The sequence below is a fragment of the Sesamum indicum genome, linkage group LG12 (genome assembly GCF_026168435.1).
Source record: "Sesamum indicum cultivar Baizhima isolate 11 linkage group LG12, ASM2616843v1, whole genome shotgun sequence".
Lineage (NCBI taxonomy): Eukaryota > Viridiplantae > Streptophyta > Magnoliopsida > Lamiales > Pedaliaceae > Sesamum > Sesamum indicum.
The window spans coordinates 2631517-2703605 of NC_142668.1; the positions used below are offsets into that span (position 1 = coordinate 2631517).

Genomic DNA, 72089 nt, shown 5'->3' on the forward strand with positions numbered 1-72089 from the left:
TTTGAATTTGTTTGCCTACACTGTCGACCTCAACCCTTGAGATCACAGGATCGCGTCTCTTACCTCCACCCTGAGCGCTCGATCCGACCTCGGATGAAGCAGCTACACGCCTCATTTCTAAGGCCCTCCTACTTACTCCTTCGGATACCCTCTCAATTTCTCTCTCTCTTATCACCCTTCTCCTCAAAGTCTCATTTTCTGTCGGTACAACGGTTCTACATTCATATGCTATGATAGCGTTTCTTCCTGCCTCTTCCATCATCCTTTGTAATTCACTTTGTGTTAATTGTATTGTTTTCTCGACTCCCCTTAGTGCTCCCTCGATTACAGGAACGTTTTCCTCCGAATGTTCCTCTATGTATAGGGTTTTGTTTTATCCTCAAATGTTTCCCACAGACGGCGCCAATCTGATCCGGTTCATTTCATGCGATCACGTACTACGATCGTGATCTTCCCACGTCACTTCCCCGAATCCGATAACCTGATGATAAGACAAAAAGGTAGTCGAGTTTGTCCCGACAACGATACTCCGATGCCTAAATCAGTTGAGGTCGAAGGAAAACCTGGCGATCTATTGCGATTAAAATGGTAAAGTATGAAGTACATTTTTCTTCTGCAGGTTGGAGTATTTAGGAGAGATTTTAGGTCCATCACTTGACATGTGTTGCTTCTAGGATCATTCATGCAATGATTAAGCATCTTCTTAGGGTGATACCTGTCCGAGTCGGACCCAGGTAATCCTAACCCGTTTAACATGGCCTTGACACATGGCGACTAAGGACCAGTGTCGCGACCTTACTAATTTGCATCCAAGATCTTCACACCTCACTCCCTTATTATTTTGCGACCTCAATATTCCAGTAGAATTCCCAACATTACTGAATCTGCCACCTTCTATGAGAATCCTTAGTTGGAACTGTAGGGGGACAGGACGCCCTGAATTTCTCACTACTTTGCGTACTTGATTCATAGGACTACAGAGTGTATCAATTTTTGTAATTTACTTCATCTTGGTTACAATCTAATGCATGGAAATCGAAACACCCACAACTGTTAGATTTTGACTTGAGGAGGAATTATTTCAAATTTGTATCAGAGGCAATTAAATGGAAAAAGGATTTTATTGGGCATATTGATAATAAGATCTCTGAACTTACTAATAAATTAGAGGATGTAAATATGCAAATTTTAACCCCAATAATTTATTACTTGAAATTGAATCTAATATTCATACTGAACTTAATAAAATTATACTATACAAAGTTAACTATTGGAAACAAAGACAACACTTAATTGACAAAAATATGGTGATCTTACCTCTAGATTTTTCCATAAATATGCTAGTTATTGGAAAAGAGAAAAATAATATTATGGGGCTCAAGAATAACTTAAATGAATGGATTATTTATCCAATTTGTATTAATAATTTAAAATTCAAGTTAATGAATCCACTGATCCAAATAATTTCGCTTTTTTCGATTCTAATTTACCATCACTGACAGTAGCCCAACAAGAAACTCTTCTTCTACCAATTTCAGATTTAGAAAACTGGACAACACTTAAACGCATTGGCCCATTAAAAGCCCCAGACCCCAATGAACTTAACTCACATTTTTATATTAAGTATTAGGCTTCTGTAAAGAAGACTACTGCAAAGATTGTCTTATCTTACTAGAATATATTAATAATGGGCGAATAACGATTTATCCTCTCTGATATTGAAAATAAGTATGTTATCTCTTTATGGAAAAAATATAGCAATTTATCCTCATATACTTTTTAAAATGAAGCAATTTACCTCACTATATAAGGAGGTAAATTGCTTCATTTTAAAAATCATAGGGGGGTAAATTGTTGTATTTTAAAAATTACAAGGAGGTAAATTACTATTTATTTTTTCATAAGGGGGTAATTTGCTCATTTTTAATATCACAAGAGAATTGTTCGTATTTTTTCCTATTAATAATACTAATATTATTCTTATACCTAAGAAAGATAATCCTACAATTCCTGGCCATTTTTGCCTAAAATCCTACACTTCCTGGCCATTTTTGCCTAATTAGTTTATGCAACGTAGTATATAAAATTATATCTAATATTTTGGTTAACAGAATTAGACCTTTGCTTAATTCACTTATATCTCCTTATCAAAATGCCTTTGTTCCGAAGAAATTAATATCTGATAATTTAATACTAGCACATGAAATACTCTTTACTTTACAGCAAAAGATAAGTTAGATCTCTTGCCAAAGCATATGATAAACTTAAATGGAATTACATTAGATTAACACTTTCTAAATCTAAGTTCCCACGTATGGTAATTGATCGAATTATGAAATGTGTAACCTCAATATGTTATTGTCTGTTTAGTAATTCTACCAAATCGTCACCTTGGCACCCTAATAGGGGTATTTGTCAGGAGATCTGTTATCTCTATACTTGTTCATACTTTGCGTACAACTATTTATAAAATAAATTATACATAAAACATTTGAAAATAAATTAGTTGTATGAAACCTTCTGCTAATAGCCCTCCATTACCAATCCTTACGTTTGCAGATGATTGTCTCATGTTCCGCAAAGGTCATAATAAAACTACCTCATGAATTAAATTTATTTTTGAGGAATTTGTAAAATCTCGGGACAAACTATTAGCTGAGAAAAATCTACTGATCTGTTTTCACCGTACACTCCAAGTCGTGCTCAACGTATTATTTCACAACAACTCAATTTGCTTTCTCAAAACCATAACAACAAATACTTAGGCCTTCCATTTTACTCGTCTAGAATTTCCAAGAAAATGTTTTATGTTATCGTTAATAAAACTGAAAATAAGATTTTAGTAAAATAAATGTTGATGAGGGCAGAATTACGAAAAGACTGATATACCCTTAGTAAGGGGTAAAAGTGACATCTTGCGCCACAACGGTCAACTTAATTCTATACAAGGCAAAGGAGAAATCATATGACGTGATTAACGGGCCGAATCGCGGATCTTTAGCCGTCAGAGCGATCCAGGCGCATGATTTGCGGTATATTGCCTGATTGGAGGCCCACAAGGCCTATGATCTTGACACGTGGCAACCTCATATAGAAAGTTCAGACAATATAAACACAAGGAAATCAACCGGTAAAGGTAATTGATATCTTTTCATAACCATTCCAGTTTTTAGTTATTACACATTTTTCGATCCAATTCTATCTTGAGCGTCCGAGTATCTTCGTCGGGCTCCGACCCGACTAGCTTGACGTATTTTCTGATCCACAGGAGTTCCTCAAGATCGGGAGAAAAAAGTGGACGCATCGCGTATCCCTTCCACCTATTTCGAGCCCGATCAAATGTCTTTCATATGCAAGAAGAAAAATTCTTAACATGTCGCTCTTCAAAATCCCTAAGCCTATATTACTCACAACAGATAATCTATTGAAATTTTTTTTATGAAATGCTAAACTGGATCAAAGAAAATTTAGCTTAGTTAAGTTGGAAACTGTCTGCTCATCCAAAGATTAAGGAGGACTAGATATTAAACAATCCAAAATTCTTAACATAGGCCTTTCTCCTTAAACAAGGTTGGAAATTTCATATTGAACAAAACTCCCTTTGCTATCACATCCTTAAATCAGAATACTTTCCTAACTACAATTTTGTGAATTCCAAGAGTAAAACTCATAAGAGTTGGATTTGAAAAACTTACGCCAAACCGTTTCTTTGATCAAAGAATCCACTCAATGGCTTCTTGGAAATGGGAACAATATCAATGTGAAAGATAAGTGGATTGGTCAAGTCACTCTTGACTTGATGATGACGAAGATTCCATCACATCTGAGTAATATAAAAATCAACCATCTAATAATAATTTAAGGAGACAAAATTGTTGCATTTTAAAAAATACAAAAAAATAAATTACTATATTTTTTTCTATATGAAAATAATTTCTTTATTTGCATACCATAAGGGGATTGTTTGCATTTTTTCCAACAATTAAGAGATCCCTTGAATTTCACCATTTTATGTAAGTTAAATTTTCTTTCTTTTTTGTGTTAAAAAAATAAGATAAAATCTTTCATTCTTTTTCCGAAATTCTTATTTCATAAATACTAATTTGATTGTTGAAGGATTCGTGTTAGTGTTAATATCCTCATTATTTTTGATTTTGTATTTTCATCGTGCACTTGAATTAAGAGAATCTCTTGATGTGGTAGTTCAATTAATTTGATTCATAATTCATGACCTACGTCAATATGGAATTTGTTCACACTACTGAGGGAAAAATGCAATTTATACCACTGTGTTATAAAAAATTAGTAATTTACCCCATGTAAAAAGAACAACAACGATTTACCCCTCCTTCTCCCGTGTCATCTAAAATAGAGTAAAATATCTCGCTCACCCCAGCAGTCAATTACACGCACCCCGTGTGCATCTACATATATTTTTTAATAAATATATATTATTTTATTTATATATAATTTAATATATTAATACATATATACATTTATATGAATAATATTTAATATATTAATACATATAAAAATAATATTCATATATAATATAAATATTTCCTTTCTTCTTCGTCTTCAAATCACCGACCATTCATCGCCGCCGCAATCGCCCAGACCCCCACCATCTACCTCCCCTCTCATCGCCGCTGACCCCAGCCCCCTCCCCTCACCGCCCACGCCGCCTTCCCCTTCCTCCTCCCCCTTCCCTCGTCCTCGCGCCACTGCCGCTGTTGTCGCCTCCTCCCTCCCATGGCCGCAGCCTCCTCCCCCTCCCTCGCCCAAATCCGCCCTCTCCTCTCCGTCGCCTCCTCCTCCTCCTCCCTCTCCCTCCCCCTTGCCTCCTCCTGCTTCTCCTACCCGTGCCGAGTCCGCCTCCGCCCAAATCCTCTCTGCCCTTGGCCGCCACCTCCTCCTCCTCCTCCTGTCTCCCCCTCCGTCAGCATCTCACTCTCTATATATATAGACTATATCATTTAATTATATAAATATATATAAGTATAAATATAATATATATATTCAAATTTCATTATATATAATATATCATTTTTAATTTTATTTACTTAAATTTAATCGTAAATTTATTAGTTAAATTTTAACCTTAAATTGATCAAGATCCAAAGAACATAGATATTATTTTTAATTTTAAATTAAAAACTAAAAAAATAAAAAAAGGCGTGTCTGATACTCAAAACACGTCAAGTGGGTATTTTGCTCATTACTAATAACATAGGGGGCAAAATTACTTTTTTTTTCACAAGGGGATAGATTGCTCATTTCCTATAATACAGGAGGGTAAATTATATTTTTCCTCCTACCAATGCGTGAAACCACTTTATGTTGTAAATGAGTAAATTATTCTCTTATTAAAATAATAATAATTTATTTTATGTATTTTTTAAAATATAATAACTTACTTCTTTATATATTTTTTCAAATAAAGTAATTTATCGCACTAGACAGTCAGATAAGTTATTCATTTGAAATTAAGAATCAATACCTAAGCCCCTCTCCAAAAATTAAAGCGGCTGCACTCTTTCCTTCTCTATAAATATGTGTTCAACGTGTTCTTTAAGGGGTATCAAAATATTATTTGATTTATTATATATTTCTCAAAATTCATATAACCATCGTCGTCATCGATGAAATCAGTGTAGAAAAATATTATTATTTTTAAAAATAAAAATATTTGACTCTAACATCAACTTTATTGATACTCGAATACGACATATATTCAAATTGGAAAAAAAAAATAAAATTTACCCCCTTGATTTGAAAAATAAATAAAATGAATTTTTATAAAAAATAAAATAACAAATTACTCCATGTATTTTGAAAAAAATAAGTAAATTATCTCCTATTTAAACCATAAATAGATGGGTAATTTGCTTTATTTTTTGAAACAAAAGGGAGTAATTTGCTGATTTTTTTTTCATAAAAGGGTATATGTTCATTTCACATATCACAGGGGTTAAATTGCATTTAACCCATTCATTTTGTACTAACAAAAAGTTAGAAAAATAAGGTTGGAGACTGGAATATTGGGCCACCTTAATCCCCAATACTTGGAAAACAGCTAGAAATATTGGTGATGTGAGTGTGACTAGGAAAAGAAGAACACGACTATAAAAAGGTGAAGTCAAGAAGTGAAAGACCTGCCAAAAAACATACAACAAAGGAGCTTGTCTATTTTTGAAGTTTGGGCTGGACTTTCATATGCAACCACTAAAATCAGCGCATTTTGATTTTTTATTTATTTTTTACTCTAATTAACGTATTAAAATTATATTATTATTTTTATTTAGAATATGATTTTAAATACATAATATAACTATAATATATTAAATAAAATAAAAAATTATAATTTGAAGAAGAAAATTCAATTTAAAAAAAAAATAAAAATGAAGCACATCAGGAAATGAAGGAAGTATGCATTTCATGGGTTGAATCAAACTTTGAAACTTGTATTACCTGAATGTGAATGGTTTACTGACTTGGTCTGCCTATAAGAGCTGTCAAAGTCAACTTTCTACCTCTCTCTCTCTATATATATCGTTTCATACAATTTTCCTATTTTATTTAATTTATATAATATCTACATGTATGAAGTAAATATTACTTTTTTTGTCAAAATTTTAGATTTGTAAAGAGAGTATTAGAAAAGAAAAAGAAAGAAAATTACATGGTTTGATCATATTGCCTACATCTTATAAATTATGCATACGTATTGACTTTGCTTTTTTTTTTTTTGTTTTTTAAGTTTTAATTATATGATTATATCAAAATTTATAGCTTTTCTTAAGGTTTTAAAGAAAAGTAAGATGTTTTCGCCGTATTTCGAGATAAAAGGACTGAGGGTTGCCTCCTTTTTAGTCAATCGTTGTATTTTATTAATGTTGGTGGGAGCCTTCATGCTTAGGATGACTTTAATTTTGAGGGAGTTTGCCTCGATGCCTCTTTCGATCACCATGAAGTCCAAGAACCGTTCTCCTGAACCCCAAATGCGCATTTGGCTAGATTAAGCTTTAATCCATACTTCCTCAAAATTTCAAATATTTCCTCCAAGTCTGCTATGTATCCTTAGCTTTATTGATTTTTACTAGCATATCATCCACATAAACCTCAATGTTTCGTCCTAACTGGAAGCGGGATATTTTATCCACCAGGCACTGATAAGTGACTCCTACATTTTTTAGGCCAAAATGCAGAAGGTGCCAGCATGATATCCCTGATAGGCATCCATCATACTCAACAACTCACATCCAGATGTGGAATTAGGGGTGCTCACGGTGTTGTTTTGATTTTTTTCAAGTTATTTTCAATTCAAATTGTCATTGGCAGTTTTATAAAATATTTTTCTAAATTACCACTTTTAAAATCAAAATCAAGGGTGCGGATTTATGCAGTTTAGGGCAGTTTGACGGTTTTAATACTTATAACAAAATAAGACATTAAGACTAACAAAAATTAAGAAATGAAAAAAGTGCTTGTATGTAGCAAGTAAGAAAAAATCCAACATTATGCACCATAAATCACCAATAGTCGCCACAACTTTAAGTATATTAAAATATAAGATCATATATATTAATCCAACAAGGAAACACCTCCAACAAAGTCCAAAGATCGATTTTAGAGAAACAAAAATAAAAAGCATAAAGACATAACAAAAAAAAGCGGTAAGAGAGAAAGAGAAAAGAGGAAATAGGGGAGAAAAAAAAAAGGGAGATAAAATGAATGAAAAATTGGGGCGATCATCAAGTATCCTTAAAATTTGAATAAGCTTAAGAAACTAAATATATTTTTTTGTATAAAGTCAAATATAAATTTTACAAAAATGGGTTTTCCATGTGGATTTATGATAACATATGAACTTTTGGATTATACATTCAAATGTGAAATTCTTCTAAAAAAAAATAATTATTTTATCAAATTACTATATAATTTAAAATTTTAATTACATATATAGCGGTGTGGTATGGTTTTTGACGATTTTTTTAAGTTTTAAATTAAAACCAAATCAATAGTACAGTGGAACTTTACTCTAAATTTAGAATTGCAATTTAAAAATAAATCATGAAAAATAATTCGATTCGATTTGATTCATACATTTTTTGGCGGTTTTATTTTTCTATCACCCAAAACTGCAATTTTGGTCGATTCATGGCAATGGATAGAAATCTTGGGATAGGCTTTGTTGAGGTCCTAGAAATCTACACACATCCTCCACTTGCCTCCAGGTTTGGGGACTAACACAACGTTAGACAACCACTATGGGAATTGTATCTCCTTGATGTGTCCGTCTTCCAAGAGTTTTTCAACCTCTACTTGGATGATTTTGTCCTTCTCGGGCTCGAAATGCCTCTCTTTATTTTTACTGGCTTCATGCTATGGTTTATATTCAGGTGATGGGTGATGACGCTGGGGTCTATCCCCTACAAATCTTGAGAAGTCCATGCGAAAACATCTACATTTCATCGAAGGTATTTAACTAATTCCTCCTTATTCTGTTCTTCCAATCGAGACCTATACGGGTAATCTTTTTAGGATTCCCAGGTGATAATTCCACAGTGTGTAATCCTTTGGCTGGCTAGACTTTAACTAGCTTGTCCTCGTCGGTATTTTCCTTTTTCGAGAGCATAAGGTCTTTTCCTTGATTTTTATGGGACTCTTCTTTTTGTAGGTTTTCTAAACCTCGCTTTTGCCCTTTCCGAATGGCCTCTACAAAGCATTTGCGAGATTGTAGTTGGTCTCCATGTACCTCGCCTAGGAATTTCAGGAGGCATATTATCCTAAATGGCTCTGTTCCCATAGATAGCGGTAGTGAGATTATGCCTCGAGAACATACCGTTTCTCCCAAAAAAGCCATATCATGAAGTGTCCACAACTTCCAAGGCCGCATCCCCTAATTGTATTTGGTTATAAGCTTCTTCAAATGGGATAGCCATAGAACTTTCTGAATTTGTAAAGATTTGCCCTACTTCATAGTTAGCCAGAGTGGCTGGGATAATCAAGGTGTCATTGTGGGGGATTGTCAGGCCGAGCCTCTCGGCATACCCAAATTGGATGATGGGAGCATTGATGATGGTCTCCATATCTAGGATTTCTTCGGAAGCCATTTTGTTGACTTCTTGTATTTGGGCTTTCTTACCTTATGGGAGTCTACTCCCACAGGTCATCCGGCAATCATGTGGATCACCCCCTTACATGCGGGAGTGGTGTTTTCGGTATGCCCGACTGTAGATGACTTAGGAACTTCTTTCATAAGGGGCTCTGGGCTAGATTCTTTCGTGGTTTTCTCTTTGTCCTGCTCACGCTTTTGGTAATGGCCCGTACCACTGGCCTTCTCTATGCATACAAATTTTTGTAATATCCGTTTTGCACAAGTCGTTCTATTTCACTCTTCAAATGCCGACACTCTTTGGTGGTATGTCCACAATAATTATGGAAACAGCAATATTTATCATATTTGGGTGAGTGGGCCATCCTTAGCCATTCTAGGCCAAACTAGCAAGACATTGCCTTCCACGACCATGAGTGTTTGAGTAATAGAAGCGTTCAAGGGGTATATACAGGATTTGTCCTTTAGACTGTGGGTTTTTTGTCTTGGAACATCGGCCTCAATTTTTTGGAGACAGTTTCCTCCTTGTACTCTTTCCTCTTCTCTTTAGATCCTTCTCTCTTGAAAGCTTGGACATCCTCCATGTTGATATACTTTGTGGGCCTAGTTAAGAGAGCATCATATCTTGAGGTAGGTTTCTTGGCCAATGATTTTAAGAAATCCTTGTCCTGAGACCCCTAGGAGAAGGCGATACCCTTGACCTCTTGAGTGGTTTAAGGTACCTCCAAAGCAGTTGGTAGTCCTTCAAAGATTCCTCATCCTTCTAGCGGATTGCAAAAGGGCTAAACTCTATCTTCCTATGCTTCTGCTACTAGCTAATTGATGCAGAAATAAGGATTAAAATTCTTGGAAGCTCCCAATTGCTCTTGTCAGTAGTTAGTTAAACCATTGTTAGGCTGTGCCGGAAAAAGGTAGTAACAAAGACGTAACACTTGATCCCATCGGTGTAACGATACAAGAGAGCCACCTTTTCAAAATGAGATATGTTTTCTTGGGGGTTGTCCCATCCTATTCCTTAATAGATGGAGTCCTGCAATTCATAGGGAGTTCATCCATCATGACTCCTTCAGTGAAGGGGACGCTGTGTTGCTCCTCCAATGGCGCTCCCATAACTTGGGATTGAACATCCTGGAGGCCCTTCTAAAGGCACTCCTTCAAGGGGCTGGTGAGGCTGGCCTTGTCCTCCCAAGGTCAATGGCCTCCGAGCTGGGGGCATCTCCCCCTCTTTTGGTATGTCTTCAGTCATCGGGACCATCAGGTGTACCGTGCCACAGCTAACATCTATTCCCCCAAAGCTAAAGCAATCATGCGTTGTATGGTCTCCAACAATCCAAGGGTAATCCTCCTAATGAAGTGTCTGAGAAAGTGCTATTTCACGGGGGTTCCGCAAAGGGTCAGCTAGCTGGAGGATCTGACAATGGTTGGTCCCGCATTAGGGGCTAGGGGTAGCTTGCCAACAGTTAGAGAGCATGAGTGTTTTCATAGATCTCTGTGGCCTTCTGCTCGAAGTGCTACTAAGTGTTCAATTGCTCCTCACGTCTTAGTTTTGTGTTTTCACATATGGTACTAATTGATGCTTGCCAAAAACACACGGGTCAATAAAGCATGGACCAAAGCTCTTTGGTTGGGCTGAAAAGCTTACAAACCTTTAGGTGACGGACTTGGAAATACAATACATTCCAAAATTACAGGACTAAATGTGTTTTTTAGAAAGATAAAGGATGAAAAGTGCAATCACCCTATAGTAATAGGATGAAATTTGAAATTTTTCCAAAAGTGCAACCATCCTATAATTACAGGATGAAATTTGAAATTTTGCCTAAATTTTGGGTCTTTGAAAACATAAACTTGGTAGTTGCAGCTATAAAGAATATTGGGTTCGAGTCCACTGATGTGGGTTATACAACCAACTACTTTTAATAGTAGTTTGTTGTTTCTTTGTCTTTTAAGAATATGTATGAGGATTTGAAACTATCAATGTATTGAATTAATTTTTAAATTTAAATGTATTGAACTATATAACGATAAATCAAAGTTTATATTAAAAATAACCAAAAGAAAAAAAAAGAAAAAAGAGTGGTGAAGAGAGAGGGGATGGCCTACATTTCATTTAAGTGGTGAAAGTACGCATGCATGAGAACTACACTTACATTGAAATTTAGCACTTCATAATTAAAGTGCCCCCCGCGCGCGCACACACACTTATAATAATATATAATAAGCATATGCATGCGCATTTTGAGCACTTCAAAATGGGGATATAAATAGAAAAAGACAAAAACAAAGAATTATAATTAATTAATAGGATAAGATTATGCCAATGAAGAAACGAAACCAAAAGACAGAAAACAAGAAAGAAGATATTATTTGTCGCTCATGCAATTCTTGATTATTATTTATTAATGTTTTATTGTTAAATTAAAAAAATAGTGTGAATTAATTAATAATATGCAGACAATAACACGTTCATCTCTCACTATTTTACATGTGTACGTCACATGATCAAATTTTAATAATTTTATGATCGAAAAAATAATCGATATTAGGCTATACGTCCAAAATTTAAATTTCAGAAATTAAAAAATAAAATAATGAACTAAAGTGATTTTAAATACAAATATAAATGATTATTTAATTAATGATCAACCCTCAACTTCTCCACCACTTACAATAGATGTCGACATTGGATTATTGCAAAATAATTTTATTTTAAAATAAATACTTTTTATTATAATATGTTGCAACTATCCATTTAAATAATAAGCAACCGTACGATAGGAGCATGCATTCAAAAAAAAAATTTAATTAATGTTTTGAAAAGAAAATGAAGATAAACATGAAGCGATTAAAAAAAAAAAGTAAAATTACGTGGAGCTTTTGAAAATTATGAAATCATGAGTCATCACTTTTCTTTGGTCCTCTCTATCTTTCACAATATATTATTTAAATTAGATATTAATTGAGGTGTAATGAATAATAAATAAATTAAAGAACCCTTTTTTATTTAATTAAGCAATCGAATAATAAATTTGAGTGGGAAAAGGAAATATGTGGGACATAATTAGTGGTAGAATAGGAGACAAAGGGGGCAGCAGCCTTCCCTTTTTCTCACCCTTTGTTTCCTTTCCTTTCATTTCATCCCCATTGCCATATTTCTTGGGAATTTCATTCTCTTGTTTTTTCCCTTTATTTTAAAAATAAAGAGTGGGTTTAAAATATTGGAGTGTTTGCAAAATCTTATGCTTTTTAAAAGTTGTGAGTGTTTACGTCATAACACATTTTCGGTTGCAAATTGAAGAAGGCAGACCAAAAAATTACCTTCGATGTCCTTTAAAATGGTTAGAGATGATTGCCATTAGGTGCACTTTTTCAATGTTTTAAAAGTATTGTTTATCACACCAATTGTTTGAAAAAGTTGATGGGTAATTAAGATGGAAAATTACCAACATTTGAAAGTAGTAATAATTATTTTCTGTTTTAAACCATTCGGGTGAGAAATTTTTTAAAGTCTCCATCTCCGACCCTTCTTTATTAAGATTAGAAAGCGAGCAAATTTACAATGGGGAGTACTGACTCCCTATCATTTATAAGAAGTTATAAAAAATGAGTACTACTCCTTTACAAATAGTCACTAAAAGCATAAACAAGAAGTACTACTCCCTTACAGGAAATCACAAAGGCATAAAGAATGAGTACTAGTCCCTTACAAAAAGTGCTAAAATGAAAGACAAAGTTGGGGACGATGATCCAGTGTGCCAAAAAAATTTTGCCACTACACTCGAATCATCGGTTCCAACTAGTACCCCCAAATCAAGCTATACAAGCAATCCAACAATTGTCACAAAAAGTTGCACCACCAATAATTGAGTACGACAAAATGAGAGAGGAACTAACTATACATTAGCCACATGAGATCTCAACTCTCTCTTAAATTATGAGATTTCAGCCTATAAAAGAGTCCAGAGATTAGCGAACAACAACACGAAATAAGCTATAACAGACCGCAATTTTCAGCAGCAGGCAGACAACAAAGCAGCAATAGAAACAACTAAAGTAGAGAAGAAGACAAAAATCAGTAAAGCAGCCTAACCAACATTCACGTGAAGCTATGTCAACGGGTATCAAGTAAACAACTCAGGGGGGATCAACAACAATTTTAAATCGAACATGTGGGAGGCCGTAAGAGTCAAGGTTGACCATACCTTTCGCTTTATCCGTGAGATCTTACTTAGGAAGGATGCTAAGTTGTTGAGATGAACATGCTTGATTAGCTAGAAAATGAGCCACTTGGTTGCCTTCTCTAAAAATGTGAGATTTTGTATTCTATTTGCCTTAGGAGCTTCCGGATGCTTTGGAGGATAGTCTGATGGTTCCATGCCCCTTGTCGTGCTGTGGAGATGAGTTTGATAGTAACCATTGCATCAGTTTCAATCCAAATATTATGAAATTCCTTTTCAATACAAAGTTTTAGTCCTTTGTGTATGGCTCAAAGTTCAGCCTGGGTGTTAGAGGTAGTGCCCAGGGGTTCTTGAAAGGCAAAAATGACTTGACCGAGATGATCTTTAAGGATGCCACCCGAGCTAGAAATGCCAGGGTTACTTTTAGACGCTCCATCTGTATTCAATTTGTCCATCCTTCTTGAGGCTTTTTCTAATGAGCAATAGTAGTTTTTTGTTGCTTAGTCTTCGGTTGGAAGGTATATTGAGAGTGTTAACAGCAAAAAAATCTCCTTGCACGTGTATGGGTTTCGACAAGTCACTTTTATAGAGGTTATGCAGGTACACCCGAGTTTTATGAATGATGGTGTTGGCCTTGAATGCGACCCCCCTGTGCTTAGCATCATTCCAGAGCTTCCATATGTTCCAGAGGATCAGGATGGGGATAATATCTCTGATGTGTGGTTTAGCACAGAGTCTGTTTTTCCAAGACTGGATGAGAATAGTGATGTTATTGGTTTAGGGGATATAAATTTGAAATTTAGCGGCGAAGTGGCCCCAGATTTCCAAAGATTTATTGTTGTTTAAGAAAAGATGCGGCATGGTTTCCTTTGCTTCACAACAATAGTATTTGGAGGCCATTGTTATCCCCTTCTGTTTAAGCCTCTCATCAACAGGTACCTAGTTATGAATTAACCTCCGAATAAACACTGAGATGTATGGGATAATCAATTTAGACCAGAGAGTACGGTAGAGATGCTGAGGAGATTGATGGCTTCTAATTTCATTCCAAGCTTATATAGTAGTAAACGCTCCATTCTTGGACAATTTCGACTGTAGAAAGTCAATTTCGTATTAGAAACTTCCATGATCAATTCGATCATGTGCTGTGGCACAGCTTGTGAGTTTGTTGACATCCCACTGAGAGTTGTTCCAGAACTAGTTAATAGGGACATGGAGATTGTAGTGAGTACCCAAAATATTCGCTAGTGTGTCTTTCAGTAGCTACCAGTCACGCCAGAAAGAGATAGTACTAGCCCCAAACTCCAAAAGATATTTGCTTGTGCTTTTGTTCGAGTTTTACTAAGTCTTTTCCAGATACTCAAGCCGGTCATCAAGATTTTGGAAAGCGTGAGAAAGTATCCTCCACAATATTTACTTATGAAGAATTTTGACCATAGAGAATTATTGATCCTCAATCTCTACCAAAGTTTGTATGAGAATGCTGCGAACATCTCTCAAAGGTTTCTAATCCTAAGTCCACCTTGTTTGATAGGATAGCAAATGTTTTGCCACTTTGTCTACTGGATTTTCCTTTGTTTCGTTGTGCTACCCTAGAAATATTTTGCAAAAACTTGTTCAAGTTTCTGTATGGTTCCCACAGGGGGGTTGAGAACTTGGAGGAGGTAGATTGGTATAGAATAGAGCACAGTCTTGATTAATTGAAGTGTACCACCGTAAGAGAGGTGACAGTGTTCCCATCCAACAATTTTTCCTCTGACTTTATCGATCAGATTTTCAAAGAGAATTTTCTTCTTGTTTCCCTTGTAGAGAGGAGCACCAAGGTAGGTAATGGGGAGCGTCTTCCTTGAGAATCCAGTTATATATTTGATCCGATGTGCCATCCGATTAGCTTTTTTTCCGGGAATGAATGCACTTTTTTCATGATTGATTTTCTGCCCATAAGACTCCTCGAATTTTTTCAGGAATTGCATTAGCTTGATCAAACTATCCTCCTTGCAGTTTGTGAACAAGATAACATTATCGGCATATGAGAGGTGTAATATCTTGACCTCACAGTAAGTCTGGTAGAACATATTTGGGTTCTCGTTAAAGAGGGGTTCGAGACCTCTTGAGAATGCTTCTGCTGCGAGGATAAAGAGAGCTGGGGAAAGTGGATCTCCTTGTGTCAATCCCTGGTATGATTTAAAGAATCCTGTCGCTTTTCCATTGACAAGAACAGTGAACCAACAATTTTGGATGGCATGCTTGATGAGTGTGATGAATCTGTGAGGGAAGCCCATTTTCTGCAAAACTGTGAGGAGGAAATTCCAGTTGACTCTGTCGTACGCTTTAGACATGTCGAGTTTGATTACAAGATTGCCTTTGTTATATCTGAGGTCAAGATGGTGAATCATCTCTTGAACCATGAGAATGTTGTCCCCAATTAATCTTCCTGGAACGAAGCCGCTTTGCTAAAGGGAAATAAGATCTGGAAGTGTGTGGGAAAGCTTATTGTTGATCAGCTTGGACAAAATTTTATTGGTGACATTGCACAAGGAGATGGGTCTGAAGTCATTCCAGGTATGAGGGGAATCTACTTTAGGGATAAGCACAATTGTTGTAGCTGTGAAGCTACTTGGCATTAAGGTGCCACAAAAGAAGTCCTTGACAGCCTCGCATACATCTATTGCAATAAACTCCCAGCAAACTTGATAGAAAGCTAATGAAAACCCATTTGGGCCTGCAACACTATCCTTATCAATACTGAAAACTATATCTTTGATTTCCTCGTCTGTTGGTAGACTGTCAAAACTGCGAGTGCATTCTTCTGAGACTTGGGGGAATTGAAATGTGAATTTTGGGACATTGTTTCTGGCGGGATTACAAGAGATTAGGTTTTAGAAGTATATAGTAGCAGATTCCTTGATAAGGTCCGAATTAGTCACTACTTGGTTCTCTTCACTAATGAGTAAAAGTATTTTGTGTTCCTTTTCCCTGCCTCGAGCCACTTACAGTTGCTCTTTTGCTTCCAGTATTCAGATTCTAATGTGAGTCCGTCGACTAGAGCCGCATTACTTCTTTGGAGGCGAATGAGGTTGGCCTCAGAGGGGTCTCTATCGAATCTTTTCTCCGCTTCAGTGGCATTTTCTTTAGCCTATTCGACTGTTGTGAAAATGTTCCAAAGGTATCCTTGTTCCATTGTTTGAGAAACTACTTAATTTTCTGGTGAAGATTATACATCCCATATTCTTCTCTTGGGAAACACCATGATTGTTTGACTGTATCTAAGAAGGTATGGTGTTTCAGCCACATGTTTTGAAATCTAAAGGAGGAGGGCATTTTTTCCTCAGTTTTAGCAGCATTAATAAGGAGTGGGTGATGGTCCGAGAGTCTTCTGGGGAGATGTGAAACTTTAGTGGTATTGAAGATTTCAGTCTACTCCTTGGAATAGAGAACCCTATCCAATCTCCTCCAAACTCTATTGTTTGCCCAGGTGAATGGTTCCCATTCAAAGCCAGCGTCGATTAGGCCGGTGTCAAATATCATCTCGTTAAAGTCGTCCATAGATCCAGTTCTTCTGATATCTCCACCTTGATTTTCATTTGGATGTAAGATAGCATTAAAATCCCCTCCTACGAGCCATGGTATGTTTTGGTCTGAGATTCGTGTCAATATCCCAAAGAGTTCTTCTCAGAGTTCTATAACACTTAGCATAGATAAAAGTGCAAAAGATGTCCTCTGGAATAGCTCCTGAGTTGACCTTAACATGCAAGAATTATGTGTGATCCTGGATAATCTGGATGTCACCATCATGCTTAGAAAAACACCAGATCTTACTATTAGAGTTAGAGAACACAAAATGGAAGCCAAATTTGCGAGTAAAGTAAGCAACATCTAGCTCTACAAAAGGTTTTAGTAGAATTAACATATCAAGTTTGTTTTGAAGAAGTATATCTGAGAGAATTTTTTGTTTTTCCAACTTACCTATACCTCGAACATTCCAAATAATGAGTTTAATCATTAAAATTGTAGGGAGGAAGAAGAGGCGGGCCTTGTTTTGTGTATTATGGATGGCTTATGAGTGATATTACCTTTGGTTTTTTTACCTTTCCCTGCAGTTCCTTCTAGCGACTTGTTCCTTTTGTGCTTGTTTGAAGCTCTGGAATCTATGAAAATGATTTCTTGTTGTACTTCCTGTCCTTCTTGATTATGATCCTCCATATTGCTCCTGATCTCGAAGGTGTGGGTGATGTTGGTCGCTCCATTCCCTCATTCTGATTCAGTAGCCTTTACGGGAGGTATGAGGGGCTGCATGCTTTGGATATGCAAAGTGTCCTCCATTTCCAGGTCCTCCAAACTTTGGAATCGATTGGATATGGGTGTGGGTTCATCTTCTCCTCACTTTCCAAGGGAGTTGTTTGTACCTCATAGGATGTTTGTTTTTGTGAATGCTCCCTCCTACTCTTTTGTCTGCTAGTTTCTCCACTAACAACCCTTTTGGCTGAGCAAGATGCCTGTGGTGTTATTGCCTTGGATTGGGAGTCTGGGACCTCAGTGACGTGTGCATGTTAAGGTTGTCTACTGATTGCATATTGTTCACTCAAGTTGTTGATAGCCTCCACATCATCAATGTTTATGGAAAGGATCTTATTTCCGCTTGTTTATCAACATCTCAATCTTTATCAAGTAGTTCAACAATCAGGGGATCTTCATAGCTGAACTCATCGGGGCTAGCCACCACAATGTTACCCAGTAGATTGTTCTCGAATGTGGCAAGTGATTCAAGTCAAGTACATGCGAGATAGGAAATTCAACTGCATTAGCATTGATATCAATATCATCCGCAGGTAATCTCCTTATGTTTTCAGTGAGTTGCTAGTCACCATTTTGATTAATTTTCTCAATAAAAGTTGTAGCAGGTACATTAGCAATTACCACATTCTTACCTTTTCTTTTATTATTAATTATTTCTCTAAGATCCCTAGTCTCCTTATTGTGGTTCGATAATTTACCTGGGGCCTTTGGTTCGCATTCATCTTGACTTTTGTCATTATTGTGTTTAGAAATGCAAGTAGCAATGTCATGTCCAAGGTGATTACATGATGAACAATAAGTTGGGCAGTTTTCATAGAGAACTTATTGTCTATAAGTTTTCCCCTCAATATTAAGATAAATGGCTTGAACTTTAGGGGCTGTAAGGTCCAGTTCAACACAGACACGGACTAAATTTGGCCTAGAGAGGTCTACGGTAGGTTCTTCCATTCTTAGAGGTTTTTCAATTTTAGAAGCAAGGGTGAACAAAGCATTTTTCTCAAACAGATGAACTGGAAGCTCTAGTAATCTAATCCAGACCAGTGCAATAGATGATTCAATTTGAGGATCAAAATTAGGTGTCCATTTGAACACTCTCATATGAAAGCTATCAAATATCCATTCACCTCTTAGCCAAATTCTAGCAAAATCTTCTTCATTAGATAATCGAATCAAGACATGCTTAAAATTAAGTCTACCCATAGTCATATTACCTTTCAATCTAAGTCTGATAATTCTAATACGTAGGAAGTTAAGATTCGGGAGGCCGTGAGAGAACTTACCCACAATAGTAAATTTCAACCTGGAAGCTAGTTGAGCCCTTTCCTCAGATGAGTAGATAATACCTTGTTCACCCTTATAGCTGGAATCAGATCTGATCGTGTGGATTTCATCGTCCTTGAAGGTTTTCTTGGTGGCTCGTACTGGGTCATGCTGAAAATGCGCCGCCAATGAATTCTAACGATCTTGGCATAAGTTATCCTGGTGGGTTGCTCTTTAACGGGGGGTGCAATTTGTGATGTGGTGGGAATGAAATTCGGTGGAGCTGCATTTTGGGAGTCATCCATTTTTAGAAAAGGCAGTTCAAGCATCCATCAGAAATTGAAATTTGCAGCTAGGGAAGTGAGAAGAAGTTCGACAGTGCCGGTGTCGTCAGGGCGGGTGGGGGTATGAAGTGACGGTCGGGGAGGAGAGGTGAAACTGGGTTCAGAGTTGACCCATTTGGGAACGGTGATGAGTGCTGGTGGTAGAGGGGCTGAAGGAGTGTCGGCGCCAGCGGTAGTTGTAGCAAATGAAGGAAGAAAGTAGAAAAAAAAAAGGGTAGCAAAAGAAAAAGGAACGACCGCTGGCGGAAGGTGTGGTTAGGTGCGAAAAAATGAGTTGGTTCCAATGCCGGCACCGGCGGCGAACGACAACGATCTTGAGCAAAATCTATGAGTTAGAGAGAGAAGGACGAGGTGGAGCTGTGTGGCGCGTGAAAGTGCGTGAGGGGGTGGGTGGTGGAGCTGATCGAAGACGTGAGGTCGCCGATCAGAAGGGGATTAGTTGCCGGGGAAGGGTGTCGGCGACTGCAATAGAGGGTGGTGGTCGGCAGGAATGTGTGAGGCTAAAGGTGAGAAATGAGGGTCTGGTTCTTTCTCTCTCTTCATTTCTAGGTTTACTGTTTGAAAGTAGTAATTATAAGTTGTCAAAAGTTAGTATATTATCAGTTTATTTGTGAAATTGCTAATTACATTGGTAAATAGATTGATTGCAGCCATTATTTAAATGAAATATTTTTAAAATACATGAAAAATTAGTTAGGTAAATAAATTCAATTTATTTACAAATTGCCTTGAACTGGAAAAAACATTCTTGGTAACTTACAACTTTTACCTTATTTTAACTTGATATAAGAGGGGCATAAGCATAAATTGCATGTCCAATACCTTCATTTAGCTTACTTTAATCTATAATTTAAAATCACTTAATTTAAATTTTTTTGCAAACACTCCCATTAGTATAGTCTAAGTACTTGGTGTTTGCAATTATTTTTATTTGTTTAATTGTGTTAAAAGTTGGGCAGGTTTAAAAATAATTGTCAAAAGTTGAAAAAAGAAATTGAAATTCAAATGTTCTTTTCTTTGGGGGGGGGGGGTGATGGGGGTGGCGGAGTTTAATATGGATATTCTTACTAAAAAAGAAAATATAAAAATTGGTCAGTAAAAGTTTATAACATTTGACTTGAATGAAATTTAATTTAAGTAGTGTTAAAAAACATGAGTGATAATATAAAAATAATTTATTTGTAATAAACACATTAATATAAAATAAAAACTTATTATTTATACATGTATATATAAATGCACACACATCTTGATATTCATTTTTAATATCCATTATGTTATACCCTTTTGTATTCTCATGATGGTTTGTAATTATAATAGTTATGGTGTATTTTGTACCCATAATTTTGGTGATCTATAAACCATGTATTTCATTTGTAAAAATAAGCTTTTGAGATAATAAGAAAGTGATTTGGAAGAGAATACATATATTGCTTTCTTTATATTCTATTAGAGGTGATAGGCCAATAAACTCCAATAAACTTAGAATTTCTCTAAGTTTATAACGCGTTATCAGCACGATGCTACGCTCGATCAAGGTAGAATGTTAATTTTTTCTAGTATAATTTTTATTCTTTGTTTGTTTACCTCTACAATGTCATAGTTACTTTTATTTTTTATTATTTATAATAAACTATGAGTAATTATATTCTATATATTTCAATGTCTCCTGAAGTGGACATATATATATATATATAAATTCTATTATATTTGATATTGCCTCCAGAAGTAGGCATACAAAATTTTTGATTTCATCCCCTGAAGTGGATGTGATATTACCTCCAGAAGTAGGCATACAATTCTTGATTTCATCTCTTGAAGTGGATGTGTTCTATAAAATTTCATGGCTTCCTGAAGTAAGTAATGAGTTAAAATCATCTCCAGTAGTACGTGAAATATTTTGTACCAATTATGTGCAATGTCATATCTAAAGTGATGATAAGTATAATGTTTGATTTTCTCACCACTTGAAGTGTTTTGAGATAATGGCTTGATCAAGAAGCCTGACGCTTCTTTGTTTATTTAATTGATTCGTTATAATTTTATTTGATATCATAGTATAGCTATTGTTATTACAATATGACTAACTTGAAGTTAATTTAATTAACTTACTTTATCGATATAGTTTTCTTTCATATGTCCATGTATGTATTTTGCATGTTATGCTAGTATATTTATATGCAGCAAAACTTATTTATTAAGAAAATAACCTTGACATGAATCCCATTTAATTGCGATTTGTAATTATAAGATTTAAGCCAAACTTTAAATATATTTAATTCCATGTATGCATGCATGCTATTATGATTCAAATTAATTACATGGTAACTTATATGTTACTTAATCTTAGTAGTATTTTATGTCATTTTTACTTTATATCATGTGTAATATATTTATTTTACATATATGTATATATTGAATATTATGCTAAAAGTGCATATTAACTTGTTGTAGCTTGATGGCCAATCTCACAAAATTGAATTTCGTTCCTCTTGATGTTTCTGGAAAAAACTATCTGTCATGGGTTCTTGATGTCGAACTGCATTGGCAAGTAGTAAATCGAGAGAAACAATAAAAGAAAATACTAGTGCTTCTGAGCAAGACTGTGCTAAAGCGATGATTTTGCTTCGTCATCATCTCATGAGAGTTGAAGTCTCAATATTTAACAGTTAAAAGTCCTTTTCAACTCTTGAATAAATTAAAGGATCGGTTTAACCATCAAAAGACTGTAATCTTACCACGTGCAAGATATGAGTGGATATAATTGCGATTACAAGATTTTAAAACAATTGCCGAATATAATTTTGAGATGTTTCGAATTGTATCAAAATTAAGGTTATGTGGAGAAGATGTGACCAATAAACAAATGTTGAAAAAAAAATATTTTCTACTTTTCATGCATCCAACCTTGTACTCCAACAGCAATACAGTGAACGTGGGTTCAAAATTTAATCAGAGTTGATTTCATGATTGCTTGTTACAGAAGAAAATAATCACATTTTGTTGAATAACCATCACACCCGACCCACTGGTTCCAAACCACTTTCTGAAAATTCAGCTGCATTGCCTGAAGCAAATGCTACTTGTTCACGAAAAGGCCGTGGTGGATACCATGCCTCACCATGGGGCCATTCTTATGGACGTGGTCGTGGCGGTCGTGATCGTGGTAATGGTCGTGGAAATCATCATAATACATGGACTAATCCCAATATTCAGAAGAACAATGGAAGCAACGCAAAGAATCAACAAGAGAAAATTATAAATGGAGATTTTTTTCATAGATGTGAGATGTCTGGATATTGGTCCCGTACTTGTCGTACGGCACAACATCCAATCAAATTATACTGGGCTTTTGTGAAAGCAAAGGGTAAAGAAATTGAGACTAATTTTGTTAAGGCTGGAATCTCAGATAATACCCACATGGATGCATCAGATTTTTTTCAGTCTATTGAAAATGATGATAAAGATCTCGCTGAGCTGCCCTCACAATTTGGTGATATTATTGAGGATTTCAACATGCTTGTTGATTAGATTTATCTCATATGTTATTAGTATGTTTCTATTAGTAAGTTATGTTTACTTTCATTTGTACGGTATTTCTTTAAATATTGTAATTTGTTTTATATTTTATGAATGAAGTTTTTCTTTTACATATTATATGTCTATTTTATTTATATAGAATGGATCAAGCCATTACAAATCTCAATGACAAGGAGCATTGTCTTGTTGATAGTGCCACTGCACATACAATTTTGAGAAGCAAATTTTTTTTCCCAAACTTGTTAATGACAAGAATCAATGCGGGTACTATTTCAGGAGTTAGTAATCTTATTGAAAGCTCTAGAAGAGCTACTATCTTGTTACCTGAAGGAACAAGATTACATATCAATGATGCCTTATATTCTAGTAAATCACAAAGAAACTTATTGAGTTTTAAGGATATTCGATAAAATAATTTTCATATTTAAACCATGAATGAAAATGGTATCGATTATTTGTACCTTACAACATATAAAACTGGCCAGAAGCAAGTTTTAGAATTGATAAGCTCCGTTGAAACACATAGTATCACTAACCGAAAGTAGTTGATCAAAGTATTTTTACTTTGTGGCATGATAGACTTGGCCACTCAGGTAAAATAATGATGTATAGAATCACTGAAAATTCATATAAACACCCACTAAAGGTGATTTTATATGTTTAGCTTGTTTTCTTGAAAAATTAATTACAAAGCCATCTATAAAAAAAAATGAATATAGAATCTCCAATGTTTATTGAACGAATTCAAGGAGACATTTGCGGGCCAATAACACTGTCATGTGGGCCATTTAAATATTTCATGGTGTTGATTGACACATCAACACGATGGTCACATGTTTACTTGTTGTTAACACGAAATGTTGCTTTTGCAAGATGTTATCCCAAATTGTTAAATTGAGAACTCATTTTCCTGATTATCCTATTAAAAAGATAATGTTAGATAAAGCGGGAGAATTTAAATCCTTCAATGATTATTGTCAATCTAATAGGATAGATGTGGAGCATCCAGTTGCTCATGTACATACTCAAAATGGCCTGGCAGAGTCGTTAATTAAGCGGTTACAATTAATAGCTAGACCCTTATTAATCAGATCAAAATTGCCTTCATCGGCATGGGGACATGCAATTTTGCATACAATAGCTCTAATTCGTCTTAGACCTACCGCTTTACCATAAATTTTTTTCATTACAATTGGTCTCCGGAAGAGAACCAAATATTTCTCATTTACCCCCTCCTCAATGAACTAAAATGGGGCCACAAAGAAGACTGGGAATTTAATCTCCCTCAATTATTACGTACCTTGAACCAATGACGGGTAATCAATTCACTACTAGGTACTTGGACTGTCAATTTGATGGGACAATATTCCCGACATTAGGGGGAGTAGATAAGGAGTTTAAAAGGAAAGATACTGCATAGAATGCAACATCTATGTTTTTTATGGATCCACGAACAAATGATAGTGAACTTGAAGTTCAACAGATCATACAATTGCAAAGTATTGCAAATAGACTACCAGAAATGTTGATAGATACCAAAAAGGTCACAAAATCACATATTCAGGCTAAAAATGATCGAGCTTGTTTAGAAGTCCTTGAAGATTCTTACTTAATCAAAGGCATCTGAGTCACATATACGCCGGAAGCGTGGTAGACCACTTGGCTCTAAAGATGTAAATTCTCGAATGAGAAAGGAACATATTGTCTCAATTAATCACGATGCAAATGTAACCACTAGTATTATCTCTAAGGATAAAATCTCTGAAGCAGCTTTATCCAAAGACTCTAAAAGTAATGATCAAGATCTTGAGGACAGTTACGAATGTCAATTAATTATGCTTATAACAATTTAGGTTGGTATCGAAAAGAAATTAAAATGAATGATATTTTTGCATATTCTGTAACTGTCAAAATCATGGATGAAGATGAAAATGATCCTCAAACTATGGAGAAATGTCGACATCGAAATGATTGAAAAAATTGAAAAAAAGCTATACAAGATGAGCTAGACTCACTAAATAAGCGAGAAGTATATGGGCCTATAACTCCAACACTGAAAGGTGTCAAGGCAGTTGGCTATAAGTGGGTGTTTATACGAAAGAGAAATGAACAAAATGAAGTTGTAAGGTACAAAGCTAGACTTGTGGCCGAAGTTGATTATACTGAAACATATTCACCTGTAGTGGATGCAACCACACTTAGATTTTTAATCAGTTTATCAGTAATTGAATAACTGTAAATGCAGCGCATGGATGTGGTAACTACATATCTGTATGGGTCATTGGATAGAGATATCTACATGAAAATCCCAGAAGGATTAAAAATGTCTGAAGCATTGCAGTCAAAGCCTCTTTATATGTACTCTATCAAATTGATAAGGTACTTGTACGGACTTAAACAGTGAGTACTTAATAAAGAAAGAATTTTACCATAATCATATAAATCCACGTTTATTCATAAAGAGGATAGAGTCGGGATTTGTAATAATAGCTGTGTATGTTGATGATTTGAATATTATTGGATCTCCTGTAGAGATTCGACAAGCAACTGATTACTTAAAAAGTGAGTTTGAGATGAAAGATTTAGGTACTACAAAGTATTATCTAGGCCTGCAGTTCGAACATACAAAGGATGAAATTTTCATTCATCAATCGAACTATAGAAAAAGTCTTTAAGCGTTTTGATATGGACAAAGCTCATCGATTGATGTATCTTGCTAATAATACCCGACCAGATATAACTTTTTCAGTTAATCTACTAGCAAGATATAGTTTAACACCAACAAAGAGACACTGGAATGATTTTAAACACATTCTATGTTATTTACGTAGAACAAGTGACATGGGACTATATTTTGAATGGCATGATGATGCCAGAACAACCAAATTAGTTGGTTATTCAGATGCGGGGTATTGTCTGATCCACATACTGGATATGTATTCATGTATGGTGGAACTGCTATTTCATGGAGTTCAATCAAACATACCGTGGTAGCCACCTCATCAAATCATGCAGAATTAATTACATTATATGATGCTGGGCGTGAATGTATATAGCTTAGATCACTAATACATTATGTTCGTGAATCATGTGGACTTGAATCAATCGAGGAAAGTCCCACAGTAATATATAAAGATAATGCGGCGTGCATCACCCAAATCAATGATGGTTATATTAAAGGCGACAGAACCAAGCACATATCACCTAAAATTTTCTCCATTCACGAGCTTTAAATGAAAGGCAAAGTTGATGTTAAACAGATTCCATCAAGTCAGAACTTAGCAGATTTATTTACAAAAATATTACTAACAAAGGTATTCAAACAACTAGTACATGATATTGGCATGCGACACCTGAAAGATATCTGCTTAAATTAAGAGGGAGATTATACAATTGTATTCTTTTCCTTAGCCTTGGTTTTATTCTATTGAGTTTTTTTCAGGCAAGTTTTTAACGAGACAGGATGTATATGATAAGAGGTATGCATTCAAGGCAGAGTATTATATATATACATGTATGTATGAATGCATACACCTGTTGATATTCATTTTTAATGTCTATTATGTTATACCCTTTTGTATCCCCCATGGTGCTTTGTGATTATAATAGTTATGGTGTATTTTGTAACCATAATTTTGGTAATCTATAAATACCACCATGTATTTCGTTTGATAAATAAACTTTTGAGATAATAAGAAAGTGATTTAGGAGAATATATATATATTACTTTTTTTATATTTTATTAGGGATAATAGACCAATAAACTTAAGATTTCTTCAAATTTATAAGAAAACTGAAAAAAAGAAAGAATATAGGGCATAGGAATAACTATAAGCATAGGTAGTTTAAACAAAGGGAAAGAGTAATAGTATGTTTTGATGAGTGGAGTGGTGAAGTGGAAGCCACTTCTTCTTCTTATTCTTACATCATTATCATCTCTCTGTCCTTTACCTATAAATTAATACCTTCTGCCTCAATACGCGTGTGGGTCCCCATTAAAAAAGACAAAAAACAAAGAACATCTCTACTTTACCCCTCTCCTGATTTATTCATAAATTATTTATATAAATATAAGATAAATTACAGTTATTTTTTTTAAATTTGATATAATTATAAATATCTTTTTATGTTTGAAAAATTATAAATATTACCTTCAAATAAAAAATAATTATATGACCCTTATTGAAATTTTTAAAAAACAAAGTATTTGAAAGAATGTAAAAACGAATAGAGTGGATAAAATAAATATTTCATAGTGAATATCAGTTCACAAAATATTTTAATTTTTTTGAAAAATATATAAAATTTTAATTTATAATGCAAAAGGGTATTTTGGATAGATCAACAAAAAAATTGAGTGGAAACCTGACGGAACGATCTCGTTTTTAGACGGATCTCAAAATTAAGGGGGTATTTGTAATTTCTCAAACAACAAGTAGGTATTTGTAATTATGTAAAACCTCAGAAAAAGTGATTCTAATTTACCCTATAATATATAAATCTGAATTATTATGAAAATGCTAGGCTGTTTGATTTTTTTTCTTTTTTCTTTTTTTAAAATAATGCACTATAAGCATATATACTAAGAAAAATAACTATTTAGTAGTAATATTATTATTATTTAAAATATTCAAATTGTTCAAACACTTCAAACTGAGTTAGATTTCATTGCCGTAATATCACTCTCTTAAGCTTAGCAAAATGAAGCACCATATATTCCAGTAAGTGAGTATATAACTACAACCCACTTGTGTAGATGTAGTCATTCACTCTCATTTTTCACTTTTTTCTTACAATAATTGATTACATTAGCATGCAACATAAAGGTGCAGTAAAAATTCATGATTGACTGTGCATGTTGCTACCATGGATTCCAATCCCATTAAATATGTGGGTGTTTATATATTTGACTTTATATTAAATTTATTTCATAATTTTTTTGTCATAATAATATATTTATCAAATCAATATATCATTTAATTGTTTAATTTATTAAAATAATAATGTAATTATTAAATATTAGGGCGTTTGTATATTTTACTTATTATTAATTTATTTTATAATTTCTTGTTATGTTAGTGTATTTTTATTGAAGTTTAATTGTCCGATTTATTAAAATATTAATATAATTATATAATTATTATTTTTAATAATAATAAAAGAAAAAAGAATATGCGTGTCGTAACAAGAGAGGGCAAACTCTTACATGGCCCACAGGCCACAACACCGTATACATAGGGATTAATTTTTTTTTTATATGTAATATATATAACATATTAGATAGTACAAATTAAATTATTAAAATAAAATGTATGTTTCAATGTTTGGAAAAGAAATATATGTTTCAGTTCTAAGCATAGTTAATTTTTTTTTATAAATTAGTAATTTTTGGATAGAATCATAGTCGTATTATTAGATCAAGACGTCAATTAATTAGAAATTCATTCTTCACTCAACAATAATTATTTTTAGACTAAGGTATGAAAAAATATAAAGTTACAAGTTCAAATACCACTAAACACTAAACGTGTGAATATTATATTTTCTAGTTAGTTTGTTGTTGAGAAATATATATTAATATATCGATCCAAGCAAAGAATTTTTTATTTTCTAGTTAGCTCTGCTTGCAAGGCGTCGTGAGGTTGATCATAAACTTGAGCTTTAAGGTGCTCTGCTACTTGTTTTGCAATTTGAGAAACCAATTTCTCCACCGGAGGAAATTTGTTTTCATGAAGAGCTGAATTTCTGGCAGACCAAATTGCTTCAAGATTAATGACAACAAAGAGAAGAAATTCTTGATATTCTGTTTTTTGATGAAAGAGGGTGTTTTCATTGGTCCAAGATTTGTTCAATCCATTGAGCCACTAAGAGGTTGCCAATGTGATTAATCTTAATCCAACGACTATGATTGAGTAGCAAAAGGGCAATGGAGGAAGAGATGATCACTTGTTTCCTCTTCAAACCCAGAAAGAGGGCAAGACAATGATACCAAGAAGTAAAATCTTGCAAGAACTTCATCATTGTTATGTAATCATTAAATTGTAAAAAAATAATAAGTTTATGTAAATAATTATACATTGAATAAAATATAAATGCATAACACATTCTTTAACGAAATCTCAACTTGAATGGTTTGAAGTCAAGATTTCATTTAGTAACCGATTAATATTTGGATGTTGGATACGTATAAAATTCTGTATACGTGTATGCCCACTTACCTGTGGTGGCATTCACGTTAATATTTTCAATCCACAGGCCTTCTTTCTCTTCTCATCCTTTTTATAATAAGAAAAATGAAAAAGCAATTTCCAGCCCTCCATGTAAAATTTTCCGTCTTACACACACAGACACCTCTGCACTCTTGTCTCTGCTCTCTCTCTCTTGACAAAAAAAAAAAAAAAAAAAAAAAGGAAGAAACAAAACTGTTTCTTGAGAGCGTAATAACACAGCTCAAAAGATAACTCTGAAACTTGGCTTGGATTCTTCAGTTTTAAGGTTGGTGTGGTAAAATTAGCTGATTGAGTTATAGCGAGTTCTTGGGTTTTTGAGCTGCTCTGTTATTTCTTTGAATAGTGAAGAATCGATGGGTGTGGTCAAGTGTATGGAATTTTTGAGGATCAAATGCTGATATTCTGATTTTTAATCAACTGAAATGAGGTGGGTGGTAGATCTTCCTGAGGTGGGATTTCTTTCATGGGTTTGCTTGTACAATGGTTTTGGTCTGTTGGGACATTCCAAATTTAAGCACTTATGGGTAATTCATACGTGGGTTGCATTTGAAATTTGGGATTTCAGTATTTTCTTTTGAGTTTCAGTGTAGAAACCTGAAGAAAAACGAAAAGTGTTGTTGTCAATAGGATTAGTTCATCATAAAGATTGCATTTTTTTGTTTTTTTCTCGTTTTTTTTTTTTTGGGGGGGGGGGGTTGGGTGGTTTTAATAAAAGTTTATGCATTACTGCTAGCGCAATTGATTCTTGTTTTCTTGGTTTCGTTTTACAGTGTGGAGAGGCGAATGATATGATAATTGATGTTGTCTGCATTAGTTTGCTTGCTGTGAAGTGTTATTGATTGGAATTCTTATGTTATGCTTGAGAAAATTGTTAGCTGTTATTGCTGCAAGAATGGGGGACTTGAATAGTGGATTCTTTGACCCTAAGTTAATTTATTGGATTCTAGAAAGAAAAAGAAGTCTTCATTTGACCCTACTCAATTCTCAACCAACTTTTGGCTTTTCGAAGTTACGATGAGATTTAATGACTTTTATTCTTAATGTTTAGATCATAATGGGAATGTGCGACCTTACTGGCTTTATGGTATCTCTTGAAGTCAGTTCTATTGTTGTTGGAGTCTAAGGAAAATTGTTGTAGACTAGTTTTGTAGAGGGAGATATGTAGTAGTCTCTTTGGTTCGGAACTGTCGATATTGTTTTGAATTAGATAAGTTTATTGGTGGATGATGATAATGAACATCTCCGGTTATGGTGCTCGAGCAGTTTGTTTTCTTCTTTCTACTGTGGAGAAGCTCCTTATTAATTTGCTGATTGTCTAGTTCGTTCTCTTGATTTGCTAATCTTCCAGCTAGAAGGGTACTTGTGAGGCAAGAAAAGACTATATTTGATGCAAGCGTGCCAATATCATAGCAGATCCGGAATGACGAATACACTGTGCTGCCGGCCCATTGGAAAGTTAGAGAACTGCTCTTTGCAACCGTGTCAGCCTATAAATCCCCACCACTTGAGCTACAATAATGGTAGTAACGGGAGCAACTACCCAGTTCATATTTCTCAAGATCGATATTGTACGCTGGAGTCGTCGTCGTTGAGCGTCAATTACACAGGACATGACTCACCTTCGACTGTCAGTTTCTCGGCTAACGAGAGCTCATTGTCCCAGCAAGAATCTATGTCACTCTGTATGGACCCGCACCACTCCCCGGACACTAACTATGGCTCGCCTATTACTGGGCCACGGGTAACCGAAGACGTGAATGAATTAAAGCACAAGCTGAAAGAACTCGAGACGGTGATGTTGGGCCCTGATCTCGACTCTCTTGAATATTTTGATGATACCTTACCTAGCAGCATAGCCTCGGCTGAAATAGAGAGCTGGAGAGATATGATGGTTGTCATACCCAAAGGGGACTTGAAACGGGTACTTAGTGCCTGTGCAATGGCAGTATCAAATGGTGATTTGTTGACGGCACAATGGCTGATTTCTGAGTTACGTCAAATAGTGTCGGTTTCTGGTGAACCGGTACAGCGTCTGGGAGCATACATGCTCGAAGGGCTCGTTGCCCGGCTGAGTGCTTCAGGAAGTTCAATATACAAATCTTTGAAATTCCAAGAACCTGCAAGTTTCGAACTTCTATCTTATATGCACATACTTTATGAGGTCTGCCCTTATTTCAAGTTCGGACACATGTCAGCAAATGGGGCCATTGCAGAAGCTATGAAGGACGAAGAACGTGTTCATATTATCGATTTCCAGATAGGTCAGGGGAGCCAATGGATACCTCTAATCCTGGCTTTTGCTGCGCGACCAGGAGGGCCGCCCCATATTCGGATAACAGGAATCGATGACTTTAGATCGATCGTTGCACGTGGAGGAGGATTGAGCATTGTGGGACGGAGGTTATCTAAGCTTGCTGAAGCCTTCAAAGTCCCTTTCCAATTCCATGGTGCAGCCATGTCGGGCTGTGAGGTTCAAGTAAAAAATCTAGGAATTCGACCCGGTGAAGCACTAGCGGTGAATTTTGCATTCATGCTACAGCACATGCCTGATGAAAGTGTGAGCACCGAAAATCATCGGGACAGGCTGTTGAGGATGGTCAAAGGCCTTAATCCGAAGGTGGTGACTTTAGTTGAGCAAGAATTCAATACAAACACTGCCGCATTTTATCCTCGATTCTTGGAAGCATTGGATTATTACACGGCTATGTTTGATTCCATTGATGCGACACTCCCAAGAGAACACAAGGAACGAATAAATGTCGAGCAGCAATGCTTGGCAAGAGAGGTCGTTAACATAATAGCTTGTGAGGGAAAGGAGAGAGTGGAGAGGCATGAGCCTCTTGGGAAGTGGAGATCACGGCTAAAAATGGCTGGTTTTAGTCCATATCCGTTGAGTTCTCTGGTCAATGCTACAATCAAAACTTTGCTTGAAAACTACTGCAGTAAGTACCGGGTTGAGGAAAGAGATGGCGCTTTATATCTTGGTTGGATGAACAGAGATTTGGTTGCTTCTTGTGCCTGGAAGTGAGCATTTGCTGCAGGATTAGAGGCATGGGTTCAGTTTGAACTCACAATTGCCCTGATTCTCCTTTTCTTTCCAGCAATCAGTTACTCCTTCACAAGTCTACTCCATTACCGAAAAAAAAACCCAAATAGTTACACAGTCATCTATACTACTGTTTAAGATCAAGTGTTTGCTTTTAGCATAAAAGCAATAGCCAGAACTCGATGCGCAAGTTTACTTTTTTATATACTTGGCTGCTTTTAGCATAAAAGCAATAGCCAGAACTCGATGCGCAAGTTTACTTTTTTATATACTTGGCTGAGCAAAGCACTGTATTACACAACGACCCGTATGAAATGGTTGTCCTGCAAGCCAGCATAATTTGGGAAGTTGGTTTTCGGCCAATTACATTCCATTGGTAAAGCAGTGTTAGGCAATGGTAGCTTAAGATGGTCGTTCCCCAATGCCATAAAACTGGGAGGTTAGTTCTCAGTCAAGTACGTACTTCTGATCAAAATAGATGATGATGTCCATTCCATGCAAAATCGGGCCCCAAACAGAACAAATCCTTGAAAACAAACTCCTTTATGAAGGATGGACTAGTCAGATTATCTAAATACGAATTAAATCTTAATCCTCAAAGCAAATAAAGGCAACATGTATTCAAATATAAGCTCAGATTAAAAGGCAACATCATCTAAGCAAAGAATATTTACAATAGGGAAGACCTACACTGTATTTATCATCTCATTTGAGTAATTTATACAATCAATACAGTTATTCCACTCCCTGCAAAGATTTAATAAGTTATCCAATAGCTAGTCTCCATTGTAAAAGCAGAAAAATCTCACTGCCCCAAGATACAATGATAAAGAACGAGAAGATAACAGAAGCGAATCATGCTGATAATAATTTGACTGATGTCCTGCATCAGCATCTAACTTGAGGACACTACTGGAAATCCTGCATAAGAATTTCTTGTTCAGTTTGCACTAACATGAACAACCATTTCAAGGGAAACGGGATTGTTCTCTTCAGGTTTGGATCTGGACTCACCGATTGCGGTCATCATATTAGCATCATCCCTAGCTATACTTTGGGTTACAGTCCTAGAAGGGGGCATGTCGTGGTCATGTTGTCCTTCATATGTTGTAATAACTACTTTTGAATCATGAGAAGCTCTTTCCACATGTTTCTTAACTGGGCAACCAGCATTAGAACACCTGTAGTAACTCCTACGCAAAATAAAGAGCTCAGATTACGTGACTGGGGTAACCTAGCTCTTTTATACGTAATATGCCCAAACATGTAGATTAGGCGCCAAAGATAATGACTGATATACCAAAATACTACAGTAGCTTCCTTTAAGCATAAGTAAAATCTCAAATACTCCTTAATAAACATACAGGTACCTATAGGTTCACTTCATAGAAATGTAGCACAACTTTCCAAAGGCGACTTTGCAATGGATGAGCCATTATAACAGGACTTCTTTCTCCATTCGTCAATGGCAGGTAAGTGACACTCAATTATGGTTATTGCTTAGAAGAGGGTTTATGTATTCCCAAAGCATCCTACTTGCATGTCCAATCTATTTCCATACTATCAACACCGATAGCAAGTTTTGGGTAAAAATCAAAGCCAAAGTTCATATGAAAGGAGAAAATTTTATGTTCATGAAGTTGAGCAACAGTTGACTTGTAATATTCTGGTTATTTAGATCATGACAATTTAGCAGATAAAGTAATGTTATTGCAAAAAAAATTAATGCTGCAGAACTGAAAGTTTAGTTACCGTGGGTTTGGATTGCCTTTAACCAATTTCTGCCCGTATTTACGCCAGCGGTATCCATCATTAACTATATCAACCTCACTCAAAGTTTGGACCACATGCCGTGAATCACTATTAGGTCTATTCAGCCCATTGTCATCTGCAGAAGTAATTTCTTTCTTCCTGTTGCAAAAGCATTAGCAGATTATCACATAGTTAGCCTGAATAGAAGATAAAAGAAGCTTCTAGATGAACATACTGTCGTTTAGAGTCAGGCTGATCATCTTTATCATTACTATCATTGTTTGAACAGGGAGCACTTCTGGCCACACTATCAGCACTTCTTGCAACAGTAGATTGACCTGAGGTTTCAGTTGGGGCCGTATGTTGATTCGAAATGTGATGGTCAATGATGGGCTCAGCATCAGCTAAGAGGTAACCTTTAGAGTCAAAAAATGTTTTGAAGGTCTAAGATACACAAAGTCAAAATTCATGAAGTTATTGTACACTTACCTTTAGATGCAGTCGCAGTTGGTGTCTCTGGTACTCGTACTTGAAAAGCAGAGGTTACTTGGGGACTATGTTGTGGTTTTTGATGATGATGCTGCCCAAGGTAATTAATGTCTGTCTTACAGCCATCATGCGATTTCTCAACTTGCTTTTTAGCCTGGCAATTGGGGTAAGTACACTTATAATAGCTTCGAATAAACTCATTTCCTTTTATTAGCTTCTGCCCGTATTTTCTCCAGTTATAGCCATCATCTGATCCTTTTTCTAGTACTTTAGAGGGAGTGCTTTCAGCATCAGACTGAGAGCCCGGAACTACAGGGTCGGGGTTTCTCCTAGGCTGCAATTTCTCCACTTTCTCAGACTTCGTAGAATATGTGAACTTTTCTTGATCATACTGTGGCACAGCCACCCCAACGCTTACACTTGACATTTTTACCAAATTCTTTGAGACCGCCTCCGTTTTCACATGAGTACATTTTTCTTCTTTGCTCACTACTTCATGATTTCTAGCATCTAAACACTGTCTAGGCTGCAAACTATTAGGTGCTTGTTCTTCTTTCGGTATAGTGGACAATTTTTTGGATGTACTCAAAGGAACGCCCACTTGATAAGACTGTGAATTACAAACTCCAGTTTCTGGGTTTCGCCTGGGCTGCAGTTTCTCCACAGCTTTTTCAGCTCTGGTGGAAGAAGTCAGCTCCTGTTTCTCAGATTGAGAAGCAGGCACCCCTTGGAGAATTTGTGCTGGTAGCAAAATATCTGAAGCCATCTCCTTCTTCACCGAAGAATTTCTTTCTTCACACTTTCCAGAATTTTGGACACCAGAATCAGGGCTCTGTCTGAGATGCAAATTATCAGGTTCATCTTTCAGGATTTTAGAGAAATCTTGAGGTGGAAAACTTCCTTGATCAGATGGTGACCTATGAATTCCAGCATCCAAGTTCCTCCTTGGCTGCAGCTTTGCCAGAGTTCTCTCATCTCTCACAAGATGAGAGACCAGGGGTGGCTTTGAGTCCTGTGCAGGAAACTTTAGATTTGAAACTGGTTTCTGCATCAGCATAGCTGTATCCTTCTTATTCTCACAAGATACAGTTCTTTCTTCTTCAGAGCTTTGTCTTTGAGGGGAATCATAAGGTTCTCGTCTGGTTGCTGGAGAGACCTCATCCAAGTGTGACGCATGGTTACCACTCTCAGAATTCTGTTTCAGCCATAATGCACTCGGTTCTTTCTCAGGCAGTGTGCAGGAGTTTGATTTTTGGCTGACATCATGTTGACTGTTTGCCTGCTGCATGTCACCAGATATTTTCTCACAGATAATAAAATTTCTTATGTTCCTCAGAGTAGCTTAGTTCTCACACTCTGCAGTGCCACTAATACACCACCTAGGGAATTTTCGAGATAGATTCAATCCTAGTTCATAAAATCTGGCGTCAGTGTCCTGCTTCTGCAGCAGCTCTTCAAAAGAAACTGCATGCAACACGTCTTCCCTTGTAGTAACCGTTGAAGAAGTAACAGATGACATAATCAATTCATCTGATAGCAATCACGTTAATCTCAAGATTTAGACCGATGATAGGAATACAAAGATGAAGCCAAGAAGTCATGATTATAGTTAGAACAACTTAACACCAATGCAACACGATATGATGTGTTCAAAATTAACTAAATCCAGGGAGAAACAAGTGCAGAATGGTTTCCAAAGAACCAATTGGAGTGACCAGAATAGTAGGAACCACATACTAAATAACAGTCATCACTCAAAAGTGAAAGAGAATTTATTAAAACAAAGCTTTCAAGGAGAAGAGGGAAAAAATTATCTTTCCAACAGATAGAGAACAGAAATTAGATATCCATATTCAACAAACACATGTGCAAGGAGGTAAAACCATCGTTTACCATATCCTTTAGTATAATCAAACTCCTAAATAGATAACCAGCTATCTTAATGTGGCAATATAATAGTTGATTCTCCAGAAGCATTTCTCATAGGCTAAGACCAATTAAGGCGGGAAACAATAAAAGCAAGACAAGTGATTAAGCATAGGTTCTAAACCTTAACGACCAACCAAAAGCAAAAGAAATGATAATAATTCCTGTGTCCCACAGGCTTTACATATTATCTAAAACAACGAACCCTAATTCAATCCAAATCCCAAATAATACTAAGTGCATAAGGTTTGAAGGAACCTAAAGAACACTGAAGACAGTGATTAACCATAAAAGTTAACAATGAAAAAGCTAGACTTTTGCTCATAAACTGAATCCAGAATCAGAATGTCGGAATTCAATTGCAGTTTGCACCACGCTAAACTTTTACCCTAAACCTGGTGGTCTAAAATCATTGAAGAAAATTATGACCCTGTGCAAAAACAAAGGAGAGACGCTGCTTACTTTGCCAAGACAGAGCTCTTCAAGTTCAATTTTTAGTGCAATTTTCAACTTAAGACATGGCGAAGTTCTTCGCAAGTTCCACATACACTACTAGTGCCATAGGATTCGATTCCCCTATCAGAACCCTCGTGAAACCCAAAATTCTCTCTTCTCTCACAAGAAAGCTATAGTAGTACTACCCCGCACCCAAAACCCAGTACCTGCTGGATTAGCTCAGTTCAACCTTTACTCAGTCCAAAGAAAAGGGCATACTCAATTTGGGGACACACACTCGCACATGCAATCGAGAAGCAAAGAATTCGAAAAACACTTGGAAGAAATTAAAAGCTACAAAAGACATGAAGCAAAGAATAACGGGGAAAGAGAGAATTTTCATAAACTTACAGAAACCAGCGACAAACACAAAGAATCACAGTTTTTCTCCGAAAAATAAGCAGATAAATACGAAGAATAAGAAGAAAAAAGAAGGAATTACCTGAGGTTTAATCATCTCCGACGGAGAGAGGGGGGCAGGCGTCGGGGAGGAGGAAGGGGCGTCGAGGAGGGAGGTTTTACGTACAGAGTGAGATTGTTGTGTTGTGCACTCAGTGGGAAGAAAGCAGAAGAATTGACTTGGACCAAGTAAACATTATTACTATTTTTGCTCAAAAATGGGTTAAGTGAACACACAACCAAGTGCAGTGGGACAAAACGAAAGGCGAAATTGCATTTTACCCCCTATGTTCTTTGCTAAAAATTTCAAAATATGCAAAAAATTGTTCGTGATTTAAAAAAGCTTATGCAAATTTCCATTTTATTAAAAATTAATGAAAGGTGGTTTCCCGTGGCCTTAGTGTGAAATGGACTAAATTTTGATGAATTTTGACCTCTTTATAATTTGAAATTGGCTAAAATACCTTCTTGATATATGACAGCACCCTTATTTGTCTTTTTGTTTTGAGGTTGATTTTTTTTCTTATCCTTCTAACAGATAAATAATTTTGTTCTTGAATATATTTACTTAAATATAAAAAATACAAAAAAAATATATAAATTTTTAAAAAATTATAATTCAAATTGAAAAGTTAAATTAACAACACAATAAAAAATAATACACTAAAATTTTTACTTTTTAAATTTAAATATCTGTACGAATATTGATGCGTACTGAATTTTTCGACACACAACCAGGTCGAAGGATTTTCAAAGAAAATTCTAAAATTAGTAGGGAGTAACCCTGCAAAACAAAGGGTAGCACTCTAATACTTAAATTAATAATGATTTTATTGAAAAAAAATAAATGAGAACTTGGATCAAAGTGAGAATAATGGTGTAGCAAGTGTATATATTTGTATAGTGTGCCAAAAGAAAGCTTTAGATAGCTTAAAAACGAGATAGAGTTGAGAGAATAATTTAGAGTTTGAGAGTGAGGATTGATGTTACCAAATGACTATACAAGGCCTCTATATATAGGCGTATATAGAGCATGATAGGGACTTTGTTATAGGGAGTCATATACCATGTGAAAGCTCTTTGAATCAGCTAACAAATTGAAAAATTCGTGCACGATTTGGACTTGAATTGATTGAGATACACCAAGTTGACTAAGTTTTGTTAGATCTGCCTAAAAATTTGGGAATCTGTTATTTATAGATTCCCAAATCTTTTGCCATCGACTACTAGGATTCACCTGGAGATACTTTGGGATGACATGTCTTACTGGTTTGTCAAGCTATATGACGTATCTGTCCAGCTGTATGATAATGTATCTAATTGGAATGAACTTGTTTTTTGGGCCTGCCAGCTTAATAACATAGGAGGTAAGCCTTCTGGGCATTGCCTCCTGCTGGTGGCCAGCTGCACTCATATCCAGTTGGGTTGACCTGTCTTTCTTATAGGCTTAATGCATGGAAGGTTTATGGGGCATCATCCCTCCTCCCCCCGTCCCCCCTTCCCGGGGTGCAAGCTTGCTAAGCTTGGAAGATTTGAGTAGGAAAATAGTCTGTAGAGAAAAGGTCTTCTCTGCTCGTGTTGCCAATAAGGAAAATCTTGTTGTATTAGCCAAAGCAAGCTAGATCAATATTTATCTTAAGAGGGAAAGTTCCTGAAGAATTGCCTTTTGAATTCAAATTGTATCTATAAAAGAAAAAAAAAAGTCATGAGTAATAATAATTATAAAGGGATAAGCAATGAGAAGAGTTCCTGGGATCTTGAGAATCCTTGTGCTCCGTGATTGGCGGACTGTGGCCAGCTGGTTGCCGAGTCCTCAACTGATGGGATTGTTATGACAAGATGCATATATAAGGCATCTTCCTTCTCAACAATTTCACACCTTTCTCACGTCTAGGTAAGTCTCCTATTTTCTCTCTTCTTTTCCCTTTCGTATGAAAGTAGGGTTTTCTCACCCTTTCGCAATTTTTTGCAGGGATTGAGCTCCTTTTCTGCTAAATCTTATTGTTTTTCTACCTCCCCTTCCTAGGTTAGCTCTTTTGTTTTCTTATTTCTAATTAATCATGTCCAAGGGGGTTGTAGAATAGTGGACTGTTGAGGATTCTTTTATTGATTCGACTGCTCTATCTGGGTAGGATGAGGAGCAGCCTGACACCTCTCGCTTTGGCCTCTAGGGGGGTAAGGACGAGAAAGAGGATCTCTAAGGAGGAGCTAGAGAGAAGGAGGACGAAGGGTAGATAGTTGCCTCCAACATTAAGTCGTTTAAGGTTTCTTGTTCCTGTCTGAGGAAGGAAGACATAGGCAAGGTGGGATACCTGATGAGTTCGTGATTTAGGTTTTCATTTCTGCTGAATGCCCCCATTCTCCACATGAGGGTTTTACCAGTTTCTAAGTGGCCCAGCTAGAAGCTGGGTTACGGTTCGTCGTTCGTTCTTTCTTTGTACAGGTGTCCGCCTTGTTCAAGGTCCTTAGGTCAGCTGGTGCCCAAATCCTTTAGTATAATAGTTGGTTTGTATATCTTTTTTAGGAACTTGGGGAAACCTGGTCGGCCTCCCAATTCCACTCCTTCCTCGTGCTGAAGAAGGCAAGTTGCTTATTTTATTTTACCTCCATGGGGGATGCTCAGTTCCTTCCATTTGATACCACTATCAAAGAGTGGAAGCATCATTATTTTTTCATGTCATCTCCTACTCCTTGACGTTTCCTTACCACATGGGTCTTTATCGTCCCAGACCTTCCTAGGTGTTTAGTCTGTAACTGCCCTACTCCTTCAAGCTCTTGCTAGATCGCTTAAATGTCTTTCAATATGGATCCTTGCGAGCTAGTTCATCCGGCCTTTGTTTTTCATTATGGGCTAAGTCCTAAAGAGGTCCTCATACACACTGCTATTGGTATAATCCTTTGTGTTTTCTATATGTTTGCATTTGTTCCTGCAAGTTTTAGTTAGCATATGTGATGAGTTGGTATACCTGTATTTTTTGTAATGAACATGTTCAACCAACTGTTGTAGGACAGGACTCTAAGTGAGGGAAAGTTCCCTGAGGCGAGCTCTTCTATCAAATGTCCGCTAGCGAAAATTCCACTTTGTACTCCAGCTAGTTTGACCTCTATTGGGATCCGAATGGAAAATGCTAGGCAGATCACCTCCGTACGCCCTCCAAGTGAGCTAAGGGGTCAATAAGTCTTTTGGCTCTTTCAGCTCCGAAGCCAGTCACACAAGTTGGGATACCCTGACTAGCTGAAATGAAAGTTAAGAAAGAAAAGCTAGTTACAGGTGAGGCCCGATGCTTGCTGCAGAAAGACGGTGAGAGTTGCCATACATTCAACTTATAATACAACTTCTAAAGTTGCCATACATTCAACTTTCATGATAAAGCTCCTTGTGGTATTCCGGGGAACCTTTTTGATATTACCACATTATCATTAAAGCTTGAATGTACGCTCATTTTGAGACTAAACATTATTCACGTGATGTTGGAAGCTATTATCGCTATAGCTTTCCAGAATCCACTCTCCATTAATGTGCGTCAAGAGCTTTTCTTTAATCCTTATTTAGGTATTAAAGATAGCTCTTCAATAGCTATTGGTTGCCTCGTCGGTGCACATTCGATATCCGTTATTATGCTTAAAAAGCATATGCAACATCGGGCTTAGTGCACCGAGCAACATTCCCATGTTGCTTACAGCAAAGACGTAGGGGATGTCAAACATCTAACTCTTCATTAGTTTACCATGACTGAATCTTAGATAGCTTATCCCTAGATAGGAATCCTACTCCCATATGGAGAATTTTATGAACAATATTTGTGTTTTAGAGTTCCACAACATCTTTTTTATCATTCCAAATGATCAAAAATGTTTTTAGCATCTAAAACACTAGGAACAAAATTACGCTCCCATTGACCTTCCACCTTGTTTTTGATTGATTCACGTTCCTCATGAACTTGTCAAAACAAGTATTCTAACCTAGTTTGAACTCCATAACAGATTTTATGGCTCCAAGCCATTTATCCAGATCGATGTCTTACATCACTTCTTCTTGTCTGGTTAGATTAAGAAACTCGTACCTTTCAAGTAACTGGAGCTTTATGATTATTCTTTAGAAAACTTAAATATGATCAGTGAAGATTTGATTACAAATGATGTTTGCATTATTCCATAACGAACCTGTATAAATCAGACTCCGAGTCTAATTTGCTCCCACTAATCCCTTTACTTATGTGGAACCATTCCCCATACTCAAGACCTTTTATAGGATACAAGCTTTTCCAATCCATATCAAATATGGTGTCTGAATCACGACATCAAGAAAATGCCATGTTTTCCAACTTGACATTTTTGAAAGTCCTATCCCGATAGGCCAAGTAATTTAGTGAAATACCGATCCAACCATGTCTAATCAAGGTTCTGTTTCTTCCTCACCAGAGACAGTTCCACATCGTCTCTTTAGGAAGATTTTAACTGAATGAGAATCCCATTCTCATTTAGATACTTCAAGAACTCCCACTAAGTACACCACATCGATCCAATCAAAGGGTTTATCTCTATTAGGGCTGGCAATGAGTCGAGCTCGTGACCATTTTTGTCAAGCTCGAGCTTGAGCTCGATTCTGTAATTTCGAGCTCGAGCTCGATCTGATCTTTTTTTTTGTTTATTATTATTATTATTATTATTATTACAACAATATTAAATTATGGGAATCACCAATTTTTTACATAAATTTATAAATAATAAAATAGATTGTATAACACATACTATATTATTATTATTATTAGTAGTAGTAGTAGTAGTAGTAGTAGTAGATTAAATAATGGGAATTACCAATTTTTTACATATATTTATAAGTAATAAAATAGATTGCATAATGTATACTATATTATAAATATACCAAAATATAGTATGAAATTCTAATTTATTATTATAAATATAAACTATTAATTAGTTTAGTAGTAATATAATTAGTAAAATGTACAAAAAAAGAATCATTTTGAATAGTTTAAACTTATAGAAAAGTATCAATTATCTGAAATAATGCAATTGAAATACATAAAAGTATTTTATAGTTGAAATTAATATATGTTCACAATCTGCAGTAAATTTATGTATTTATAAATGTTAGTATTACATTGATGTAACTATCATCTTACATTGTTGAACAACATGGGTTAATCCGAATATCAAAATTCAGATCAGAGCGTTAGATATGATCATACTTACAGAAAAATACACTTGGTTAAATTTTAAACTTATTGGATATATGGATGTTAAGATATCGTACTCGGAACATAAGAATAATCATTCAATTAGGTATATATCGTCAACTGGTTAAAATGTATGATATTGATTAATAATTATAATATATCGTCAATTTTGATTATAAAATTAATCAAATATTAAATTTAAAATTAAATATATAAAAAAAATCAAAAATAAAAATATATATAAAAAAATAAAAAAAATAGGAAAAGCTCGCGAGCCAGGTGAATAGACACAACTGGGCTCGAGCTCGAACTCGAGCTGGCTCGACTCATCTGCCACCCCTATCTCTGTAACCAATTTGTTCTCTACGTCAATTCTAATTCCCAACCTTTCTAAAAATCCTTAGACTTGTGAACCCTCCACTAGTCATTGTGTATTCAGTGACCTACAAATGTCTATTTGGATTCAATCCAACAAATCGTTTTGACAAGCATTTTTTTGTCCCACAAAGTGCTAGCATGGCTTTCTTCCTTCTCAGGAAGGATTCATAAGTTAGTAAACTCAAATTATCTATTGCTAGACTCTTTGAATCTACCAACTTAATTATGTTAACTAGAGGGATATGGTCTAGCTTATGCATGCCATTCTCTGTAAGTTTTTTGTTCTTAACTATCTGCTTAGCCATTTGTTTTGAGCGTATATAATCCAATTATGACATGAAGCACGACAATTTATAACTCAACGAACTCATTGTCAAATAAGAGAATCTTTTATTGATCAAGTTTTTAGTCTAATTTTTTCAACAAATGACTAATAAAAACTTGATCATGCTGGGTTATATAATTATCTTATCTTTGAATACTAATGGCTACGTACACTTAGTCTTGTAGCTTTTGCAACAATGGCCTAGCTATCGCCTATCTTTAAGACTATATGTCTCAGCGTTCTACTCCTTTTTCATTTTTGCAAACCATTTGTAGATATGTGCTTATAGAGCAAGTGTCCAATACTTGGGAATAGAAATAGTAATCATTTGCTCATGTTGGATTGAGAGTAGTTCACAACACTTCTCTTCCAATGCCCTTGGCAATTTATGCAAACGTCACGCGTAAATCTTGACTGTCGAACCACATTTTCCCATTTCCTTTTATCTTCACCCATTAAGACGTCAGGAGCACTCAAAACACTTGCAGCGGCTGACTTTACTCCATCCTTCTTCCTCATTCGGCGTCCGACACCCTTGCCTTTTGCTCTTGAGGTAGAAGCCACCAAATCCAATATCGACGAAGCAGATTCTTCAATCTTTGCCTCGCATTGGTCCAACTATTTTTATCAACTCATGAATAGTCTTCTTATGCCCATTTAGAGTTCATAATAAATAGGTTGAAGGGGGAGTGAAGAGACTGAAGGATTACGTCAATATACATCCCTTTTTAAGATCAATAGTGAGGTCCTAGAGTTTCTCCACAAGGGATAGCATCTTAACCCCATGTGTATGTACAGACGACCCTTAGTTATCTTGGCTTCGAAAAATACTTCCATCGCGGCATATCCAATATGCCTGTTCGGTGCTACATAAACTTGTTTATGTGGAGCATTATTGAGCCAAAAACATCCAGCCTGTCGTACCGCTCATGGATGATAGAAGAAGGTATGACACTGTGAACCTTGAGATTGTCCTCATGCCTTAATCCCGAACATCAAACGTTCTTTAACTAAGGACTCCTTTCACAAGTTCGATGGAAGTTGCTTATCCATGACATATGCCAGGTTCGGAAATTGAGGACAATCCTTCGACTTTGCAGCCAATTGTTGATTGTGTTCCATTAAATAAAATAAATCTCAAAATAAAAAATAAAAAGTGGATCTTAGACATCCAATCAAATGCAAAGCAGAAAAATAAGTAGATATAGTAATATTATGTTTAAGTTAAGAATGGTCTTTTAGCCGTTAACTCTTCCCACTATTTCTACAAAATCTCACCACTCTCAAGTGGGGTTTCGAAGAACCCTTTCCTAGTGGTTTGGGATCAACAAGAACAGTTTACCATGCCCAACTTTTACGATTCACATGACAAAGTCTTGTGGGGGGCAAACAATGTCATTCTCATTACGTGAGATTCCCAAGATGTTTTGCCTCATCTCTTCATATGATCCCGAGGACTCCAAGCAAATCATGCTACTCGGTGTTAAGCCCGACCCATCAACCAAATCACACCTTAATTGTTGCCCCCCACGACCCATGAGGTAGGGAAACAATGAGTGTGTTTTTTTGTTCATAACATTAATGCAACTTGCCTTCTATTCTAAATGTGCCACAACTCGTGAGACCATATTTGGATAACAGTAGCTTCCTCATCACATTGTTATGGATGGAATGTTAGAATGGGTGACCTGAAAGACAATTGGATTGCCATGTCTGTAAACTATTATGACAATAACTCGAGTTTGTGTAATATTATTCAATGAATAAAATGAGTATTCGCTATTGGCATTTCATTTGTTGTGCTCATTACATTTATGTTTGCGATTATGTCAAACATTACTTTACAATAGTTGGACTGCGTATTGGATGGCGGTCATGTAATCAACTATTTAGGGTTGGATCTGAAATGTTTCAAATCGAGGACCACGAGAATGGGCATCGAAGTATCCTACTTGCATTAAGAGTCACGTTCATTTGATGAGTGTCATGTTTCATCAGCGATATACGTGGGACGTCTACGCGATTTTAATGGCTCGATTGATTAGGTGTCGAATCGACTGAACTGACCCGCGGGGATCATCGTATGAAAGCTTTGGAGGCTTCGTCGATGTGACTTGAATCCCCAGCTTTGATAGTATGGAGTAGTCCTCAGACTTGAGGAATCATGGCAGTCACGTGCATACAATGACTATATCTTAGATTTCTGGGAGAGGTGATCATGTCTCAAACATGATCATCATAAGTCTTGTCTAATGCATTCAAAGTATGTAGCAAGGACGGTGAGTTCCAAGAAGAGGATCCCTCCCCTGTCAAAACGTGATAGAGGTATCTCCTATGCACTTGGAGATGCGTCCACGCTCTATAAAGTTGTGGCCACAGTCATTAGTCGAATAGGAAGAGGAGGTTCCTATGTTGAGCAATTTGGCGTAACGCGATCTCAAGTATTAAGCATAGGTGCCTAGTCCCCGATGGGAATGGGCGTCCAATTCCATGCCCGAGACTAAGGCGGGGAGACAGTAGACGGAATGACCATGCCCGGTAGCCTAAAAGTTCACATGGATTTTCGGCTGGTATCTAGTGCCAAGGACCGTTGCTAAAAGGCCACCAATGATGACGGGCTTTCTTAATCAAGAGTTGATCAAGAATTATTAATTAAATTAGATTTAACTAATAATAGTGTTGGACACACTAGTCCAACTCTAGCTGAAAGGTGAACCTAAAGAGTCACACACAAATCACCAAGAAGGGACGACAAATTAATTGAGAATTAATTCTGTAAGTAATTAAATTACTTATACATGAGAGGGATCCATTAGATGGATAAGTTCAATGATAAAATAATTGGATTGATTTCTATTGGGCTTGCCCTTATTATTTAATAAGTTGGACTTATTATTTAATAAAGACTTATTGGGTTCATATATTTAATTGGATTAAATATATGATGGACTTAATTAAGTGGGCTTTAATTAAATTATATTTAATTATTTAGGCCTGGTATTTTAATTACTTAAAATCGGCCCAAGCCCATTAATTAAGTTTGTGGAAATGATTAGAAAAGAAAATTATTGACTAACAAAATTATTTTTGAAAAATGCCATGTTAGTCATCCTTTGTTTGGAATAAATGATTATTACCTTATGGGTGGTTAAATGAACCTAGACATATTTTAATGCATCCATTCAAGATATATATATATATATATATATATATATGTATATTAGTTATTTGGAATAACTAATGAATACATAACAAAGCCAAATATAATTTCCTCTCCTCCCTAATTTTTCCACTCAGTCGAACCCCCCTCTTGTGCGCACTTGGTGTGTTTTTCTCCTTAATTCTTTTTTAGCAATTTGAATTGAGTAATCCAAAGTTCCGATATGGTGTGCACGTGACTTTCGAGGGTCTCTGCGTTAAGGTCTTGGGTGAACGAATCTAACGAAGGAGGTTCGAAATAAATCAAGAAAAGGTAATTCTTGAGTTATAATTTTTGTTCCTCTCGTTTTTCACTATACGAATAGCCCCGTTAATTTTATTAATTACATCGAATGCCCGGGAACTCCAAGGGTACACCCATTGAAATTATGGTTTCATTGCAATTTTGTTTTATTTTATGCAATTTATTTTAACCGCTTCCACTTGTGCGTTCCATGGCTGATCCACTCATACCTCGTGGTGCATTTCATGGAAGGCCTGGACAGATCGAAAAACCCTTTAGATCCAAGTCCATTACGGACCTAATATTTACTTAGTGTCAGGCTCAACCCGTCAACCAAATCACACCTCAACTACCGCCCCCCACGACTCATGAGACGGGAAAACAGTGAGTGTGTTCTTTTGTTCACAATAATAGTGCAGCTTGCCTCTATTCCAAATGTGGCACGACTTGTGAGACCACACTTGGGTAGTGGTAGCTTTCTCAACATATTATTGTGGATGAAAACCTTGGACAGATCAAACTATTTTGATCGAAGTGAATTTTGACCATAACACTTTAACTTGGTCCAACCAAGTGAGAGTTAAATTTGAGTGTTGATCGAGACCCCATCACATGATTGTTTTGCATGCATAAATATCATATATTTAGGCTTGGGCATGTCTTGCAGAAGGTGTTAACCCCATCCCAGAGTGGGTTTGTCTCGGGACGATTGTTGAGTGATAATGTCCTTTTGGCACAAGAATTAGTTCACTCATTGGAGTCTCGTCGGTCGGAGGCGAATGTAATCTTTAAGCTTGATATGTCCAAGGCCTATGATCGGGTCAACTGGGAGTTCCTTTTTCAAGTCTTGCGACTAAAGGGCTTCCCGCAGCACTGGATTGACTTGGTGGTTAATGTTGTCTTAAACTGTTGGTTTTCGGTCCTTGTGAATGGAGAGCATGGTGGATTCTTTCATTCGACAGGCTGCCTATGGCAGGGGGATCTGTTATCCCTGGCGCTATTTCTACTTGTTGCTGATTACTTATTAGGGACTGGATAGGTTTTTTGCGACACACCCGATGATGTATTACCAAACATCGGTTTGGGTTTGGATTCGGGTATCCCACCTAGCCTATGCCGATGATATAATGATCTTTACTAACATTTGCAGGCAGAACATGGGGTTACTTTGCGAGTTTCTACATGCATATGAGCGAGTGTCGAGAGAAAGGATAAATAGCACAAAGAGTTCTTTTATTTTGGGCTGGCAGGTTCCATCGTCACAGTTGCAGGAGGTAGAGCACATTATGGGTTACCAGCTGAAATATCTCCCAGTCACATACTTAGGAGTCTCTCTATGCTAGGGCAATAGGAACATGCTTGTTTGATTCGCTCATCTCTAGATTATGTGACATGCTACAAGGGTGGGCGATGACGAATCTATCCCATGGACGGAGGTTGGCCTTGATTCGAAGTGTGTTGCGGGCCACGCCCTTACATCTGCTTCAAGTAATTCATCCACCTAAGTCTGTCTTGATAACCATTGAGCGCATATTCAATGGTTTCTTTTGGGGCTCGTACAATGGCCACCGGCATATTCATTGGTCTTCATGGGATAAGATGTGTAGTCTAGTGGCAGAAGGTATGGTGGGCACTTGGAGTTTGGCGAATTATGTTCGGGCTTTTTCCATGAAGTTTTGGTGGCGATTTCGGCTAAAATCATCATTTTGGTCGGACTTTTGCATGACCGCTACTGTAAGACCCTTCATCCTACTCATATGTTGTATAATCGCAACCATTCCTCTGTTTGGCACCTCCTGTGTCACATCAGGGATGTGGTGGAACCTCTCATCTTTTGGACTTTGGGCCAGGGGTTAGTGTCTTTCTAGCATGATAATTGGTTTGGTGAGAAGCCTCTAGCCCAGCTTGTGCACAGGGCTCCTAACACTATGGAATGGGTATGCTATTATTGGCATGAGGGCTAATGGAATGTCCCCAGAATCTTCATAATAGTCCCGCCATAGATCCCACATGTTATTTGTCAAATTCCTATTGCAGCGGGTTAGAGGGATTGTGTGGAATGCAGCTAGTAACAGGATATTTTCCATGGCATCGGCCTGGGAGGCGAGTCAAATGGCTACTCCTCAGCAGCAACTTTTTATAGATATATGGCACCGTTCCTTACGGCCAACAATGTCCGTCATCTTGTGGCGGCTTTTCCAAGACTGGATTCCAGTAGATGCATGCATGAAGCAGAAGGGCTTTAGTTTCCCATCTAAATGTCAATATTGTGAGGCAGAAGAGAGCATTTCGCATCTGTTTGTTGAAGGTACAATAGTTCGGGATGTGTGGCAGCACTATGCTAACATATTTGGGCTTAAGCTTTGTCAAATAGGGGACCTGCTTCGTATGGTGCACTTGTGGCGATACTCTTCTCCGTTTTACTCGGATTTGCATATTTGCACTTTGGTACCATTTATGATCCTATGGTTTACATGGACGTAGCGGAATGCTGCAAAATTTTGTGGGGTACAATTTACGGCCATGAGCATCATATTTGAGGTTCAGCACACTGTATGCAACACAGATCATGATGAGCATACAATGGAAGGGTGACTTGCACCGGGCGTTGGCTTTGGGCTTCTGCTTCAGATCGATGGTGCCTCGGGCACCCAGAGTTGTGCGTTGGGCTACCCCCTCTCCGGCATAGTTCAAGCTTAACTCGGATGGGTCCTCGCTTGGGAACCCTGGGCCGGCAGCAGCGGCAGGCATTATTCAGGATGCAATTGGACAAGTGCGACTAGTATACCAGTTTGCTTTGGGCACAACCACTAGTGTGGTTTCGAAGTTTACTATTTTCTAGCATGGTTTAGAGCTTGCTCGAGCGCACGGTTTAGCCCACATAGTGGTTGAGGTAGACGCTACCGTAGTTATCCAACTCTTATAGTCACGAGTGTTTGGGATGTGGGAGGTGCAGCATTTGATCATACACATTCTGCAGCTCCAACAGGAATTAGGATCAGACGTACGACATATCTTTCGAGAAGCTAATGGAGCTACTGATCATCTTGCGAAGGATGCCGTTTCTCGACAATTGACTCGGGTTATGTATCAGGAGGACAATACGGGAGTACTGCGGGGCATTGTCTGAATTGATAAATTGGGCACTCCATACCTTCGCCGTTGAGCTTGTGTGATGCTTTGAGATTGAATTCTGATCGGGCATTGGGGAAGAGATTGGCGGGGGGCACTACGCAGCAGGTCCGACCACCGTATAGAAGGGATGGACACGCTTATAGGTTAAATTCTTTTTGTTTCCTAGGCTCAGATAGACCTTGTTTTTAGTATTACTTACTGATGTTGCACATAGATTAGAAATTCTGACTATAAAAGGAGTAAGTACTCCTTGTTTACTGTTTTCGAAATGTACACACTATAATCTTTTCTGAGGTAATAAATAGGTAGGGGACCGCCAAACCCCCCTCCTAGGCACTTTCGGTTATTTACCGATCAACATAGCTTGCTTTCATAAAAATAAAAAATCCTTATAAAAAACCTACTCTACTCTCATTACAATTTAAAAAGAAATCGAGGGGAGTACATAGTGGGGAGGAAAGCAAGTCTTATTATTCCAATACAAAAAACGAGAGAACGAGAGGGATAATAAAAGGGCACACAGGCCCATCCAGCATTAACAAAATAAATAAATACATTTAAACGGTCAAGGGTTCCGTGATCATCCATTTTCATCCAATTAGACTAATATGCAATTATATATGCTAGAAAAAAATAATACATCCCATGATAAATAAAATCCATGATATCGAATATTATAAAAAATAATTATATGTAGAAAACACAAGTTCAAAATTGCAATTAAAAGGATGATAAAAATATGTGCATCCAATGCACAAAAATAAACCATATTAATAAAGCAATTTAATTTAAAAAAATCCAATTTAATCAAAAATTAAATCAACAAAAATTAATTTTCATAAAATATGCAAAAAATCAGAAAATCTAATTTTTCGGAGAAACGGCGAAAAATGGACCAGCCGATCGCCGCCGGCCTACAGCCGTACGCAGATGCCCGCCTTACATGTCTCTCGCGCAGTGCGCACGCTCGCTGGGCTGAGTGCAGGCCCTTGCCTGCTCGCACGCCCAACCGCGTGCACACTATGCTGCAACAGCGACAGTGCTACTGCATTTTTTTTTTGTTTTTGCACACATTAAACAGAAAATAAAAACCAAGTATTTACAAAAAAAATCCAATTTTACTCAAATACTTAAATCGTCCAATTAATCACAAAATCAAACAAGTTAATTTCTACACATAATTATTAATAAAATAAGCAAGTAAAACATGCTTAAAAAATTGTTAAAACATGTTGGCATGCTTATTCACATAAAATTGATACCCTCTACATCGAATCGGGCTCTGATTCCACTTGAAAGATCACGTGGTACGGCCCGGGAATGCGTCAGCAGAAGCGGTAAGAAAAACGTATATAACAATTAAATTTAAAGCATAAAAAAAAACAACGAATCCGAGGGGTGTACCCTTGAAGTTCCAAGGCGTTCGATGTAGTATGAAAATTACATAACAATAAAATATAATCATACGAGGCTATCATTTGGAATATAAAAGTAGAAGCGTAAATTAAAATCGAAATTTACCTCTTAAATTTCGAGCTTCCAACTGGTTAGTTTCGTTGAACATTCATCCAAAATTCCAACATAGGAATCCTCCTAAGATGATCCACACCACACCGAAAAATGAGACCTTAATTCGTTTGCTATAAGGAATCAAGATCAAACAACTCATCCTTTGAAAGAGGGAGAGTGGTGGCCGAAATTTCATAGAGGAGGGGAGATTTTTGTGTTGTATTGTGTAATGAATTATTATCCTAATAATCATACACAAAATATATTTATATATCTTGAATAGATAAATAAGAATGTGTCTAGATACATTCTATTATCTATAAGGCAACTCTTCAATCCATTCCAAATGGAGAAGAGACTAATTATGACCAAGCTAACGCTTTCAAAAAATACAATTATTTGGTCAACTTTCCCCCCATCAATTTTGCTAGTGGCCCTTAATCATTGGGCCAATTTTATGTAAAATAAATTAAAGGCCCAATGAATTTTAATTAAATTCAATTTAATAAAATCCATTTGATTAAGCCCAGTAGGTATTTAATCCAATTAAATACTAAAACCCAAATTTTCTTTATTAATTAATGGAATCCAATTCATTAATTAAATAAGACAAGTCCAATTTAAATTAATCCTATTAATTTAAACTTGGGCTATCCATCCAATGGACCCCCACGTGTGAGTAATCTAATTACTTACACCTTATGGAATCGATTCAAAATTAATTCCTTGTTCTTTCTTGGTGATTTGTGTGACTCTTTAAATTCACCTTTAAACTACACTTGGGCTAGTGTCCAACACTATTTTTTTATTAATTAAATCTAATTTAATTAATATTTTTTTATTAACCCCTCACTGAAGAAATCCCGTCATCATGAGTGACTGTCTAGCAATGGTCTGTGGCACTAGGACGAGGTGAATTTTCATGTGCACATTTAGGCTCCCAAGTCCATAGGGGTATGGTCCTTTCGTCTCCCGATCTTAGTCTAAGGCATGGAAATAGGTGTTGGTTCCCATCCTAGCTAAGCGTTTATGCTTAATACTTGAGATCTATGCCAAGTTTCTTGACATAGGAACCTCCTTTTCCTATTCGATCAACGACTGTGGCCACAAGCTCATAAAGCGTGAATGCCTCTTCAAATGCATAGAAGATACCTCTGTCACATACTGACAGAGGACGGATCCTCTTCATGGAACTCACCGTCCTTGCTACATATTCGGATTACACTGGGCAAGGCTTATGATGATCATGTCTATGACATAATCACCTCTCTCGTAGATCCAAGATAAAATCATCCTATGCACGTGACTGAAGCATCAAGAAATGTGAGTGGATTAGCTCGAAAACACGCAAGGGAAAGCGGTAATATAAAAATACGTAAATTAAAAATGAAATATAATAAAACCATGATTCCAAGAGGTGTAATCTTGGAGTTTTCGGGCATTCGATGTAGTTTATCATAAATGGTAATAAAATTAAATGGGGGTAATGGTTGAATGAAAAACGAGAGGTATATAAATTATAAATCTAGAATTACCTCTTTTCTTGATTTGCTTCAAACCTCCTTCATTTTGATCCGTTCACGCAAGACTTCAATGTAGAAGCCCTATAAAGTTGCATCCACACCACACTGGAATTAGGGATCCCTCAATTCTCTTTGCTAAAAAAAATTAAGAGAGAAAGAACACATCAAGTGTGTGTTGGAGAGGGGCCGGCCGAATGGGGTGCTCGGGAGAGGAAAATATTTTGTGTTGTTTTGTTATGTATTCGTTATGAAAGAATCGGTATGACACGGGAACGCGGCGGAAGCGTGAAATAAAAAAATGGTTCAAAGGGGTGTTCCCTTTGAAATTCTCGGGCATTCGATATTTGTCAAAAGCATAATAATCAATATATAAACATGCTAGATAAGTGTATAGAGAATGAAACAAAAAGCATTGAAGCAAAACATGAAACTTTACCTTTTTGTTTCTCTAGTTGAGCAGCAATGTGCGTTGTTCCCTTTACGCTCCCCCATTCTGTTCACTTGAGAATTCAAATTAGAATTCCTCTAAGTTGTCCACACCAAAAAATAAAATAGATATAGTTCTTTTTCTATTGATACATAGAACAAAGAACAAGAACAAAAATAACTCCAAACAAAAACTATTGTTTAGTGTTTTTGGATTGTTTTATGTTATAACTTGAATCCAATTCAATATAGAACAAAAAGAAAAATATTTTTGAGAGAGAAAAGGAGAAAATTTCGTGGCTCATCTCATGGCCATGCTTGATATGTGTGTACTTTTATATATTACATCAATTGAATTTAAAATTCAATAACTACCAAGCTTGCTTTCAACCATGATGAAATAACCACTCCATCATGTCACCATGATGAAGAGTTCAACTCCTTCTTAACTTGCTCCAACCTCCCACAAACAGGCTTGGACTTTAAGTGTGCACCGGGCCTTTTATAATCAAATTAAATCAAGCCCAACCAAAATCTATTGGACAATAATTAATTAAATTAATTTTAGGCCAACAAAGTCCAAAGATTCATTTAATTCAATTAAATAAATCTAAGTCCAAATACTAATTAATTGATCCAATCAATTAATTAAGCCAAACCTAATAAATTAATCCAATTAATTTAAAGATGTTAAGCCCAAAATAAATTAATCCAATCAATTTAAAGGGTTATGCCCAAAATAAATTAATTCAATTAATTAATTCTTGATCCATCCATCGAATTAGGCTTTGATACCACTTAAAAACATCGAAAAATGCGAGTCATTCGGCCCGGGAAGGAGTAAGTGGAAGCGATAATATAAAAATATTTAAATTAAAGATGAAATGTAATAAAACTATGATTCCTAGGGGTGTACTTGATTTCCGGGCGTTCAATGTAGTTAATCATAAATGAAAATAAAATTAAACAAGGCTAATGGTTGAATGAAAAATGAGAGGTACATAAATAATAAATTTAGAATTACTTCTTTTCTTGATTTACTTTGAACCTCCTTTGTTTTATCCATACACACAAGACTTTAACGTAGAAGCCCTCTAAAATTGCGTCCACACCACACTAGAATTAGGGACCCCTCAATCCTCTTTGCTAGAAAAAAATTAGGGAGAAAGAATACACCAAGTGTGTGTTGGAGAGGGGGAATGGGGTGATAGGGGGAGGAAATTATTTGTGTTGTTTTGTTATGTATTCATTAGTCATTCCAAATAACTAATATACATATATATACTTTGTACGGATATATTAGAATGTCTTTAGATTCATTCTATCATCCATAAGGTTATAAAATCCTTTATTCCAAATAAAGTATGACTAACATGACACTTCCCAAAAGTGAAATTATTAGTCAATAATTTCCTTTCCTACCATTCTCCAACAACTTAATTAAGGGGTGCTTGGGCCGATTTTAATAAATAAAATACAGAGCCCAATAATTTTAATTAAATTTAATTTAATTAAAGTCCACCTAATTAAACCCATTATATATTTAATCCAATTAAATATATGAGCCCAATGAGCCTTTATTAATAAATAAGTCCAACTATTAAATAATAAGACAAGCCCAATATAAATTAATTCCATTAATTTATTCTTGGGCTCTTCCATCCAATTGATCCCTCTCATTTATGAGTAATCCAATTACTTACGAAATTAATTCCCAATTAATTCCCCGTCCATTCTTGGTGATTTGTGTGTGACTCTTTAGATTCACCTTTCAGCTAGACTTGGGCTAGTGTCAAACACTATTATTAATTAAATCTAATTTAATTAATAATTCTCGATCAACCCTTGATCAAGAAAGCCCATCACCATGGGTGGCTGTCTAGCAACTGTCCATGGCACTAGAGATTAAGTGAATATCCATGTGAACTTTTAGGCTCTCGAGTCCGTACAGTACGGTTTTTTCGTCTACCGTCTCTCGGCCTTAGTCTAGGGTATTGAATTGGATGTTGGCTGCTATTTTGGAGTAGGTGTCTATACTTAGTACTTGAGATGGCGCTATGCCAAATTGCTCGACATAGAAACCTCTTTTTCCTATTCGATCAACGATTGTGGCCCAATTTTATAGAGCGTTAACACATCTACAAGTGCATAGAAGATACCTCTGTCATATTCTGACAGGGGACAGATTCTCTTCTTGGAACTCTCCATCCTCGATACATACTCTGACTGCACTAGATAAGGTTTATGATGATCGTGTCTGTGACACAATCACATCTCGCACAGACCCAAGATACAGTCATCGTATGCACGTGACTACCGTGATTCCTCAAGTTTGAGGACTACTCCCGTACTATCAGAGCCGGGGATTCGAGTCATATCGTCCAAGCCACCAAGACTTCCATATGATGATCCCTATGAGTCAATTCAGTCGATTCGACATCGAACCAATCAAACCACTAATATCGCATAGACATCCCGCATCTGTCACCGATGAAATACGACACTCATCAAATGAATGCGACTCATAATGCAAGTATAGGACACTCGATGGCCATTCTCGAGGTCCTCGACTTGGAACATTTCAGACCTAACCCTTGGCAGTTGATTTCATGACCTCCATCTAATGCAATCCAACTGTTGCACGGTTGTTGAAGTGGTCTGTAAGCATGTGTTGTGACGCCAAAGTAGTGCTAGACGTAATTTGATAAGAACAATAGACACAAGTGCCAAAGACGAATACTTACCATATTCGTCGGGATAATATTTCTTAAATAAAGATTGCTTTAATAGTTTCCTAAATAGTTCCCTAAATCCCCAATGTAATTGACTTTTGGTCACCTATTCAAACAGTGACTACCGTGATTTTTCAAGTCTAAGGACTACTCCCATACTATTGGAGTCGGGAATTCAAATCATACCGACCAAGTTTCCAAGACTTCTTTATGACGATCCCCACGAGTCAGTTCAGATAGTTGACAACCTTGTCAACTAACCCACTGAAATTGCATAGATGTCCAACTCCTGTTGCCGATGAAACGTGACACTCATCTAATGAATGTATACTCAGTGCAAATCTCAGTAGGACTCTTGATGCCTAGTCTCGAGATCCTCAACTTGGAATATTTTATATCAACCCCCAGAAGTTGGTTTTATAACCACCATCCAATACGCAGTCCAACTACATGGGTCATTAAGTGGTATCTGGGCATTTATTGTGACTTCAAAGTAGTGCTTAACGTAATTGGCAACCACAACAGACACATGAGCCAAAGATGAACCATATTCATCGGCACAATATTGTTTAAATAAGATTGCTTGAATGGTTATCAAAATCGTCAATCTAATTGACTTTTGATCACCTATTCTAACATTAAAGTAAATAAAAAAGAATTTTTTGAAATATTTAATTGTATGCATAAAATAATATATATTTGACCTTTTCCATAGGCTACCTTGCTGGCTGGGGGGGCTATTCAACTGGGTTGGAGCAAGGTTGGCCAACAATGGAGGAGGCACAGAAAAAACTGGAGGAGCTGGAAAAAGGGGCGCAGGAAAAGAACATAAGCATAAGGCGAGGCTAGCCCACCTGAGGTCTGAAATCAATAGCCTACACCAGTGCCTGGAGCAAGGAGAGTTGAACATTCAAGATTATGCTTCCACGGAGGAGGGGAAGAAGGTGCTGGAGGAGATGTGGTCCAGCAGGATGGCGAATTCAAGAAATCCTTGGAGTTTAAACGCCAATTATCATATAGCGCTAGGAAGTACTACCATCATGGCTACCGGACATGCGTCTCCCAGTTTTCTGATGCAAGCTATCCTCCTCTTACTGCTTCCACCTCCTTCCTGAATAACCGTGCGGGCTGGCGGATGCTCCTAAACCAGACGAAGAGGTGCCTTGTGAGCAATTGGAAACCGTGCTTCATCTTGCGATCACATAATCATTCATTTTACATCCGTACTATACAACCACATAGAAACACATAATAACAATTTTATAGGTATCAATATAACCCAACAAATAGTTTACGATAAAAAATATATAAACAACCAATATATAATATCCACATATATAAATATAAATTCAATTTTATGATTAAATATATAAGCAACTAATATATATATATATATATAATATCTACATATATAAATATGTATATATATATCCATTAGCTATACTTACCTAAAATTCCAAACGGTTATATTTATAAAAGGAGCAACTCATCCCTCAAGACACTGTAAATATTACAAATTTTAAATAAAATATTATATAATATTCGTATATTTTAAATATTATATTTATATCGAAATTCAACTCTCCATTCTATTTTCGTTTAAATAGTTAAATTTTCTAGATTTTTCAAGTATATATTTAATTTGTCAACTAACTCATAAGAATTCATTTTATCAAACCCTTCATATCTTTATAATTACCGTTCTTAATAGTATTTCTAACATAAATTATTATAAAAACCTCATATTTCCTTTCGATAATCATAACGTTTCTCAATTACAACATCCTATTATTCCTTAAACATAATTATATAATATATCTATTAATTTTCTTTCAATTCCTCGATATTACATAACGTAATTAAACACCAATACATATAATTAAGTATCTGGTCAATAGAGCCGATGGAATTGAGTAAATTAATTACAGTAATAATTAAATATAATAAATTTAATAATTTAATTAACCAACTATAACAATCTTAAGTCAAAAGTGATATTTACTTACACACTAATTTCAATAGTCAAAACTCATAAAATTTTTCGGTTAAACATTACATCGAACTATATAAATTACATTTAGTAAATGGACTAATGAAATAATATAATTATATAAATTAATAAAAATTAAAATAAGAAAAATTCCATTCGAACTATATAAATTACATTTACTAAATGAACTAATCAAATAATATAATAATTATATAAATTAATAAAAATTAAAATAAAAACAACTTCCGATCCTGGCTAATTGCACCTGCAAGTGTGTGCAAATTTGCGTATGAATATGTTTGTGTGTGTGGTTGTGCAAATGTGTGCTTTAACAATTTACTATATCTATGCATACAAATGTAGGTGAGGCGATGGGAGTGATGGTCCATACGCCACTTTCTCAAACTATGTATATTATTAATTTTTTAATTTAATTTAATTTATTTTTAAAATACTTATTACGTCTTTCTTAATTTTCTTAATTTATATAATTTGTTCTCCAATATTATAATGGACTTTAATTTACTCCGTTCAAGTTTTATTATATTCTAATTTCAATGTATAATTTATTTGTTGCTAAATTTTTAATTTTTTAATAATTACCAATTAGTCTCTCAATTATGTATAAAAATATATAGATGTCGCAACGTTCTTTGTACCAGCAAAGCAGCCACGGCCTCCTTATACTCGACATAGATGCAATGAGCCTGATGCACAACCCCCAAGGGTGAGACCCCTCCACTCCATGACAAGCTCACATCAATGTTTCCATAAGCCCCAATAAATGGTGAGAAATCTATCTCCTACATCCCTCCCCGCTTGCCGATACACTTGACCTAACCAACTCCAAGAGGAATTCGCTGAGCACAGTAACAATTGCGTAGGGATGTTGGGCGACCTGTTGCAAAAATGAGCAATGGAGCAACACGTGCCGCATTGACTCTTAAATAATCGTGAAAATACTGCAAAAGATGTTCCCAGCTGGATTCCTCTTTGCCAAGTTGATTGCAGTTGGCAACGCCTTATGATAAACACGCCACACAAAGTTACGTACCTTTGGTGATACACAGCTACTCCAAATGAACCCCCATTGTCCCGGCTCCTCATCCTCATCAATACCCCTATGAATGCTCGAAGTAGAGGGAAGTAGTTGTTGCAGCCTCTGAATTTCCAATTCATATGCACTTCTTATCTAAAACTCCCATTTTCACGTGTAATGCCAAATGAGCACATTCGGGCTTCCCACTCTAGTCAAAAGTATATTCAGTACAAGATTCGCATTATCCTCATCAAGCACTTGCCGAACCAGATTTGCCCTCCAACTTCACGTGTCCTCATCAATAAGCTCAACCACCACTAACTCTGGTTGAAGCCCCCGTGGGTTAGAAATAGGTCGAAATTTACTTGGGTGCGACTCCACCTATCCCTCCATATACGAACATCCTTCCCCGAATCAATGTCCCACCGGCTGCTAGTGAACACCAATTCCCTGCGCTTGAACCAAACTTTGCCATGTCAATGAAGATCGTGACGCAAAGTCTAGCTCAACAAGGATGCAGTTTTCTGAGCAACCGGCGCGCTTGTTTAGCCAATAAAGCTCGGTTAAAAACCTTCAGATCTTTGAATCCCAATCCCCCTTTTTTCCTGTATTGGCATAATTTTTTCTATCCCACCCAATGAGTACGCCACTCCCCCTTGCTGTGCCACCAGAAATCAGCCATCATTGACTTTATCTCGCATAGAAGGTAGTCTGGTAGATGAAAACACGACGTGACGTATGTAGGGATCGACTGTAGCATTGCCTTAATGAGAAAACCGCGACTTGCCTATGAAAGTAATTTAGCGTTCCATCCCTAAACTTGATTCCATATTCGATCTTTAATCCCTTGGAACAGCTCCCCTCTCGACCTACTCGCAACAGCCGAAAAACCTAAATCTTTGCCAACCAATCCCGCCCCCAGGATATCCGGTAACCTCTGACACTCCATGTCCCCTACATTCCGACTGATCGCCATGACTTCTCAAAATTAACCTCCTGTCAAATGTCTTGTCCAAACCTCCTCAAGATCCGCTTGATCGCTAGCATAATCTCCTCCCGTGCATGGCCAAATATGATTATGTCATCCGCGAATAGAAGATAGGATGTACAAGGAGCATCCTTAGCAACAAAAATGCTTTTAATCCCCCCCCTATGCTCTGCCTCCTGCAGCATACTACTGAATACCTCTGCAAGAAACAAAAATAGGTAAGGTGACAGGGGATGCCCCTGTCGAAAACCCCATCGTGGCATAAAGTATCCAAATTAAGATCCATTAAGCATTAGAGAATAAGAGACTGATGTGACTAGACGAATGACCAACCTCACAAAATGGTCGTGTATCCCTAACCTACACAATACCTCCCTCTTAAAACCTCATTCAGTTCGGTTATGCTTTATTCATATCCAATTTAAGGGCAAAGTAACCTGCCCTACCACGCATACACTGTTTCACGAAATAATTAATTTCAAAAGCTACAAGAACATTATCAGTAATTAGCCGCCTAGGGATGAAGGACGACTGGGCGGGGGAGATGACCACCTCAAGAATGGGTTTCGATCGATTAGCGATGCATTTCGAAACAATTTTGACAATGGTATTACACAGACTAATTGGATGAAACTGTGCCCACTGTTTTTGGAGACGAACACTTAGGAACTAATACTATGTGAGCATAATTCATCTTATGTAGCAAAGACCTGGAATTAAGAATGTGCATCACACGCTTAGCCACATCAGCATTAACGATATGCCAAAATTTTGATAAAATATGGGAACAATTGGACGGATTTCAACAATGACATACTGAAGATAGCATTACGAACCTCATGCTTTGTGAACAATTGGACGAGTGCATCGTTCATTTCAGTTGTAACTTTGGGTGTCACATTGTTCAACACGTCGTCAAGCATACTATCTAATGGTCGACTACTAGAAAAGATGTTGCGGAAGTACCTTAACAAAACATCTTGCACCTCGTGAGGATCTTCCGCCAATTCCCATCCTCATCCTCTATCCGCCGAATCTCATTCTGCTTCTTATGGGAGGTCGTTCTTGCATGGAAAAACTTCGTATTTCTATCCCTATCCCACAACCACTGGACCTTGCTGCGCTGCTGCCACATCATGTCCTCATTTGACCGAAACTCCTCTAGCTGCTGCTTAAGCATCTACACCTCACTATCCGTCGCTTCGTCAAAGTGCCCTTGTTGTTTGCTGCCATACGCTCTTCGATTTATTTGATCTGTCTCTTCATATTCCCGAAGTTAGCATTCTACCACTTAAGCAGCTCCACACGGTACTTCTTAACATTTTCCCACAATATCAATTTTGGATCTCCGCCTACGTCTGTCTGCCATGCTGAACGAACCACTTCCTCACAACGGGGCGAGCGCAACCACATAGCCTCAAACTTGAACCTCTTTTTCTGTCGTCCCATCACCATGTGTGGATTTGGAGGCATCTATTTTAATAGTGAACAATGATCTGAGTTCACTAATAGGAGATGTGCCACTCGTGCATTAGGATACCGGGATCTCCAACTGACATTACCACACGCTCGATCTAACCTAGCATGGACTGTATGAGGAACCTCTCTTCGGTTCCACTATATGAATTTTTGTCCCTCATAACCTATACCTGAAAGGTTACTCTACTACGCATGTTAGAAATCACAAATCTGCCAACCCGATTAATGAAAGGCACCGCGAGGAGTGGATCGATTTGGGAACGCGCAATCGAAAGCGGTTAAAATAAATTGCATAAAATAAATCGAAATCATTATGAAACCATGATTCCAAGGGGTGTACCCTTGAAGCTCCCAGGCATTCGATGTAGTTAATAAAATTAAATGACAATAAAATTGACGAGGCTATTGGTATAATGAAAAACAAGAGGAACAAAAAACGTACATCAAGAATTACCTTTTCTTGATTTATTTTGAACCTCCTTCATTGATTCATTCACCCAAGGCCTCAACATAGAGACCCTCTAAAGTCGCGTCCACACTACACCGGAACTTGGGATTCCTCAATTAAATTTTCTAGAAAGAATTGAGGAGAAGCACACACCAAGTGAACAAGAGGGGGGTTCGGCCGAGTGGAAAAATTAGGGACGAGAGAAAATTATTTTCTTGCTTTGTTATGTATTCATTAGTTATCCAAATAACTAATATATATATATACATATATACCTTGAATGGATGAAGTAAAACATGTCTAGGTTCATTGAACCATCCATAAGGTAATAATCATTTATTCCAAATAAAGGATGACTAACATGACATTTACCAAAAATGATTTTGTTAGTCGATAATTTTCTTTTCCAATCATTTCGACCAACTTAATTGATGGGTTTGGGCTGATTTTAATTAATTAAAATATCAGGCCAAATTAACTAAATCTAATTTAATTAAAGCCAACTTAAATAAGTTCATCATATATTTAATCTAATTAAATATATGAATCCAATAAGCCTTTATTAAAGGGAGAAAGATCTTTTCAGTCCTTTAAGTTTTCATACGATAATTTTAGTCCTTTAAGTTTGTGCATTTCCAATTTAATTCGGTACCTTTCAAACTTGCTTAAATTAGGTCCCCAGACGGAATTTTGGATAATTTTACCCTTTCCTAGCTTTGAAATGATCAGTTTAGTCCATTTTCAACTATTTTGCATCTAATGCATAAATTTTACACATGCTCACCTAGAATGGTATCAGAGCCTAGGTTTATCAAAGAAAAATATATGATTATATTACATTTTGATATTTTTTATCCACTAATGAAGGAGACTCTTTGAGAGAAAGTGGAACCGAACGAATGTTCGAGTTACAATGAAAATAGGGAATATTTCCAGATTCTGGAAATACAAAGAAGGGAATTTCTCATGGAAATTCTTGACAAATGTTACAATGGTCTCAAGACGATTGATCCAAAACTTCTCATGACAGAAGAAGAACGTGAATGGTTGATTAATTTTGAAGTTCGACAAGTACTACTAGAAAATTCGATGAGGCGTCTACACTCCACTGAAGTCCATGGTAGAATTCCAGCCAAGAGAAGCGGAATGGGTAAATTCCTGCATAATTATATTTCTAAAAATTATGATTAAAGGAACTGATTAGAAAGAACTCGAGCTGGATACATCAAAGATCTCAAAAAATCTGAGGGAGATACAAAAGACAGTTCAAGACTATGGACATAAGTTAATTCATATACATATGGAAATAGAAACCTTAAGCTAAAAGGTGGATGAGATCCTTAAGTTCCTTCCAGATCTACACAAAAATCTTACAGATCTGAAGTCAGAAATTGCAGATCTAAAGACAAACCAGAGGGAGAACTTTGAGACATCAAAATTCAGACAAGAGCAAATCAGGGACGCTCTTGGAACAATACCTCTTCTACATCAGAAGGGGAAGGTAACGAAGATTCCAAACTGAAGTCCAGAGAAGATCTGATTATCGCTTCTATCAGATCTATAAAATAATACAGGTAATAAGAGCAGATATATCAAATCTACAAGAATTGGCGGAATCCTTCTTCCAACTAGGGATTGTGGATTTAGTCAGTATCCAAACCAATAAAATCACTCCAGCACTACCACCACCAGAGGAAAGTACATGTTCTAATGATCCTCCACAAGATGATCCAATGAGAGAAAGTGCGGATTTCCACACTAATGCCACTCCAACATTTGTGGGAACCAGGCTAAAGGAAAATTCAGGAAAAAATCCAAAAAGAGTGCCTGAAAATACACCATGAGCAAGGACCATGCTCCAGCCCCTACATCCATATGGCGCTATACTTAACCTGGATATTATCGATTTTTAAAATACCGAGAAGTTGATTGACGAATGGGTTGCAACCATCAAGATAGCAGCGACTACCCTAGAGCTCGATAAGTAAAACTTTATAAAACTTGTTGAGTTGAGTGTGGAGGGATCTATAAAGATCAGATTGGATAATACCCCAAAAGATACCAAAGTCAGCATCCTTGTTGGAGATTCGAAAGGCGCGATAGCGGACCGGCTAGGAAGGCTTATCAAGATACACTTCATTAGAGATGGATACTTCAAAGGAAGTAGAGGGGAAAAAGCTAGTGAATATGCACAAGCTCTCTTCAGCCTTGAACTAAGAAGTATTTGCGGAGTAGATAATATATCTATTGGTTCTGCAAGTATTTTTTCCAGAGTGGAGTAGCAACGGAAGTAGCTGCTCCAATGTTCTTTGCAAAAGTATGTAGTTCATGGAGGGAAATATTGATCTAGTCATACAAAGTACCTAAAGGACAACTAGATTCAATTGCAAGGAGAATATCTTTCCTTAAAGACAAACTGAAGGATTTGGTGTTATCAAGCATCCATCCAGAAAAATATGAAAAGACTGAGAGGTAAGATAAAGCGAACTCCTCTCTATTGTGATAACAATTATTTTCCAACTATTATAAGAGAATCAAGCAAGCCGAGAAAAAGGAAGAAGCAAAATAGTGATTCCTACCCTAGGAGTTCTAGAAAGACCTTTTTTCCAATGAAGATCATGGTGGTCCATATCAAAAGTCATATCATACAAATCTGGATAGAAATAGGACCAACAAGGGCTTCATCCCAAAAATCTAGACGAACAGATGCAAGATCCACCGAAAGAACCCTTACGAGAAGAACTTTTAGATAGGCTCATACCCGAGCCAATGAGAGTTTCAAAGACTGCAATTATTGGACTTGCAGAGCAAGAGGACATATATCTCCTTACTGCTTGCAGAAACATGGTGAAATGAGAAAATTTGAAGCTACAGAGGATATTTTAGACTCAATCTATTATGGCAATTTGGTACTCATCTACCAATTTGAAGATTTTTCGTTAGATGAAAGTGTTTAAGAGGAGGAAATAAACGGACTGCAATCTTTTCTGTCCGTGAAGATCCCACAAGAGCGCCTTCTACTTCTAATAGGTCATGAACTAGATCCGAATCATTCTCAACGAGTCCATAAGAAGTGATCCCATTTTTTTCATCGAGTCTGGGTAGAGACCAAAGATCTTAAGAGACTGCACTTCCGCGCAATAATTCTACCAAAGGTGATCCTATTATAGGAATAGCCTCAGGTACACCTGTTACAATTTTCACCGCACAATAACCAATTTGGTCCCGGGGTAAGGAATAACCAGTTACGCCAAAAGATGCGGTCAATACTGCCAGAACCACACCTGTGACCCAAGTCAATTCGCAAGTATTTTTAAATCCACCGGTGATATACACATGAATTTGCGAGGTTTTTTAAATCCATCATACTTGTCGACCATCGATGAACTGATCGGATTAACCAACCAAAGTTAGCTTCCATCATTATGTATTGTTGCTACAATAAAGAGACTGATTTGGATGGATCTTCAACAGAGTCAGAATAATTACAATGAGGAAGATAGGCTTCAAACTTTCGAAAGTCTGTGAGGATTCTTTTAGAATGACTGTATCAAACAAAAGCATGGAGAGAATCATGAGACAAGATTCCAACCTCAGCCCATACGATGGATTTAGTATTAGAGGAATTGGGAAGGTCTTGAACTAGATTGGACTGAACCAAAGGAAGCATCACATAATCTACAAAGTAAGTTCAGGTGAATTTGCTATATCCATGGAACTTACTGGTAATGTGATGGAAATGCAACTAATTCCTGAAGAAGAAATTCTTGAAGAATTAAGTAAGCTTAGAGAAGAAGAAGTTGTTACTATGAAATGGATCTACATAGGAACTATTGAAGTAGTAATAAAATAACTTTTAAAGAAGGAATTGATTTAAAAATATATTCATCTAAAATTGATAAAAGAATTAATTACCCTAAGAAATGGTTGTCTTGGAACGATGATAGGTAACCTGTATACAGGAAAATTAATGTTTGACATTCATCCTAGAATTGCATACAACCTAGCAGACCAAGATTTCAGTAGGGTCTTCACCCTTTATCAGGATTTTGAAAGAAAAGATCTAATGAAAGAAGGTAATAGACGATATTCTATAACTTATAGAATAGCTTATGTCCTTTCGAATACACATCATTCATATTTGTTTCTTAGGAAAGAGTATATCGAGATTCCTATAATATTCAAAGAATTTGTTAAGATTATGACACCAGATCCAATTAGGATACTTAGAATAGGTGGTGTCGACATTGTTATAAAAGATCACCCAATTCTAGCTCGAACACTTAGCTCTACAAACCTAGTTTAGTAGCAGGATGTCCTTTTCGGAAGATAGGATCATAGGCTACAAAGGAAAGGAGAAAGAGTTATTAAAAGATTTAACTCCTCAAGAGATTAGGGTAGATAACGTAAAACTTAGATGCCCTGAAGGATGGAAGGAAATAACAAGTTATATTTGACATCACCAAGAAAGAATTTTTTTTTTCCTTTTGATGACGTATATCATTTGCAGCAACCTGTTATCGGTAGATATGAAGGCATGCTAGAAATAGCATTCCATGAAATTCTAGTTGCAGGTGTTGCAAGATGAGAAAATGGGAGTATGACTTTTGGGGTTAAGTTTCCTCAAAAATCATAAACCATGGGGTAGAAAAGGTAATTGAACGGAATTCAGTCTTGATGGTGTTACCATAAGGATTACATGATGAGTCCCTTTCTATATACATATCTGTTGGTATGTTGTATGATCAATATAAGACAGAATGTTTTGAAGCTTATATTGATTCAGGATAAGGCATTTACACAACAAAACCTAGAGTTTTTTCTAAGGAAGCAAGAAAAACCTTACCCGTGATTGCAGGTAGGAATCTTTCGCAGAAAATCCTAATACTTAATAAGGGTATACGAGAAGCCAAAATTATGATCAGAGGAGCATTGGATCGCCCTGGTTTAGGGTAAAAACACCTCCTATTTACTTTCATGATACAGGTGCCGATATCTTGCTTGGTAACAATTTCATTCAAACATTTGCGAGATATATGCAGGATAATCAAAGGAATCTGTTAATCTTTACTACTAAGTCGTAGTGAGATACAGGTGTTGCGAAGAGATCAAGCATTTAACAGGAAAATGCCTATAAATTTTCGCTGCAAACATGGTGATTTTTCAATGCCAAATTAACTCATCTAAAAATGCAGGATAAGAGAAAATTTGGTAAGATTCTTTGATCTTTCAGGCAACAGGGACTCATTGATAGTGATAGCTTCTACAAGGAATCCGAGGAGGAAATCAAGAGCCTTAAAGAAGCACTGAAAGAAATGAAATCGCAAGAAATTAGCAAGAAAAGTAAGCTTTCTCTTGAAAACATCAAGAGACTCATCCAGAGGAACTTTAGTGAAAACCCTCTGGCCTAGTGGGATAGGAACAAGATCAAGGCTACTCTGAAAATCAAAGAAGAATGCAAGTACGAGTACGTTCAATACAAGCCCATCCAAATGAACGTGGAGGATAAGAAAGATATGCAGATTATTATCAAAGAGCATATCAATCTTGGACTCATTGAACTTGGAGTTTCTACATACAGTAGACCTGGATTTCTAGTAAGAAACCATGGTGAGATTAAAAGAGGTAAGCCCAGGTTGGTAATTAACTACCAAAGTATTAATAAAATATTAGAGTTTGATGGTTATTACATTCCTAGTAGAGAACACTTAATTGATTACATTAAAGGAGCAAAAGTGTTTTCCAAATTCGATTGCAAATCTGGTTTTTATCATATTAAGAGCGAGAGTGAATCAAAGAAATTTACTGCATTCTCCACATCACAGGGACAATATATCTAGAATGTGCTTCCAATAGGTGTAGCTAATGCACCCCAGATATTTCAAAGAAAAATGGATAATCTTTTTAAAGATTACTTCGAATTCATGTTAGTCTATATTGACGACAACTGATTGCATCTAAAAATATGAAAGAACATATTAAACATTTTGAAATATTTTCTGTTGCATGCCATAAAGAAGATTTAGTTCTTTCTGAAAAAGAACTACTATTGCTCTCAATAAGATTGAATTTCTAGGAGTTCTTATTGACGAAACAGGAATTGAGTTACAAAACCATATTGTAGAGAAAATTTGCAATTTTCCAGATGTACTCAAGGACAAGAAGCATTTGCAGAGCTTTTCGAGAGTTGTTAATTTTGCAGGTATCTTTATTAAGGATCTTGTAAGATATAGCAAGGATTTCCAACCACTTCTAAAAGAAATTAAAAAGTTCAAAGTGGAAATGGTAAGAAACCACAGTAACTTGCCAAAGCTTGCTATACCACAGGACGGGGATGAATTGGTAGTCTACATAGACACCAATGACTATAGATGAGTAGCAGTGTTCATGAAGAAGACAGCTACAGGCAAAGAACCTTGTAGATATACAGGAGGGTTGTTCTCAGAACAACAAGCTAAAGTTTGGCACATTAACGAGAAAGAATTCTTTGCAGTTTGGATGGCTTTTAATAAATGACCTTTATTTTTACTTGTTAAAGAGTTTACTTGAAAGGTTTGATAATACCAATGTTAGAGCTTCTTAAAAGATAAATTAGGAGCAAAGATAGAGAAAACTCGTATTATTAGATGGCAAACTGAATGCCAATATTATTGTTATAATATTATCGTCAAAAAATCTCATTAAAATATTCTTACAGTTTTCCTGACAAGAGATGGAGGCATCTGAAGCAAACTCCATCATGTTGAGACTCAGGCACCTCCGAAAAATCTCGATGAGCTTGACAAAAAGTTCGGGCAGCTAGCGGTGACTGCCCAAGCTGCCGGACAAATTCAAAGAGCTGATCTAGACACATTCCAGGTCGCAATAAGAAGTTCCTTATTAGCGTCCACCTCGCAACGAAACGATTTACGAGAACTAATTCGGAAGGCATCATCTTTAGGGATAAGTCACGAGTTGAGGGAGCATGACCCTAAACATGCCTTTAGAGTACAGGGCTCTAGACTTGTAGCGTCGAATTCGAGTACCAATTGCACAAGGCTATCACCAAACTCTGGTGAAATGGCAACAATTGAGTCACAAGAAATGTAAACTCCTGTAGATTCAAGTCAACCCAACACCTCTAGGGTTAAAGAGGGAGAGATTAGCCTTAGGTCAATGACCGCACTTCTAAGGTTAATACTAACGAATTGATATGTTCTTCTACTTGCCAGGACTATCAGCGCTTGTGGAAAAAATTAATTTCTTACAAAGCAGTCAACCCAGGCAAGACTATTATCGAAACATCCAAAAAATATAATAGGGTTTGGATGTTAAAAGGGTCAAAACCAGAAGATGTTCGAGAATGGTATGATTTTGGAGCTCTTGCTTCAGTTCATACTATGTCACCAAGTTTTCCAAAAATCTGAAAACTTTCGAAGTGGATTAACGGGGCGGTTTTTGATTCATGGCAAAATAACTTCCACTTAAAGAGAGGCGATGTTCTGGAGATAAAATTTGTATCAGTTGCTCCAAAAACTGTAGGAAAATGGTCTCATCCATCATTTTATTTCATGAAGTTGCAAAGGCCAGACATGGTGGCTTTCAACAAAATCAAAGCTGCCTTGGAAGAAGCTCCCTTGCTATCAGCCATTAGGGATTATGGGTCTGTCTCACGGAGATGGACAAAGTCAAGTATCCATTCAAAATTTTCTCTAACAAAGTGAATGAATCATTCCTGTTAAAATTCCATGACGGGAAAAAGCACTAAGTTCGCAGAAAATTTATTTGAAAGAATGAGGATGTTAATTTGGGAGAATAAGTTACCGGCAATCGAAGTAACAGGGATGAAGATGTGCAACATGTTGCTTGTGGGGCAATCATAACCATTTATGCCCTTGTTGTGAAAAACAAGAGAAGCTTCCGTTTGAGACAAAAATAAACTCAAACCAGACTAGGACAAGGGAAAAAGAAATTTTTTTTTTCAAAAAGAAGCAAAAATTAAAGGATGTAAAAGATTAAGGATAAGATTGTCGGCAGAAAACGAAAAACGCCAACAGTCAGCAAAGCAGAAAAGATAACTGGAAATCACATGGCCAACAAGCTATTATGACCAACAGCTGGAAAGGATGAGGTAATGGCGAATGCAATGACGTCATCAAAAATAAGTTTGGAGTAAGAATTTGAAGTCCGCAGACGCCTATAAATAAGGATCCAATGAAGCAAAGGGGGATTATCAGAAAACTTCTCCTAATCTTCAAAGCATTAGAATTCTAAGTCTTTTCAATCTTTTGTAGTGTTTTTAATCATCCTCTATCATATGAGAGGCTAAACAACTGTCTCATCTAATGGAGGAATAATATCTATGTAATATTCCCTATATTTCATGAATAAAAGTTTAGCTTTTGTTCAACTTATTTATCCAAAATTCTATTAAGTCTCTATATTGGAGTCCCTTTTATGTCCTAAAGTACGAAACGAAATAGGGTTATGCTGTTTTGTTACTGAAGGAGCCAAGCGCCTACGAACCATCTGTTGCGATAGTGTGGTTGGAAGAAGTTCATAAAATCGAGAACTTGGGATACATGAAAACAGAGCGGTCAAAGCAAGGTATGAATTTTTGGGGTCTTAATTTATTTCGAAAGTATTTGGGCCAAACTTGGAGCATATAGTGGACTATGGTTAATTTTTCACTACAAGGACAATATGGTCATAAATTAGGCTGAAGGACCAGATTTATGCACAATTGAAAGATAAAGGACTAAAAGTAATATTGTCAAAGTTAGAGGACCAAAATTAATCCATGACAATGTTAGGGGACTAAAGTTTTCTTTAACCCTTCATTAAATAATAATCCATTAAGTTTCATAGACGTCCCTCGTCTGTCGCAGATGAAACACGGCACTAATCAAATGAATGTGACTCTCAATGCAAGTCTCCATAGGATGCTTCGACACCCATTCTCGTCGTCGTCGGCTAGTCTCACGTTTGCTTTGTTCTCAGGATCCACTAACAGGTAGTTCGAAAAAATGATTCAGCAACCCAATACTACGATCCGACCCAGCGATCCGATCCCGATTTCGCACGATCTATATCACTTTTATTTGCATCAAACTTGAAAAAGTAGTAAACTTCAATTTCATAGAAACACATTTGATATATGTTTAAGTTATAGTTTTTTTTTTTTTAAATATATAAGGATTTTTCATAATGTAATTTGAAATTGTAAAAAGTCGCAATTTATGTCATTCAATCAGTGATGGCAACCGAACGAGTGTGAGGCGAGTTTGCACGAACCCAAGATCCACCCGCTTCGGGAAACTCCACCCCGGCCCATTTGATTTAAATTTTTACTTTTTTAATTAAGTAGTATCAATTCAAAATTTAATAATTTAATATAATTTTTTATTTTAAAATAAAATATTTTATTTTTTCAAAGTAATATTAATTTAGATTTAAATACTTTAATATAATTTTCAATTTAAAATTAATTGTATAAGACAAAGTATACACTCAACTAATTTTTAATTTTTTTATTAAGTAATATCATTTTAAATTTAATAACTTAACAATAAATTTTGATTTAAAATGAAATATAATACAAAATCCAAAGTAAATTTTTATTATTTCAATAAATAATAACATTTTAGATTTAGGTACTTTAATATAATTTTCAATATGCACTGAATTATATAATATAAACAAAACATTCACCTAATATTTTAATTTCTTAATAAGTAATATCGATTTAGATTAACATAATTTAATTATATAACACAAATAATATATTCAACTAATTTTTTTACAAGTAATACTAAACATCATTGTAAATTTAAGTAAATTAACAAAAAAAAAATTATCTAAAATAAACTATAGAGTACCCTCACTAACATAATTTGATATTTCATATATAAAGTTGAATATATATAAAATTATTTAAAAATGTACCCATAATATCATAATTTCTATTCATAATGTATTACATATAAATAAATAAATAATAATAAATATTAAAAAAATAAAACCAAGACAAGTTCGAAGCGGATCCAACATAAAACTCATAATCCACCCGGAATCCCCCAAGTTCGACATTTTAATACTCAAACTCCCTTCAAACTTAATAATATGAGCATCAAACCCCCCAATTCGGGACAGCTCGGGGGCAGGGATCAATTATATATTCATTGGCAGCACATACCCTTTAATCATTTCAATTTTGCCTTGAATAAAGCGTGAATCATGAATTTGAAGAGCGCTTTTGCAGTTATAATAAATTTCCGTCAAATCTAACTATACTCTTTCTTCCCTTTTCTAACAAAGCTCTTTATTCTACTCTCCCCTCACTCTCTTCCATTTTTATTCCCATACGACAATGTGAGAAGAGCTGCTTCTAGCAATAGTAAATCATATTGGGCATAAAAGAAGATA

At 36.2% G+C, this 72089-nt stretch overlaps 2 protein-coding genes across 5 annotated transcripts; one reads left to right on the forward strand and one right to left on the reverse strand.

The window, feature by feature from the left end:
• The first annotated feature begins 29030 nt into the window (after positions 1–29030).
• LOC105178775 (scarecrow-like protein 21) lies at positions 29031–32393 on the forward strand. 3 transcript variants are annotated; one of them, XM_088876259.1, is made up of 3 exons: positions 29031–29231; positions 29310–29393; positions 30315–32393. In XM_088876259.1, the coding sequence occupies exon 3, from the start codon at positions 30354–30356 to the stop codon at positions 31992–31994; it is 1641 nt and encodes a 546-aa protein (XP_088732385.1). In that variant the 5' UTR covers positions 29031–29231; positions 29310–29393; positions 30315–30353; the 3' UTR covers positions 31995–32393. The 3 variants fall into 3 exon arrangements, with proteins under 3 accessions (XP_088732385.1, XP_011100624.1, XP_088732386.1); XM_011102322.3 differs by lacking the exon at positions 29310–29393; XM_088876260.1 differs by lacking the exon at positions 29031–29231 and having other exon boundaries at positions 29238–29415.
• Positions 32394–32630: 237 nt separating this feature from the next.
• LOC105178774 (uncharacterized) lies at positions 32631–37276 on the reverse strand. 2 transcript variants are annotated; one of them, XM_011102321.2, is made up of 6 exons: positions 37117–37276; positions 34254–35783; positions 34000–34168; positions 33765–33923; positions 33027–33205; positions 32631–32933 (listed from the first exon to the last, which is right to left on the reverse strand). In XM_011102321.2, the coding sequence occupies exons 2-6, from the start codon at positions 35539–35541 to the stop codon at positions 32908–32910; spliced, it is 1821 nt and encodes a 606-aa protein (XP_011100623.1). In that variant the 5' UTR covers positions 35542–35783; positions 37117–37276; the 3' UTR covers positions 32631–32907. The 2 variants fall into 2 exon arrangements, with proteins under 2 accessions (XP_011100623.1, XP_011100622.1); XM_011102320.2 differs by having other exon boundaries at positions 32631–33205; positions 37117–37275.
• Positions 37277–72089: the final 34813 nt, after the last annotated feature.

Excerpts from the sequence above, each read along its gene's own strand:
- LOC105178775 (XM_088876259.1), top strand. The coding sequence starts at position 30,354 with ATGCAAGCGTGCCAATATCATAGCAGATCCGGAATGACGAATACACTG.
- LOC105178774 (XM_011102320.2), bottom strand. The coding sequence starts at position 35,541 with ATGCAGCAGGCAAACAGTCAACATGATGTCAGCCAAAAATCAAACTCC. Across the intron at positions 34,169-34,253 it reads AACTGCGACTGCATCTAAAG|CTGATGCTGAGCCCATCATT; the intron begins GTAAGTGTACAA and ends GTTACCTCTTAG. Across the intron at positions 33,924-33,999 it reads CAGCCTGACTCTAAACGACA|GAAGAAAGAAATTACTTCTG; the intron begins GTATGTTCATCT and ends CTTTTGCAACAG.